This window comes from Rutidosis leptorrhynchoides, chromosome 3, assembly GCF_046630445.1.
Source record: "Rutidosis leptorrhynchoides isolate AG116_Rl617_1_P2 chromosome 3, CSIRO_AGI_Rlap_v1, whole genome shotgun sequence".
Taxonomy (NCBI): domain Eukaryota; kingdom Viridiplantae; phylum Streptophyta; class Magnoliopsida; order Asterales; family Asteraceae; genus Rutidosis; species Rutidosis leptorrhynchoides.
Window position 1 is genome coordinate 577,542,401 of NC_092335.1, and position 72,089 is coordinate 577,614,489.

Genomic DNA, 72,089 nt, shown 5'->3' on the forward strand with positions numbered 1-72,089 from the left:
TATACTCTAATACTTATTTATGAAAGGTTAACTTTCGATTCCGTTTTCCATGACAACTTGAACATAAAGAAGTTAAGTTCCTCGAGATTTATTTCGTGTGACCACTGGTCATCAGGCAAGTCTGCTTTAACTGTAGACCAATCCCCGCGGTAAATAGTGTGCCTATTCGGATAATCTAATATATTCTGGGATCAGCCGAGCCAACTAGATTGAATATTGTCAACACATTGGTAGAAGCCAAAGGCTGACAGGGTTATTCAAAATGCCGTGAGAACCATCCTGTTCAATTTGAATGAAGTACATGAAAAGAGATAAAGGAAAGTTACGTGTAATGAATTGACAACCTAATAAAAATGCACAATCATAAGTGATGGAAGAATCAAGGATTAATGAACTTAGCATGATCTCAAAAATCATTGCTTTATAGTGTTCAAGTAATTTATGCCAACATGATTGTCGAAGTGTCCGGAATGAATATGTTCATGTTTAATGAGGATTGATATCAGTAATTGCATGATAATAGACATAGACTGGATAATTAGTAATGAACAACAGAAATTGATTCAATATGTCAGTTCTGATCCATTTTTAAAATAGTTAATCATCTTGCTCACAAAAAGAATGTGGATTTGTATGTCTTATATATCTGTACTGTTAATTTGTTTGCATTGAAAACTATAAAATAACAAAAAGATTTTGGTTTGCATGTTATTGCATTTCATGATAGAATGTCTTTCATTTGCATAATTTTAGTTGCATGACTTTTTACATCAGAAAATTCATAAAGATTCTATCATTTCCTTATTTTTCTGATTATCCTCTGAGTGCATAACGACATCTGAAAGAACTTTGTTGAGATCAAGATATTGGGCCACCAAATCTATGAGATAGAGGTTTGTAGAGCTTGTGACTGTTTGAAGGACATTGATGATTTAGATTGCTAATGAACTTAAGTTGACATTACACTGTAGGATTTACTCTTGGAACACAGAATGATTAGAGTAATAACCTTGTTTAGGTTAGGATTTTGTCTACCTAAGTGTTAATGGTCATTTCTTTAAGGTTTAGTGATTTTTGACTCAAGTTGAAAGTGCTTGTTAGATCTAAGATTGCCGAACGAGTTGAAATCCTAAGGTTGTAAAATTTTGAAGTTTTGAAATTGCCTAAGTGGTCACACGCACACTTGATGTGTGAACCGTACGATTGACCACTCGTTTGAGGTTAACCGTACGGATAACCCTGATCAAACTTGTCCTAAGACAATTGGGTCACACGCACGTGTGATTTAGGTGAGACGCGTGTTTGATGGTGGATCGTGTGATCAACCGCACGGTTGATCACGAGAGTATAAATAGGGGTGATGAGCTCAGCAGCTCACACTTGTGCACCCAACTCGTTTTCTCTCTCTAAATTCGATCATCACTGATCAAGCATTCCTTTGCAACGAACGTTAAGCATACTTAGACGAATCTAGCGCCACATATTAGGTATGATTTCATCGAGTTTAGTTACATTAATTTGTTGTTTTAATGAGTCGAAACCCTAAGGGTTCTTAATTCGAATTTTGTGAAATTGAAAATTGTTTTGATGTGTATATGTAATTGTTTTGTTTTTAACTGAACCTTATGATACTATCGTGATGTAAATCGGTCCATAAAATGCACAATTATGTGATTTTGATGATTTGAAAAAGGCATTTAATACGAGTTTCATCAGACATGCACGAGTGACGTCACTCGCACGCGTGAGACATGACTCGCACGAGTCAGTACACGGTTGATGATCAACAGTGTGGACCTTTGAGCTCACTCGTTTGTCTTGAATTTATTGATCACTCGTTTGCAAGAGTTGACACATGTGATTACACGCACGAGTCACCACACTGTTGATTCACTCGCTTATGTTTTAATGCATCAGCCGTGTACCCTGTCTGAAAGCATATTATTGCTCAAACGTGTCAACCGTGACACGAGTGACTATATCACTCGCACGGTTGATCTCTCAGCCGCACGTGTGACACTGTCACTCGCCCATTTCATCCTGTTTAACATGTTTATGACACTTTGATGTAAATGATTTAATGCTTTATGTTTATTGATTTATATATCTAACATCTCTGTTAACGTTTCAGTTTCTGTTTAGATATCATCAGATGGCAGAACAACAAGTAAACATTCCGGTTGTTAACGTTGAAGGACAGGGGAGCAACAAGTTAATCCAAAAGCTAATCCTCAAGATAATCCTATCAATCCACCTGGTCAACTAGAGATTCCGTTAGAAATGGGCAAACTGAATAATCAAGTCGCTCTTTATGATACTACTCTTGAAAGAGGTTCTCACTTTAAGGAGATTATCGAGTTTCTTAAGAGATCAAGGATACACACTGCTATTTCTACTGAATGCACTGCATACTACAGTCATCAGAGAGAGTTCTAGAGAAATGCTGTGTTGGATGTTGATGAAGATAAGCTAGTTAGTAAGATTCAAGGTCATGATATTACTATTTCTAAGGATGTGATTAGAAGGATTTTGGGTTTCAATGACGAGAACTGCTCCCATATGACTATCAGTAGAGAACGAATCCATGGTTGTTTCAGAAGATGTGCTTATTTTGGTTACCTTGTTGGAAAATCTGAGATGGTGAAGACATGTCTGCCACCACAATTTAGATATCTTGCTCATGTGATCATGCATTGCTTGAGTGGATGCAAATCGGGCTTTGATAAGTTGAACGAGAAAGTGCAGAGTATGTTTATGGCACTTGTTCTCAAGGCTCCATGCAATTTTTCGGGTTTTGTTTTCTACTATTTCAAGGCAAATCACTTCAGTTCTTCCCAAAGATATCTGATATACGCCCGTTTTCTACAATTGATCATTAATGATGCTGCACCTGATTTACCTAAGCTTAAAGAGGATATTATCCACCTGAAGCCGATGAATCCGATTACTTTTCGCAGAATGGAAGAGACAAGGATTGCGGATTTAAAGCCTGACTTTAATAGACAGCTCATTTGTCATCTTATCAAGGAGAACTATCGATGCCCAGCTGGTAATGCGTGGAGAAATGAGGATTCAGACTCTGACTACGAAGTTTCTGATAAAGAAGGTGAGGGTGATAATCAACGAGCTACTGGTGAAGCTCAATGAGGAGGTAATGTTGATGATGAGATTATTGAGGGTGATGATGAAGCAACTGAGGAGGATACCAGTTTGATTCAAAGGAAGAGGAAAGGAAAGGATCCTATGACCGCAAAGCAACTGAAAAAGAAGGAGAAAAGAACGAAGTATTCTTATGATTCACCTAAGAGATCATCACAAGGAGGTTCAAAACAACAGGCTCAGAGGAAACCATCCGGGTTTATGAAGGATGCAAGAGCTGCTGTTACCTCACCGAAACCTGCCACAACAACACCTTAGGTCACGTCAGATGAATACAAGACACATCATAATCTACTGTTGTCGTTGATCACAAAAATAACCAATCTGGAGAATCAAGCTACTGAGGAGAAGAAGATCAGTAATGCTAAGATCTATTCGTTGGTGGAAGAGAACAAGAGGTTATCTGATAGACTGGACCGTCGGAAGGAAAGAATAGATAAGTTGAGAAAGAAAGTTTTGGCGATTAAGAGTGAGAACAAGGAGAAGATGAAGAAGTTGAATGAAAGAATCGAATAGCTTACCTCGGGTAAAACCAAGTTGATAACGGAGAAAGGAGAAGAGTATTCTTCTGATTTGGGAGAAGGTGATGAAAGAGACGATGAAGATGATGCTGGAACTGGAGGACCCTCTTTTGATATACCGTTAGTGATACCTATTCGAAGTTTTAATGAATATGGTGAGGTCTTTACTGCTGAATATTATATGAATTATTCAAATGTTTTTAATGATGCAGAAAAGGGGGACGTTCCACCAAGTGATTTTCCATTGGAACAGCTTGCTGCTCTAGCATATGACAGCAAAAACAATACGGAGAATGCTGGGACAGCTGAAGCTGAAAACAAGACTCTACAAGAAGAGTCATTGTCAAGTATCCCTACCGATTCAATCCAAAATATCAACTTAAGTGATTTTGATAATTTGTTTGCTGATGAGAAGAGTGAAGATTCTGTTGGTAAAGATAGTTTGAAAGAGGATGTGATTATCGAGTCCGAGGACGAATTTGTGACAGAATCTGATGATGAAGAAGACCAAGAAGAAGAAGTTGAGATTGTTATGCCTTCACTTGAGCCATACTCACATCCTTCACTCAACACCTTAAGTGACTTCTTCAATCTGAGTTGTGAGGAGAAAAGAAAGAACTTAATTGAATTAGAAAAGGCGAGGAAGGTATACAAAGAACAAGCGAAAGAAGTGGATGTTATGTTAAAAAGGAACAAGAAGATCCGACATGAGAAACTGCTTGTTGAGAAAGAAAGAAAAGAAACTGAATTGAAAGATAAGAAACTCCGAGCCGAACAAGCTAAAGCCGAGACATGGAATGAGATTAATGAATGGTTCAAACGTGATAGGGTTAAAGTGAATAGAAACGTTAAGGAAGACGAAGATCGTCAAAATTGGTGGAGACAGAACGTTGTTAACCCTGATCAAGTAGATAAGCCAGTGCTCGAGCCGCAATTTGTCAGTTTCTATGAGAAAGGTAAAAGAACCAAGTACTCCAAGGGTAAAATTTTGAGTTGGGGCTATTTCAAGGAGATCAATTGTTTTGTGATCAAGAGGGAAGGAGGAGTTGATTATATGGCACGTCCCAGTCATTTCAAAACTCTACCGTACTTCGAGATCATGCAACTTGCTAAGCTGAAGATGTTGAACGCTGAAGATTGTGACCTTTCCAGGTTATTTCAGAGAAAACTCAGATATGAGTATAAGACAGAGAAATGGGACATCTTTAAGTCAACGGCCGCTAGGTTTTCCATACACCTGATAAAGAAAAATTCTAAGAGAGGACCTATCCGTGTTGTTAAGTTCCGTCCAGCTAAGTATATGAAACAATCTCCCTTGATGCCATTACCCAAGGATATCTGTAAAAACTTTAGATGGTGGTTCTATGATGAATTGTCAGAAGAAGCAGTGATCTTGACTGCGATTGAGAAGGATGATGGAAGCATACAGTTCGACAATGTGAGGATTCTAGATCCTATGTGGCTGAGGAACTTGTCGAGAATTAATGTGGAGACTCTTCACTGCCATCACATTACATTCAGAGATGATCGAAAGGAGGAAGCTATGAGATATCAGCGTGTGATCGATGTCCTCTATGCATACCTCAACAGCGAAAGTGATGCTCAAAGCTCAAACTAAGTTCAAGCTAGCTGATGTGTGTCGAATACTGTGATGCTAGTTAGTAATTTTGTTTGTTTTTGTTTTTGATGATGATGTATTTTGGAGAGAAAGAGAATCTGGATATGTAATTGATATTAGACTGATGCTACTTTATTGTAATCGATGTTCTAGATCCTAGGGGGAGTTATTGATGCATGTTCTGTAAGTCCCTAGACATCTTGCCTACGTTTGTGATTAGTACTTCAGTTTTTGGGATACCATGATCGCTCATTATTATCCTATCTTTGTTTGTATGTAGTTACAGGTACTGCAGGAATGCGATACGGATGTTTGACTATGTTAGACTTAGTCAGACGTACGAGTGAAGCATCACTCGTACGGCTGACAGGCTCATACGCACGGTTGATGCTGAGCTAAGTCATAATTATAAACTGAATGAGAAGACACGAGTGAGTGATCACCCGTACGGCTGATGAAGCCAACTCGTACGTGTGATGGATGACTCGTACGGGTGAGTCAATAGCAGGGGTATATAAAGTCTTATGTTCTTCATTTTAGGTTAAGCCTCTCTCACACACAATCACTCAGATCTGGTTCACCTAATCTGATTCTCTCTCAACCCAAATCACTCCTGGTAGTGAATAATAGCTCTAGGTATTAATCTAATCACAATCCTTGTGGTTTGACTAATTTAATCCCAAAAAGCTACCCATATTCACTTGATTGGTTTGATTCACTAATTTCGCCTTTGTGTGAATTAAACCTGTTGATCTCGAAGTTCCTAGTCATGTTTCATCACATTCGAAAAACGACAATTACTTATATTGGCACTTAAAACGGCGTTGCAAAATTCTAAAGCGTCTAAATTCTAAATCTAAAGAAAAAGCACTTAAGGAATTTTACGGCAAAACCTAAAAATATAATTTTAAACTAAGGTAAAAAGAAATTAAAATTATAATTACAAACGATACGATTAAAACTACGAACTAAATAATAAAAAGATATAAATTATAAAAAGATATAATCTAAAATGATAAAAATAAAATTTGTATAAAAATATTATTTTTATATAAAAATATTAATCTATACAATTAATAATAATAATTAAACTTAATATTACAAATTATATATTAAAACTTAAAAACTAATTATCAATATTTAAATTAAATCCTAATAATAATAATTATAAAATTAAACCCTAAATCATATTAATTAAGTCTGAGGATTGGTCAGTCACAACATCTCATGCGATCATATGAGATTAAGCCTTCGGGCTCATGTGGTCGCATAGACCGGTTTACCAGAAATAGATTGGGCTTCGAACAGGCTTCGGACTAGTTTCTATTTTATTTAATATTTGATTTTAATTTTCTACAAAATAATATAAAAGTAAAATTTATATAAATTAAAATAAACTTAATTTTAAGAACTAAAAATAAAAGAAAAATCTTAAATATATATATATATATATATATATATATATATATATATATATATATATATATATATATATATATATATATATATATATATATATATATATATATATATTCTTTTTACTATTTTTATATTTTTTATATTTTTATATTTTTTATTTTTTTTTCTAATTATATTTTTACAAATATAAATTAAAAATATAGCGTTTCGCCGAGTCCCTGGCAGCGGCGGCAAAAACTTGATGATGCAGCGGAGGTGTACGAAATACTGTTATTTTTACTACGAAATACGCTACAAATTACACAAGTTTTATTATTTATTTACAAATGGGATATACCTAAACTCTGCTACAACAATATAGGCAGTGTACCTAATCTTAGAGTAGTATAGTTTTTAGTAAGTCCGGTTCATTCTACAGGGAGCTGGCTTTTTTACACTATATTTTTATATAACTATATTTGTACAAATTATATATAATTATTATTATTAATAATATATAAAAGGGGGTTTACCGTTTAATGACCGGTTTGTCGATTTTAAAACTTAAGTCACAATTAAAACCTAATGCAAAATATTATATATAACTTAATTTAAAGTGTAAAATAAATAACGATATTTAAATGACAATATATAAAATTACGATAAAATATGAAATAAAATAATTATGCTTATTTAAACTTCCGTAATCATGATGTTTGACGTTTTGATTTTAATTTATTATCCTGGGTTAATTGTCCTTTGTCTTGAATTTTTTTGAAACCTATCTAGTTTTTGCCCATAATTGTCCATCGGTCATAATTATAAAATGCTCGTCAAATTAACCTTATACCTAAAGTTAAATATTTTAACTAATTAGGGATTTAACCAGTAACAAGGTTTTAATACTTTTTTAATAATTACACCATGTTATCGACTGCGTGTAATCTAAGGTTTTAATACTTTGTTAAAAATTACACCAATTACCCTTTTATGTAATCCACCCCTTTTTAATGAGTCCATTGACTATTAATTCATCCCCGTCTTCGGTCAAATGAACAATTATTAGTATTTATAAATATCCCGCCCATCGTACCTGATCGAACGTATGTGGCTATTTATAAATACGTCTAATTGTAAATCTCTGTATTAATCAAATATAAAGTCCATTAATAACCCATAGTCCCATTTCGACAAGTGTCGGTATTTTGTCCAAACCCTAACTATGGTCCAAAGTCCAATAACCCCGTCTTAATATTTAGTCCAACATCACGATTACATCGACTCAAATAATCATAATAATAACTTAGTTACGAGACATTAACTTAAAAAGGAGAATTTAACTTACAATGATTATTTATCGCGTAGCATTTCACGGACCGAATTTCGAATTTAGAACTCGTAAAATAACCGTTGCATTACCCAAACTAACTAATATAAAACTAAACTATATATATATATATATATATATATATATATATATATATATATATATATATATATATATATATATATATATATATATATATATATTACAGAGGGAGAGTGAATGATATATGGTGTACTGAACTCGTCGAACAAACTGGCTATTTATAGTACATATTCTGTCCAGCCTGCCCATGCGATTGCATGGGCTTATAGGGTAAATGCCATACGATCGCATGGCTTCAACTTCCAGCTCATATTCATTTTGGCACTTAGCTCGTCGACATGTTATTTTAATATATATATATATATATATATATATATATATATATATATATATATAATTTATATAATTATATATATTATATTATATTCATGTGCATAGTTGACTTGTTCCGGTTGACTCGCGCGTTGATGCTCGGTTTAAGTCTCGGTTCTGGTTTCTCGAACGTCTTTTCGTGTGCTTTAATATCTTGGATTTTATGCTTCGCAACTTGTAATTTGCATAAAAATAATTTTCCTTAACTCCCAATATCCGCGCAACTCTTTAACTCACTTTTAGTGGCACTTTTGAGTGCACTATGGCTTTAGTGGCACTTTTCCAGCTTTAGTGGCACTTTTTCTTTAATTCTTTAATCTTCGTGCTCCGTCTTCGCATTTATTTATTTAAACGATTACAACATAAAAATAGAATAATGACAACTAAAAACTTTACATATTTGGATGATATTGCGACTAAATATATGTTCGTTTGGAGCAATATCAGGTATCAAAGCTCACTTGTACCTTCAATGTACCCATGTTATGAACCCCCAATGCGGCTACCCCTCAAACCAACCAAGCAGCAAGAAGAAAGCATCAAAGATGACTCTTCCAGAACCCATCCTTGGATGGGTTCCCAAAAAGAACTAATCTCTAAGCTACTGTGCAGGGCATTCAAAACAAGCAAATCTGGTATCTCGATAGTGGATGTTTGAGACATATGACCAGATGTAAGTCACTGCTGATGGACTATCAAGAAAAGGATGGTCCAATTGTATCATATGGAGATAATTAATTGGGTTACACAAAGGGTTTTGGTACTTTAACAAATGGGAATGTTACATTTTCAAATGTAGCATATGTCATTGGGCTTAAACATAATTTACTCAGCATAAGCCAACTGACAAGCAAAAGTAAGATAGTCCAATTCAGAAGTAAAATTGACACTATTTTTGATAAGACAGGGAAGCCACTGCTGACAGCAAAAAGGCATGATAACATGTATCAAATTGACATGAACACAGCTATCACAACAACAGATACTTGTTTTTATTCAAAGGCAGCAGACAACCTCAAGTGGTTATGGCACAAGAGACTCTCACATCTCAACTTTAAAGAAATTCACAAATTATCTAGTAAAAGTTTGCTGTCTGGGCTACCTACAATGTCTTCTGCGAAGGACATATTGTGTCCTGGATGTGAAAAAGGAAAGCATCACCATGCCTCATTCAAATCAAAACAGATTTCATCTGTTGAGAAACCATTTCACCTACTTCATATGGATCTTTTTGGTCCTGTTAACATAGCCAACTGTAGTGAGAAGAAGTATACACTGGTGATTGTTGATGAATATTCCAGATACACATGGGTATTCTTTTTGAAGCAAAAGAATGAAGCAGCTGATGAAATTATCAATTTTATCAAAATAATGGAACTAATGAATGGGTAACTGGTGAAGCAACTTAGAATTAATCATGGTATAGAATTCAAAAATGCAGCATTGGAAGAATTTTGTGCTGACAAAGGAATTTCACAAAACTTTTCTGCTGTGAGAACACCTCAACAGAATGGTTGATATGGCTAAAACGGACGGTTTTATTTGTGCGGTGTCGTTAGGTCGCAACACGCCGGCTTTAATTACCAAGAATGAGTAATGGTTTTATCATTTGTACTTAGCTGGGGTTTCCTAGCTATAACTCACCTACTTGTCTTCCTTTTAACGAGTAAGTGGTAAATATAACTCAGATTCGTATTTTTATATGTTTGTTCAGTAACATGTGACAAAAGTGCCTATATAGTTAACCCTAGTGACAAGAGGTGATAGATTAAGATTAACTACGAATATATTAGTGTAACTATAAAGATAAGGATAGATAGGTATGAAGAACATGGTTCTGACGGAGAATCATTGTAGAAGTTAACTTCCTAGAATAAACACTAAACCTCAATCAATTTGGGCTATGAACCTAACTGATTTGTCATTAAGAGTTTAGGCCTTGAAGATTCTGGCTAAGACGAATATCCCTACTCCCATCGTTAACCTGGAGGGTTTAAACGACCTTATGGATAGAATTCTAGGTACATGAACTAAGTGGTATATCCCTAAAGGAAAGTCTCAGTTTTTCTTAATCCTAGTTGGTTTAACTAAAGTAATATTCCACCACTTAATACTATGCTATGCCTTAACATTAACAGATGTGCAATCTTAGATATTCTAAGGGACTGTTAATTGGGTTAGAAGTTTCTCCTTTTGCGATCACTTATTCAACCCCGGATCATCTTACAACATCCCAAGAACGTTACTTCTGATGCGAATCATGCTTCTAAGCAGACTAGTGTTCACTGAACTCTATATTGTCTACTCTAATCACAACCTAAATGGGCAGCTCTTCTTTGACGAATAAATGATTATCCGTACGTAGGTACTATATCCCTATTGTGACGTTAAGCACATATAACTACTTACCTGTATCCTAGGGTTGATCAGGTCCTAATACTAGGTTATAGCCATGTGAATAAGCTTAAAGGGTGATCCGTAAATTAAACTTCTTAAACCGTCAAGGTTTCAGCATAACAATAGCATAAGTTTCAGATAACGTATTCAACATATAATAAACATTTGCAACAGATAGATAGTCATGCAAGATGAATGAAACTTAAGATAACTTTATTAAATTAAGGAAAGCGTTCACCGTTTACTGACGAGATCCGGACCATTACAAGTGCTGACATCCTCTAGACTGCTCATATTACAATCTTCGGCGTTCACCTCCGGGTATTTAATTTCCCGCTCGAAGGTGAGAAGGCCTTGAAAGCTCTAGTGAGAGAAAGTGTATTGTAGTGAGAGAGTGAAGAGAAGTGTGTTGAAATTAGATGACAAAAATTCTTTAAATAGAGTTGGATTTTGCCTGCAAACGGCTGGTAGGCCGTTTGCACAGCCCGTTTGCAAGGCTTGCCCGTTTGCACAGCCCGTTTGATCTGGACGTTTGGCAGGCCATTTGCCATTTGGCAGGCCGTTTGGCAAGCCGTTTGGCTTACTGATTCCTTGGATCGTAACTTTATTTCTTGTCTTTCACCGTTTTCGCTCTAGAATCTTCGTTTTAGCTCCGATTTTCTCGATTCTTCTTGCATCGTCTTCGTAATTACTTTACCTACAAATCTAACCGAAAAACCGATTATTTTGCCAACAAAGTAAAATAGTTTCTAATCATCGTAAATGAATCACTAAGCCTAATTAATGCAAAATGTAGTTTAACCAAAATGAATCACTAAAACCATTAAGTGTAGTTTAACCAAAATGTAGTTTAACCAAAATGTCAAATTTAAGCAAACAAGCATATATTGTTCCAAAATTAGTTTCTAATCATCCTAAATGAATCACTAAGCCTAATTAAGCTAGTAAAACATCAATTTTCCAAGAATTTCACCAATTTCTACCCTAAAACCTCAACTAACGAATCGAGAGCTAAAAACTATCCAAAGTGCTTCAATCAAACCTAAAAACTAACACACAACAATCACATTATCTAACTAAGCATAAAGGAATCCAAAATTGGGCCTAAAACACAATTTTTCTCAAAAGTTAAAATTTTGACTTTAAGTAAGAATTCGGATTTTGACCAAGAAAGAGTACCTTTTACACCAAATTGATGATGAAATCGTGTTTAGGAGGCACGAGAGAATAAGATTTGAGCTTTGAATCGTGTAAAATGATGAAGATTTGATGATGTTGGTGGTGGGTTGGGGCAGTCGGCCGTGAGTCACAGGGGAGGGAGGAGAAGATCAAAAAGAAAAGAAAAAGAAGGAGAAAGGAAAGAAAAAGGAGAAAGAAATTGGCCCGTGTGGCTCTCGGGCCTTTTTTCCCGACCCGACTCGCGAAATTTTTATATTTTTTTCTAATTTTAAAAATTTAGCTATATTAATAAGAGTTACCATAAAAAATGCTTCGAATTTTAATCCGGTTAATTTTTATTAATTAACTAAAATTTAAAAGATAAAATAATGGAGTAAAATTAAAATATTTTATTTCATAAATAGCTCAAATTACATAGGTTCCACAACTAAGTTCCAAAAATGACGCGAAAAGAAAGAAAAGTTTAAAGCTTCTTTGACCATCCAGAGCAAATCCGCAGAGTGTACTGAAAATATTTCAAAGTCACTTAGCATTTTACGCTCGCGCTTTTGTAAATCTCTGATGTCGTCCATAAATTTAACCAAAGCCCTTCTAACTTTTTTAACGTTAGAAATTCCGTCCCTTTGTGACGACCCGGAAATTTCTGACTAAATTTAAACTTAAATTTTTATATGTTTCCGACACGATAAGCAAAGTTTATTAAATCGAGTCTCAAAATGTTGGAACTATTTTTCATAAATGCATTTGACCTTGACTATTCCCGACGATTCACGAACAATTGTGTGTAATTAAAAATGTAAATTATATATATATATATATATATATATATATATATATATATATATATATATATATATATGATTCTTATTAATAATCGTTTATAAAAGTATAAATATTCAACATATGTTATCATTTAAAATTACTAATTAAAAGTTTAAAATATAATTGTTATAATATAATTGTTTTTATTATTAATAATACAGACTCAGTATTATTAATATTATATATATATATATATATATATATATATATATATATATATATATATATATATATATATATATATATATATATATATATATATATATAAATGAGAAAATGTAACTTATTATATCTCCATTATTATCAGATGTTATTATTAAAAGGTATAATATCCATTATTAAACAACATATAATAAATAATATGTAAAAATATATATTTATTATCGCTATGACCTTTAATATTAAAATCTATACTAGAATTAGTAATATTACATAACTATGAAACTTGTTATTTATAAATATTATTATTATTATCAATACTAAGATAATTAGTATTATTAATATAATTATCATGTATAATGTTATCATTTTCACTAATATTATTATTATTATTGTGATTTATTATTATTAAAAGTTATCATTATTATTACTATAAATTATTATTATTATAATTATTATATGAAAATATATTATTATTAGTATAAATAATGTGATCACTAATTATTATTATTATTATTATTAATATAATTATTATTTTATTATTATTACTAAAACATATAACATTTTATCAATATTTATTACGTAAATTATGATTCAAGGAATAAGCGTATAATTCAATTGCATATCACCATCGATCCTGTATCAATTCTTTCTTTATGTCTGCGATCTAGAACAACTTGATTCCATTCAAACAGACGCAAACAAAATCAGTTTAACCACTTTCTAATTTTAATTGATTATCTTCTGTTTGATATCTTCGTACAGATTTTTGGTTACACGTCTTAATCAAGTTACAACGCTAACACATCATCTGTATTAGCTTAAAATATTTGAATACTATCATAATATATCACTATATCTCCAGCAAATTCTAGAATGAAAAAAAAAACATAAAAACATGTGATAGCTTGTCGACCCTGTTCTTAACCAAAAAACTCCAAAACAACCTTGCAATTTATTCTTGTTGAACAGTCACCATGCTTCTCAATCTCTCTCTCAATCTTTACCATAAAACTATCATCATTCTATTTCTATTTAGATCACACACCTGTTGTTACTGCTCGAAGAAGAACCAACACCTTTTCTTCTTCATTTAACCACCACCGGTCATGCATTGAAACCCACCAACGATCACAACCTACTGTGCTATAACCCTTTCGAACAGACCACCACACTCATACATGTACAACCCACTGTACCTTTATTATTCGAATAAAGATGTTAAAATGAATATGACAATGTACAATAACTATTAAGGAAGAAGAAATTACCGTTATTGCTCGCTATTTCACTTCTTTTCTTCTACTTCTATTCGAACTGCAGCATACCTGCTGCTACACCGTTTGATCTGTTAGAACCAACACACAAACCATCGATCCAAAACACCACCATCACCTCACCCTTTCTTTGGCTACTACTGCTCACGTATATATTTTTTTCTTTTCTTTTAAACTCGCCCAACACACAATGGATGAATGATGTGATTATGATTATAATCATGTTATATATAATTATAGTAGTGCCACACTCAACCAATCCTCCACTAGTCTACAAATTGCTTTATGCAAAAGTGTATGTTGACAAACGGGTTAAAGTTGGTATATTTTTATTTTGGCCGACATAAAATAATCAAGGGAACCCACTTGATTTAAGCATGATATATTATTGTTGCTGTTAATGATTAAACGCCTTTAGCATTTTTTTTATTCCATCGAACTAAGCATGGATGGACTGCCTTATTCTAATAGGCTGAGGTTTATACGGTTATTGGGTCAATTCTTGCAAGTTACTGCTTTGTGTTTCCCTGATTCTTGCACGATATCAATACAATCACACACATTCTATAAGGTATAGATAGGATGTAATGATAATGAAGAATAGATGGCGATGATGATGATAATGATCGTGAATGATGATGACGTGTAACAAAAATGATACATGATGATATGTGTTATGCGAGTATAATGATGATTAGATTAGTATGTAGGATGATGATTGACAATGATATAGGTTGATGATGATTAAGGATGATGATTAGCGAATGATGCAGTGGGTATGAATGAATGATAATGATGATTCAATATTGGTGATTATATAAGTAGGATGAAGATGATAAACAGTCTTCATATATGTTAAATAATTGTGCGAGTTAAAACAGAAATAATACAACGGTTCATTAGTTTAAGTGGTTGCTTGGTAGACAAGGGGTCCTGAGTTCAAACCTAGGCTGCTGCAGGTTATATTTTTTTTCAATTAATAGCTACACGGGTTGGGCCAGGTGATTGGGCTCATCGGGCTTGATGTAGAAAACGAGTTAAATGGTTTTAGGTCGGGGTTAAAATACAAATGTAAAAGGCAGCTCAATGATTAGGAGTGTTGTGGTGTAAGCTAGAGGTCGCGGGTTCGAGTCCCGTCCCAGAAAGTTTATTTCTTTTTAATGCTTCTAAGGTATTATTTGATATTATTATTATTATTATTATTATTATTATTATTATTATTATTATTATTATTATTATTATTATTATTATTATTATTATTATTCTTTATCATTATTATTTATTATTATTATCATAAGTATTAATATTACTATTATAATAATATTATCCTTATTATGATTATCATAACTATTATGACTTTTACCATTAAAATTAGTAATAATATCATTAAGACTAATATTGGAATTATCATTATTATTAAACTTATCTTTTTATTAAAATTAAAAGTATCGTCATTATTATTAATAGTGTTAACATTAATTTTATTATTACTTTTAACAATATATTTATTATTATCATTATTAATATTATTATTATTATTATTACAAATTATATTAGTATTATTATAATTATTATTTTTTTAAAACAAAAGGTATTTACATATGAAATAAATATAGCTAATTAACTAACAAATTATTAATACAAGAAGTATATTAGCAATATTAATATATAAACTAATTAATTGTCATTATATGTCTTAATATATATAATTGATATAGGTTTGTGAATCCGGGGCCAACCCTGCATTGTTCAATGTCGTCATATGTATTTTTACTACAAAATACAGTATTGTGAGTTTCATTTGCCTTTTTACCCTTTATATTTTTGGGCTGAGAATACATGCGCAAGTTTTATAAATGTTTTACGAAATAGACACAAGTAATCAAAATTTTATATCATGTCCGAAGGATTTCCCGGAATGATAGGGGATATTCTTATATGCATCTAGTTAATGTCAGTTACCAGGTGTTCAATCCATATGAATGATATTTTTGTCTCTATGCATGGGACGTATATTTATGAGAAATGGAAATCTTGTGGTCTATTAAAATGATGAAAATGATTATTTATGTTAAACTAATGAACTTACCAACCTTTGGTTGACACTTTAAAGCATGTTTATTCTCAGGTATGAAAGAAATCTCCGCTGTGCATTTGCTCATTTTAGAGACATTACTTGGAGTCATTCATGACATATTTCAAAAGATGTCGCATTCGAGTCGTTGAGTTCATCAAGATTATTATTAGGTCAATTATAGCTGGATATATTATGAAATGGTATGCATGCCGTCAACTTTTGATGAAATGAAAGTTTGTCTTTCTTTTAAAAACGAATGCAATGTTTGCAAAATGTATCATATAGAGGTCAAGTACCAGATAGATTAGGACGGGTCGTTTCACCCTTGGTCCAGTATCTCGATAATTAAGTTCAAAAAGAAGTTTTGACACTGTATCTTGAAATAGAATATCTTCCGTGCAGTCAGGATCACCGATAGTAAATTTAAAGTTTGTAGATAATTTCCGAATGATCTTCCTTTGCGAGGTTGTAAATGGAAATTTTGACATAGTGAGGATTTGTACGAGTTCAGAATATATTTCCTTTCTTTTTTGCGAAGAAATTCTGATGCATTCTTTCCTCGGTGGAATCCGGAAAAACTTCAATTAATCTTTTGATAAGAAATGAGGCTGGATCAAAGTAAAAGAAATTTCGGTTTCCATATTTTGAAATAGGGTTTGGTTTCTTGCTTTCAGTCCAAAATTCTAATTGAGAAATCATTGCGGAGACATAACGGTTTATATGAATTGGAGAAACTTCCTTATTGTTGAAGTGAGGGAGAAAACTAACGAATTACTCTAGATCGAATTTGAAATCAATTTCTGTATCCCGATATTTGACAAAAATGTCATCCCCACATTCTTTTAACACTTTGTGAAGAGAACGAACTTGAGAGCGCAGCTCTTTTAACAGATTGGTTTGAAATTTTGAGAACGGGAAGTCTAAGGAATAGAGGTGCCTAATGAATTCTCTATAGACGTCTAACCTTCTACTATGATTTAACAGATTTCCATTAAACGGAGCTTTTGTTTTATCAGTGTTTCGTTTCTCTTGTGGGACATATTCAAACAAGTCTGGATAATTGAAAATAGTCGGATATTCTTCCCGTATTTCATCTTACATAATCAGGAGTTCATTAAGGCTGAGTCTCCCTTTTGGATCGTGAAGAGGGTCGGATCCTAGTTCATTTGAGTAAAACTTATCCAAAAGCAATGAAATCTCTAAGTCAGATGAAATTATCCGTCTTCTTGGACTACAAGGATCAAGAACTAATTCTTGATGAGATTCATCAGGGTTTAGATTTGTTTTTGTTTTATAAATAAAAACTTCTCCGGTTTCCGAAGTCGTGGGAGAGCAACTGCCATTCGCACTTTCTTCATAGTCGGTTAAGTTGAAATCTACAAAAATTAAGACCATAATTAATATTTTGTTTTTATAGTTTTGAAAAGGGTTTACTGTAATGGTGACTTTAAATCCTATACTGACAAACTCTCTGTTTGTTAAGCACGTGTGGTTCCAGTCAATTTATCTTTGAAACAAGTGGTCAGGCTGACAACGGAGAGGCAGGATCCTTTTGGTTCCAATATATTTTGAGACTGTTCGGAAAATCCAACAACCAAGTCCGTGTATAATTGTCTTTCTTTGACACCACTCAAGATTCGCAGATATTTTGACAGAATCAATGATTACCTTAACTGACAGAAAATAAGTCCCCGGCAGCTGCGCCAAAAACTTACTTCTACAATGATATGGCTAAAATGAACGGTTTTATTTGTGCGGTGTCGTTAGGTCGCAACACGCCAGCTTTAACTACCAAGAGAGAATAATGGTTTTATCATTTGTATTTAGCTGGGGTTTCCTAGCTATAACTCACCTACATGTCTTCCTTTTAACGAGTAAGTGGTAAATATAACTCAGGTTCGTATTTTTGTATGTTTTTTCAGTAACGTGGGACAAAAGTGCCTATATAGTTAACCCTAGTGACAAGAGGTGATAGATTAAGATTAACTATGAATATATTAGTGTAACTATAAAGATAAGGATAGATAGGTATGAAGAACAGGGTTCTACTGGAGAATCATCACAAAAGTTAACTTCCTAGAATAAACACTAAACCTCAATCAATTTGGGCTATGAACCTAACTGATTTGTCACTAAGGGTTTAGGCCTTGAAGATTCTGGCTAAGACAGATGTCCCTACTCCCAACGTTAACCTGGAGGGTTTAAACGACCATATGGATAGAATCCTAGGTACATGAACAAAGTGGTATATCCCTAAAGGAAAGTCTCAGCTTTTCTTAATCCTAGTTGGTTTAACTAAAGTAATATTCCACCACTTAATACTATGATATGCCTTAACATTAACAGATGTGCAATCTTAGATATTCTAAGGTACTGTTAATTGGGTTAGAAGTCTCTCCTTTTGCGATCACTTATTCAACCCCGAATCATCTTACAACATCTCAAGAATGTTGCTTCTGATGCGAATCATACTTCTAAGCAGACTAGTGTTCACTGAACTCTATATTGTCTACTCTAATCGCAACCTAAATGGGCAGCTCTTCTTTGACGAATAAATGATTATCCATACGTAGGTACTATATCCCTATTGTGACGTTAAGCATACATAACTACTTACCTGTATCCTAGGGTTGATCAGGTCCTAATACTAGGTTATAGCCACGTGAATAAGCGGAAAGGTGATCCGTAAATTAAACTTCTTTAACCGTCAAGGTTTCAGCATAACAATAGCATAAGTTTCAGATAACGTATTCAACATATAATAAACATTTGTAATAGATAGATAGTCATGCAAGATGAAGGCAATTTAAGATAACTTTATTAAATTAAGAAAAGCGTTCACCATTTACAGACGAGATCCAGACCATTACAAGTGCTGACATCCTCCAGACCTCTCCTATTACAATCTTCGGCGTTCGCCTCCGGGTACTTAATTTCCCGCTCGGTGGTGAGAAGGACTTGAAAGCTCTAGTGAGAGAAAGTGTATTGTAGTGAGAGAGTGAAGAGAAGTGTGTTGAAATTGGATGACAAAAAGCCTTTAAATAGAGTTGAATTTTACCTGCAATACATAATTTATATATATATATATATATATATATATATATATATATATATATATATATATATATATGGCAAGCCGTTTGCACAGCCCGTTTGGAAGGCTTGCCCATTTGCACAGCCCGTTTGATCTGGGCATTTAGTAGGCCATTTGCCATACTGGCAGGCCATTTAGCAACCCTTTGGCAAGTCGTTTGGCTTGCTGATTCCTTAGATCGTAACTTGATTTCTTGTCTTTCACCGTTTTTGCTCTAGAATCTTTGTTTTAGCTTCGATTTTCTCGATTCTTCTTGCATCGTCTTCGTAATTACTTTACCTACAAATCTAACCGAAAAAGTGATTATTTTGCAGACAAAGCTTTGAAATTTATGCTTTTGGGACTTAATATCGGGGTAAAAACATGACTTTTTAGCCGATATCAATGGTGTTGCAGAAAGAAGAAACAGAACTCTCATTGAAGCAGCAAGATCTATGTTGGCTGAGTCTGGGTTGAAAAATTCATACTGGGCAGAAGCTGTGAACACTGCATGTTTTACCCAGAATAGATCTTTAATAGTGAAAAGACATCAGAAAACTACTTATGAAGTTCTCAAAGGCAGAAGACCCTCAATTTCATTTCTTCATGTATTTCGCACTCCCTATTTCATTCTAAACAATAGGGATCAGCTAGGCAAGTTTGATACTAAGGCTGATGAAGGTATATTTCTTGGATATTCCAACATGTCAAAGGCATATAGGGAATTCAATAAAAGAAGGGGTTGTTTTGAAGAATCCATTAATGTTACATTTGATGAAACTACCCCCACTTCATATACTGGTCAAGAAGACGAAGTGTTATTATTTGAAGAGCCTACTCAGCAAGCTCTAGATGATGAAGAAGAACAGCAGTAAATACCTCTCCAATCCATGTTGCTGGGTTCTCTGATGATGAGATGGAACACTCTGTTCCATCAGTATCTAAACCAAGTGGACCTACTGGCTCTACTGAAGTCTTACAACTTGAGCATAGGTCTACTGGTTCTAAAGGATCACAAGCTAGTACTGGTTACACTCATAATGAATAGTTGTCTCCCACTGCTGCTCATACTTCTGAACTACCTGATGATCAAGATGCTGTGTGTTCCACGACAAGCTCACCTGTTCATAACACTAGATGGACAAAGGAGCATCCAATTGAACAAGTCATTGGTAATCTGGCTAGTGGCGTTAAAACGAGAAGACATGCAACCAGCAATTTTTGTATGCATGTAAATTTTGTGTCTACCATTGAACCTACATCTCCTGAATATGCACTTAAGGATCCTAGCTGGGTAGGAGCAATGCAAGATGAACTTACTCAGTTTGATAGGAACAAAGTATGGAGATTGGTACCTGAACTAGAAGATAAGTCAAAGAAAATCATTGGTACCAAGTGGGTGTTTAAGAACAAGATGGATGAAGATGAGATTATGATAAGGAACAAAGCTAGATTGGTGGCTCAAGGGTTTAGACAGGAAGAAGGGTTGGACTATGGAGAAACGTATGCACCAGTGGCTAGGATAGAAGCTATCATATTATTCTTGGCATATGCTGCTAAGATGAACTTTGGGGTATTCCAGATGGATGTTAAGTCTGCATTTCTAAATGGGAAGCTGCAAGAAGAAGTCTCTGTCAAGCAACCACCTGGTTTTATAAGCAGTAAATATCCAGACCATGTCTACAAGTTATAAAAAGCTCTATATGGCCTTAAACAGGCTCCAAGAGCATGGTATGAGACACTTCATGTGTATCTCGCTGGTTTAGGTTTTAAAGTTGGAATAATTGATACCAATCTGTTCTCAAAAGAGATAGATGGTGATCTCTTGCTGGTACAGATATATGTGGATGATATTATTTATGGTTCTAAAAATGAAACACATTGTCAAGAATTTTCAAAACTTATGTCAAAGACATATGAAATGAGTTTATAAAGAGATCTGCAGTACTTTCTTGGACTGCAGATTAAACAACTTGATGATGGAATTTTTATAAGTTAAGATAAATATATCAAAGATATGTTAAAAAAATTTGGTCTGACCTGTTTAAAAGATATATGGACTCTAATAGCAGCATCTATAAAAATAGATGCTGATTTCAACGGTGAACCAGTCAATATAACTGAATATAGAGGTATGATTGGATCCCTACTTTATCTCACAGCCAGCAGACCAGATATTATGTTTGCCACATGTCTCTGTGCCAGATATCAAGCTGATCCTAAATAGTCTCACTTGCTAGCAGTAAAAAAGATATTTAGGTATCTGAAAGGTACTGCTAAACGTGGTCTTTGGTGTGACGACCCAGAAATTTCCGTTCAAATTTAAACTTAATCTTTTTATATTTCCAACACGATAAGCAAAGTCTGTAAAGTTGAATCTTGAAATTTTCGAACTTCTTTCATGTAATCTATTACCCTTCCCGACGATTCACGAACAATTGTTGTTAATAAAATATGTATATATATATATATGTATATATAAATGTAATTATATATATGATAATTTGAAAATATAAAATATATAACTATTAACTATTCAGTAAATGTCATCATAGAATATAATATTATATGAATAATAAATGGTATTATATTAAATTACAAATTTGAATATAATTAATATATTAATAGTATTATTACTTTCATTATTGTTATTATTGTTAAGTTAATATTAATATTAATATTAATATTTGTATTAATAATATTATTACTTTTAATATAAAATATATATGCATAAATATTTTTGATATGATTAAGTTGTATTATTATTATTGTTAATGTTACTATCAATAATAATATTGATATTATTATAACTAGTATTATTGTTTGTATTATGAAGAAGATTAATATTATCATTTTTATTATCATTATTGTTAATATTTTTATCCTTACTAATATTAGCATAATATTGTATTCTTTATAAATATTATTATTACTATTATAAATATTATTATTAATTAACATTATTATTATTTTTAATATTATTATTTATTAATAATATTAATAGAATTATTATTAATAATATTTATTTATAATCTAATAACGAATAAAGAAGGGAGTCTGTTACAGGTCTTTATCAAACTGTGTATAATTGGTACTCCGGCCTTTGATTGTGTTATATGTCAAATTCGGATCAGAATGCAAAAAAAAAAAATTCGATTATATACCTGTGTCTACTTTATATATTTTTTTTCTTTATTTTCTTTCTTTAATTGAATTTCCTGTCTGCTAGTTTATTGAACATCGACATCCAATAAATCACTAACCATCACCTCATCATTTATTTATTTATCTATTTATTTTCGCTATTGCTGTGATCAAATATAACCATCCCTATCTCTGTTTCCCTTCTTGATTCCTTCCTCACAAAATCGAATGTATACATATATAAATGTTATTTAAAAGGAGAGTCATTTATCTTCTCCTTTGTTTTCTTGTCAACCCGAAACCACCACCACTTTTATTGAACTACTCGACACCATCAAACACCACCTTTGAACAAGGTAAAATATCAACCACCATCTTGTTGCTACAGCCGACTGTTTTGCTGTTTTAATCGAACACCAACAATAATCCAAACAACCACCATCTAAACCACCATTCCTTCGTTTTCCTTTTTCTTCTACTCGTTTAATAACAATCAAAACAGCCCACCTTGAAAACCTACTGCACGTTCTTTTTCTTTTTTTTTTCTCTCTCTGTTTAAACCAAACCCACCATATGATCAATACCATTCCTTGCTACTTCTTTCTATTTGTTTGAAAAACCACATCTAAATGTTTTCATCCTTGCTGTACGAGACCCACAATAATGGAAATAAATATGATTTGAGTTATGAGAATAAGGTAACTACCATCATATGCCTTTTAATATTGGCCGACAACTTCACCTCACCCATTTGAATTGTTCTTTCCACCGAATTTTTTTATAAACCACATATGCAACTTGCCAATTTAATATTATACGTTTGTTATTACTTTTGTCTCCAGCTCCTGTTCGTTTCCACTTTATTTACAAAATCGAAACTCCATTAATAATTGGGCTATATTGTGAGAGGACAAAAAGAATCCCAAGTTGATAATGGTACGTTCTACTTTTACAAAAGGAAAGGTGTAGAATATTTTCACAGTTGAAAACTTTGCCAACTTGGTTATAAAATATTAACACATGGTGTTTTGGTAATTAATCAAGTGGGACAAGTGATAATCTCATGGCTGACCAAGATGGTCCTTTAAAAAGCGACGTTCGTTATTTTTTTGGGAAATTGTGATGATATTGATTACATGGTAATCAAATACAATATTTAAATTTATGAGGGCATGTGATATATTTACTTTTTTTTTATATTGCCGATTGGAAATCCATTTTATAGCCATATCATTTGAGCATCTTAGTTAGGCCACCTTTCTAATACTGGCCATGTAGTTGTTTAAAAGTGGGCCATGATTTGTTAGGATATAAGTGAATTGATGAACTTCTTGTTTGGGCCGAGATTATAGAAATGATGATGTTAAAATAGGTGACGGTATTGTTGACAAAACAAGAAATGATAAAATGAAAATGATGATTATGATATCATGATAATAGATATGATCATGATACAGGAATGATGATGATTCGTATGAACTTGATTATTTGGAACCCATATTCTTTTTAACTTAGGCCGAACACTTAGTGGTACTAGTGGATGAATTTTTCGTGTTCTATTTTCTCTGTTGTGGCTGACCATCAATAATCCCACAAACCATATTTAAATTGATACATTAGCAAGCCTTTTTGAAGCACAAAAACTTTAGACCGAGAACTTAATGATTATGAAGATGATGATGAGATTGATATACTTTTATGATGAAACCGTGATATGATTTAGAATGATGGTGAGTATTGAAAATGGGTTGAATATATTTTAGGCGTAATATAAATCAGAAAAAAGAATAAATGGAGCTTTGGTTAAGGGTGTTGTCGGGTCGGCGAGAAGTCTTGGGTTCAAACCCGGACTTGCGCATTCTTTTAAGGGCTACTTCTTTAAGGTTCGTGAATCCAAGGCCAACCCTGCATTGTTCAGTTGTCAGTGTCGTCATATGTATTTTTACTACAAAATACAGTATGGTGAGTTCATTTGCTCCCTTTTACTTTTTATATTTTTGGGACTGAGAATACATGCGCTGTTTTTACAACTGCTTTATTAAATGTTTTTGAAATATAGTTTGAACTGCAAATACATGCAAATGCTTTATTAACTGTTTTACAATAGTTATATGTGTGAGTTTCATTATTCCCTTTTACTCATTACATTTTTGGGCTGAGAATACATGCACTGTTTTAATAACTGTTTTACAATATTTATATGCGTGAGTTTCATTATTCCCTTTTTAAATGCTTTCGCAATATATATTTTTGGGACTGAGAATACATGCACTGTTTTTATAACTATTTTACGAAATAGACACAAGTAATTGAAACTACATTATATGGTTGAATTATCGAAATCGAATATGCCCCTTTTTATTAAGTCTGGTAATCTAAGAATTAGGGAACAGACACCCTAATTGACGCGAACTCTAAAGATAGATCTATCGGGCCCAACAAGCCCCATCCAAAGTACCGGATGCTTTAGTACTTCGAAATTTATATCATGTCCGAAGGAGGATCCCGGAATGATGGGGATATTCTTATATGCATATTGTGAATGTCGGTTACCAGGTGTTCAATCCATATGAATGATATTTTTGTCTCTATGCATGGGACGTATGATTATGAGAAATGGAAGTATGAAATCTTGTGGTCTATTAAAATTATGAAATGATTCTTTATGATAAATTAATGAACTCACCAACCTTTTGGTTGACACTTTAAAGCATGTTTATTCTCAGGTACGAAAGAAATCTTCCGCTGTGCATTTGCTCATATTAGAGATATTACTTGGAGTCATTCATGACATATTTCAAAAGATGTTGCATTCTAGTCGTTGAGTTCATCAAGATTATTATTAAGTCAATTATATTTGGATATATTATGAAATGCTTTACATGTCTGTCAACTGTCGATGTAACGAAAGTTTGTCTTTTAAAAACGAATGCAATGTTTGTAAAATTTATCATATAGAGGTCAATTACCTCGCGATGTAATCAACTGTTGTGAATCGTTTGTAATCGATATGGACTTCGTCCGGATGGATTAGGATGGGTCATTTCAGTTGGTATCAGAGCGGTGGTCTTAGTGAACCAGGTCTGCATTAGTGTGTCTAACTGATAAGTCGTTAGGATGCATTAGTGAGTCTGGACTTCGACCGTGTCTGCATGTCAAAAGTTTTACTTATCATTTCATGTCGAAAATTACCTACTTATCATTCTTAGAGAATCACTTGCTTCTCATTCTTAGTCTAGACACGTCTTACTGCATTTAGTGCATCGATAGTGTATAGACAAAATTCATATCTTAACGTATCTGCTACTTCATATCTTAGCATACCTATTATTGTTACCGATGCCTGACAGCTTCCGTAGATACTCCGTAACTTATGGGATTTTAGTATTATATATGCATATGTAAATTATATATTGCAGGGTACTAATCTACATCCTATAATCTATTTTTTATCGAAAATCCTTCATCTTATCGTACGAGATGAATTCCTCAACCAGTTCGAATTCCTTGGATTTCGACAACTATTCCGATATGGAGTTTCACCTAAGCTTCAAAAGCAGTGTCACCAGAATGAATTAACCAATCAGCCATCCCCAATTCATCTGATGGGTTCGTAGTCTTCTCAATTATTGGAAACAAGAAGAAGGTGATTCCTTCCTTCCACCAACCTACACTCTTGGCGAAGAACCTGAAGCACTTACCAACAAACCAGTCTGAACCACCATTTTCACCCTCATTTCCAGGATATCTCGCAACGATTATATAATATCTACAATTCTAAATCTTATTCATTCACTCATTCATACCGACAATTATCTCGGAGTAATAAGTCAACGAGCTTCGCACCCAAGTGGTAGCCTTGAAAATTATGGTGCAAAACGTACCAGCTTCAGCAACGTCACCAGCATCAACAGTACCATTATCACCAACAACAACATCCGCATCACACGTCTCAACATCAAAACCTATACCTTGAACATCAACATCATACGAACCATAGATACCAAGGAGTACCAACAACAATGAACGATGAAGCATTGATCCATAATTTCATTAATATTCTGTGAAGAATATGTGGTTCCTAATAGTTTTAGAGATTACTTATTCTAGCTCAAATCGAAAATCATATGAGTTTAATATCATATTAACTCATTAAATCCATGATTTCATCTGAAGAAAATATATATGTATATATATTTTCATAAAGATTGTAATTAAAAGTTCTTTTGTACAAACTGTTAATGATGAAAATAATTTAACGGGTAGGTAATACCCGAGGAATATTTAGATTTCACATTAATAAGTTACACTGTACATTCTTCAAATCCTATTCAACAATCATTTACTATCCTACTTACAACCACAGATATACGTATCCGTTCACCAAAGAATAACCATTTTCATTCAAATTTAATTTCATATTCGGATTTTGACCGATCAAAATCCAAGCCAAGATTTAACAGAAGACATCACTTTTAGATTCCTACATCTTTTAAAGCCATACTTTGAATTCAAAACTGTGCCAGATCCATTGGCGTGTTATTACCGAAAATAAATTTACAATACCTTTCCAAAATTAGCCAATTTTGTCACAGCTCCAGCAAATCAACTTCGAATTTCATTCGGATTAGCCTTATTATAACTTTGATATATAAGTTTGCCACTTGATTTCATCTTAAACATCATTTGTATATTGACAATTACAATCGGCGTTTAATCATCTAAAAACACAATTCTCTTGAAACCTCTCGGATCTATAACCAATAATTCAGATATCGTAGCATTAGAGGAAACAGAAAAAGTGTAGATGGTCTAAACGGCCAAGAGTTTGATGATAAAGAATGGAGTGTTGGGAACGCTCGATAGAAAATTTGGTACTGAGAAACGGATTGAGCTAACCATGAAGGAGACCAAGGACAAATACAAGGACCATACCCTATATTCAAAGAATCCAGGTAATTCTGGATCCGATGAAATCTTTAGAGAATATCTTGCTCCGAAGTCATGTTAAAATCTTGCAGAAAAAAAAAAAAAAATTTCTTCATCAACCTTCGAACTTAGAAATTCCAAAATATCATCATAAATATCTTCGATATTTCTGAGGAAATTTTCATAAATATTCTTGTCCGAAATTATCTACCTCTTCGTGCTTTATGTATTCCATTATATTGGAAACATCTATAAAATCTAAGTATAAATTATGAATGAATTGTGGAGAAGTGTTGGGAATTGAAGCATGGTTAGTATAATATAATGACGCCCGGCCAACGTGATTATATTACAATAAGTCATGCTGAAATTCTAATGAAACTTGATGATTCACAGATCATACCATCATCATGTGCCATGTTACATAACTCTTTCATTCTAATTAACCTCTGAACATATCAAGAAAATATATTCTTGATAGTTCTATTCTCAGAAATTCTGGTAATTTACCAAATCAAATCGTGCTATTACGTTCGTTCCTGATTAAAACAATATGATCAATCGAAACTTTATACCTATGAATTCTGGACCATTATTCACTTGACTTGAAGTCGGGAAGAGAAAAACAAAAGCATGGAACTTCTAAATACAAGGGGAAATACAAGGCCCAACGACAACACATGAATTACAAACCGTGTATATCAATGCATATAGCAATGTAAAGACACGGGAGAATGAAAAATACTATAACCCTAAAGTAATAGTAGAAGTGAATAGATTCCTCCGGAGGTAAATGGAAAAGAAGAATGATAGATGCGATAGTTAGAAAAATATCAAGAATCAGAATTTGATGGAGCATTTTCACAATATTTTGGAAGTATGAATGGAGGAAGGAAGTATAGGAATGGTGAGAATACTGGAACGGAAGAAGTTCATTTATAACGAAAATATCAGACGGAGCAATCGAGGCAGATCAACATATTTAATTAAAGAGATCTTAATTTCCATAAATCCCGAAGAATCAGATCTTATAGATTTCAAGATTTTCTTTTAAATCCCTTGAATTCTGGAAATCCACCGTGACTACATCAAAAGTTAAATCTCTATCTCAATCTTTTATGACAGCTTCACCCGTACGCATCACAAAAATCAAATCGTTTTATCTATATTAATCAATAATGATAAAACTCTATATATCAGCTCATATTCATCATGAAAACCATCTTAATGTTAGCCATGATCACCTCAATCGAATTTCGGGACGAAATTCCTTTAACGGGTAGGTACTGTGACGACCCAGAAATTTCCGTTCAAATTTAAACTTAATCTTTTTATATTTCCAACACGATAAGCAAAGTCTGTAAAGTTGAATCTTGAAATTTTCGAACTTCTTTCATGTAATCAATTACCCTTCCCGACGATTCACGAACAATTGTTGTTAATAAAATATGTATATATATATATGTATATATAAATGTAATTATATATATGATAATTTGAAAATATAAAATATATAACTATTAACTATTCAGTAAATGTCATCATAGAATATAATATTATATGAATAATAAATTGTATTATATTAAATTACAAATTTGAATATAATTAATATATTAATAGTATTATTACTTTCATTATTGTTATTATTGTTAAGTTAATATTAATATTAATATTTGTATTAATAATATTATTACTTTTAATATAAAATATATATGCATAAATATTTTTGATATGATTAAGTTGTATTATTATTATTGTTAATGTTACTATCAATAATAATATTGATATTATTATAACTAGTATTATTGTTTGTATTATGAAGAAGATTAATACTATCATTTTTATTATCATTATTGTTAATATTTTTATCCTTACTAATATTAGCATAATATTGTATTCTTTATAAATATTATTATTACTATTATAAATATTATTATTAATTAACATTATTATTATTTTTAATATTATTATTTATTAATAATATTAATAGAATTATTATTAATAATATTTATTTATAATCTAATAACGAATAAAGAAGGGAGTCTGTTACAGGTCTTTATCAAACTGTGTATAATTGGTACTCCTGCCTTTGATTGTGTTATATGTCAAATTCGGATCAGAATGCAAAAAAAAAAAAAATTCGATTATATACCTGTATCTACTTTATATATTTTTTTTCTTTATTTTCTTTCTTTAATTGAATTTCCTGTCTGCTAGTTTATTGAACATCGACATCCAATAAATCACTAACCATCACCTCATCATTTATTTATTTATCTATTTATTTTCGCTATTGCTGTGATCAAATATAACCATCCCTATCTCTGTTTCCCTTCTTGATTCCTTCCTCACAAAATCGAATGTATACATATACAAATGTTATTTGAAAGGAGAGTCATTTATCTTCTCCTTTGTTTTCTTGTCAACCCGGAACCACCACCACTTTTATTGAACTGCTCGACACCATCAAACACCACCTTTGAACAAGGTAAAATATCAACCACCATCTTGTTGCTACAGCCGACTGTTTTGCTGTTTTAATCGAACACCAACAATAATCCAAACAACTACCATCTAAACCACCATTCCTTCATTTTCCTTTTTCTTCTACTCGTTTAATAACAATCAAAACAGCCCACCTTGAAAACCTACTGCACGTTCTTTTTTTTTTTTTCTCTCTCTCTATTTAAACCAAACCCACCATATGATCAATACCATTCCTTGCTACTTCTTTCTATTTGTTTGAAAAACCACATCTAAATGTTTTCATCCTTGCTGTACGAGACCCACAATAATGGAAATAAATATGATTTGAGTTATGAGAATAAGGTAACTACCATCATATGCCTTTTAATATTGGCCGACAACTTCACCTTACCCATTTGAATTGTTCTTTCCACCGAATTTTTTTATAAACCTGTAACGACCCGGAAATTTCCGACCAAATTTAAACTCTAATCTCTATATGGTTCCGACACGATAAGCAAAAACCCTAAAGTTGACCCGCACTTTTTCGATCGTTCTATACTTATAAGATTAATATTTACATAAATTAAACCTTACCAACATGATAAGCAATCCAAATTGTTGAGACTTATGTTTTCGAAAAGAGTTTTACACAACGTTTGACCGTCTAGTTTGACCGATGATATCACGAACTATATAACATATGATAATTATACGTTTGTGTATATATATGTATATATACATATTTAACATGGTTTATGGATGTTTTAATATCTCATTTTGTATTAATAACAATAAGTTATAAGTATATTTTGAAACTACTAACTTAAGTTTTCAAAACAATAACCATACATAACGTTATTTGATATAAATACTTATGACTTATAATGTTTATACATATAACGTATAAGTAATGTATTTAATCACTTTTAAGGACTTAAATACATAAAAAAATATAAGTATATTCACAAAAGATAGCTATATTTGAATCCTCGTTCCGTTTTCTCAAAGATTTCTACACGTATATTTAGGGTATATGTACCCGTATCATACGCAGCTTCTAGATGTATTTACTATTGGTATATACCAATAAAAATCTGCTCCTTAGCAGCCTTAAATGATTAAGAAACATGTGGAACCAACCATTTGTCAAGTAGCATGAATTATTTAGCAAGAAAACAAAGTTAGGTATCTTTTTTTTCCTTTATAACCTAAAAACGTTTTTATGCATGCACACCATTTCTTCACCCCATTTTCTCATACTTACACTTCCATTTCTCTCTCAAAATACTCTTAACTTCATACTTGATCATCTCCAAGCATTTTCCCCATCATTTAGCTTCAAAAACCTTACTTAAACACCATAAGAAAACCATACAAAAATACTTCAAGAAATCCTTCCAAGAACACAAACTTACTTCCAATCTTTCATCCAATTCCATCACCCTTTTGGTTCTAGCTTTTTACTCCTCTTTTACAGCAACCTTGTCCAAGGAACTTGAGGTAGTATCTATGTTCATAACCTTATTCGATTCATATATATATAGCTATCATATTTTGTGGTATACAATTTTAACAACAAGAACATAGTTTGAAAGTTTTCAAACTTGTTTGCAAACTAAATAGATCCTTCTAACTTAACTTTTAAAATACTTCAAGACCTGTAATATAACTTAAATATATGCTAACTTAACAAGGTATAACTTGGTTTTTCAAAGAATATCTTAAAAACTGTTTTTACGACGTCGGAGTGTAACCGGGGACTGTTTTGGGTTGGATAATTAAAAACTATCTTAAACTTTGAATTGGAGGTTTATGTTCTGGAAAAATGATTTTTACTATAAATATGTTAACACATAAAAATTTCATGATTTAATTCAAAGTATAAGTATTTTTAGAAAAATGGTCATTAAGTGTTATTTTTTTGTAACAAAAATGTTTAACTTCATAAGTTTCACTAAAGTTTCACCTATGCCATGTGATTTTGAATACAAACCAAGGTATTTTCAGTTCATAGTCTTAAAGAGGGACTCGATCCAAGGAGATGGCAAGTTGAATCAACGAAAACGGATTTGTGACGAAGAAACTATGACCGAAACAAAATTGGTTATCCTAGACTTGTTTAACTTCGGGATTAATTGGGAAAAATTAAATAAATCACATATTTCTAAGATAACATGATATTTTATATATATGTACTTATAATTCAATTTTATATGGTTCAGGATCACCCGTAAACAACACGAGAAGATTAATCATAAGATCCCATGTTTGTACGCAACACGTCATTTGACAACACCGGTACTTTATGTACGCAACACGTCATTTGACAACACCGGTACCGTGGGTCAAGATTAATCTCGACCAATACATATACGATGGGGTTTTATTTATTTCATTGGGGGTTTTATTTATTTCATTGCGGGTATATTAAACATCTAAAAATGAACCATTAAAATTGAATTACTAACAACGAGCTGCTAACTACGGACTAAGGAATTATTCAAAGTATTAAAAGTATAACAAGTATATATATGTGACGTTTGTTTAAAAAGAAAAGGTATTGATATATTATATATGGATAGGTTCGTGATATCAACCGGAGACCAAGTCAAATTATATATATCTTCAAGACGAAAGTGAGTATATAGTCCCACTTTTAAACTCTAAATATTTCGGGATGAGAATACATGTATTTTATGTTTTACGTTATGGACACAAGTAACTGAAAAATATATTCTACGTTGAGTTGTACCACTGGCATACTTCCCTGTAGCTTGGTAACTAATATTTACAGCGGTATTGTAAACGCGAATCCTGTTGATAGATCTATCGGGCCTGACAACCCCAACCGGACTGGACGACCAGTATTCAACGGTTGCACAGTACTTCGTTTCGTGACTACACTTGGTACAGTGTAGTAAGATTTCATATTAAAGGGAATATGCGACGTGATTAATTGTTAAGTATGGTTACCAAGTGCTCAACCACTTAGAATATTTTTATTAAAATGTTTATATATGAAATCTTGTGGTCTATATTTATATCGCTGTCGACATTAAACCTATATCTCACCAACTTTATGTTGACATTTTAAAGCATGTTATTCTCAGGTATGAATTAAGTCTTCTGCTGTGCATTATCTCGTACTAAGGATACTACTTGAGGCCATTAAGGACTTATATCATAAGGCGTTGCATTCGAGTCATTGAAGTTCATAGAGACTATTATTAAGTAAATGGCGGTTTAGGTCATTTGAATATTATGAAATGTCAGGCGAATATGTCAATTATGGATGTAACTATAGATTGCCTTATAAGAATAAATGCAACGTTTGTAAGATGTATCATATAGAGGGCAAGTACCTCGCAATGTTATCAACTATTGTAATTCGTTTGTAATCAATATGGACAACGTCCGGATGATTAGTTTCGGATCCTTTCAGTTGGTATCAGAGCGTTGGTCTTAGCGAACCAGGCCTTGCATTAGTGTGTCTAACTAGTAGTTGTTAGGATACATTAAGTGAGTCTGGACTTTGACCGTGTCTGCCTGTCAAAAGTTTTGCTTATCAATCCTAGTCGGAAATCATCTGCTTATCATTCTTAGGGAACTGCCTGCTTATCATTCTTAAGTCTAGACACGTCTTACTTCATTTAGTGCATCGATAGTGTATAGACAAAATTCATATCCTAGCGTATCTGTTACGATAGACATTGCCTGACGTATTTCAAAGATTCTCCGTAATTCATGGGATTTTGATATTATATATACATATGTAAATTATGTATTGAAGAGTACCAAACCCAACTCCTATAATCTATTCCAAACCAAAAATTCATTTCTCCGACCATACAAGATGGATTCTTCATCCAGCTCAAATTCCTCCGACTTCGATAGCTTCGCCGATATGGATTTCCATTCGAGCTCCGAGAACAGCGTTACCGGAATGGATCAACCAATTTCCCATCATCTATTCTGGATGAAGTGGGGATGGGTTCGTAATATACTAAATTTCTGGAGGCAAGAAGAAGGTGATCCATTCCATCCACCAAATTGTCCTCTTAACGATGAACCTGAAGCACTTACCGGCGAACCTATTCGAAACACCATTTTCTCGCTCATTTCTAGAGTATCTCGTCATGATTACATACTATCCCATATTTCAAATCTTGTTCATTCGCTCGTTCCAACCGTCAATCATCCCGGTATAATAGAAGAAGTCAACGAACTCCGTGCTCGGGTAGTGGTTTTGGAGAATATGGTGCGAAGGTTACAAACACCAACAGCAGCACCAGCAGCATAATCCGTACTACCATCGTCAACGCCGACAGTACCTTCATCACCCCAATCACAACCGCGCCTTAAATCTCAACATCACAATCTGTATCTCGAATATCAACATCACACGACTCAATATCTGTACTTCGAGTATGATCTTCGTTCTATATATCGTTCTACATCGATTATCTTCGCTTTATGTATCGTATGACGATTATGTAATTTCTAAAGTCTTAGAGATTATGTAATCTAGAATTAACGATAAATCAAATGAGTTTAATATCTTATTGACTCATTAAATCTATGATTATCTCTGAAGAAAATATATATGCAAGTATATTTTCATAAAGATAGTAATTAAAAATTCCTTCGTACAAACTATTAATGATGAAAATATTTTAACGGGTGGGTAGTACCCGAGGAATATTTAGAATTCACATTAATAAGTTATATTGTACATTCTTGAATCTGATTCAACGGTTATCTATTATCTTACTTACAACCACCGATATTCGTATCCGCTCACCCCAGAATAACCATTTTCAATCAAATTTCATATTCGGATTTTGACCTACCAGAATCCAACAAGTGGCATAAAGAAGAAAACATTGGACAAAAAAAAAATTTGTTAGAAACACACGATTTAACTAATTAAAAATCTATTAAGGATTCCACGCTAACTGTTCCGGCTAACTCTGGACAATTAAAATGAATTAAAATGTTGATTGTAACATATGAAGCTAAACAATTCTTCAAGCTTGCCACTTGATTTTATCTTAAACCTCATTCGTAACTTGACGATTACAATTCGCATTCAAATCCTTTCATGATTCCTGAAAACACCTCGACCGAGAAGTTGAACCCGCCGCACCTCGCCTACGGAATGAAGATTTATACATACAGTTATACACCTGAAGAACTCTCGAACCCAAATTCATAATTTAACACATAACGTATTGAATCCTTTGCCATTTATTAGCAAGAACAACCCTACAATTCCTTTTCAAGAAGCTAATTTTGTCACAGCTCCACTTCGACTTTTCAGTGAGATTATTTCTATTATAATCATGATATTTATACCTTGTCCTTTCGCCGTCATTACCGGAAAACCTTTTATATCCCTCGACAACATCAACAGGTGCACCAGCAGATCGTTATCCTTTTGGCGAAATCAACAATCAGTATTTTGAAAATCTCGCGAAACTTCTTCCATCATATCTATAATGTATATCCCTAAGAATTTCATGATCTGAACGTGAAGTTTCTGAAAAACACCCGGGACTATGAAATAGTTCTTGAAATGCTAACGAAGCAGCAAAAACTGTAAACGACTTTAACGGTCAAAAGTTTGATGACAAAGAATAGTAAGGTGGTAAAGCTGAAAAAAAAAAAAAAAGGTTGGAACTAGAAAACGGATGAAGCAAAGTATGAAAGAGGCTGTGGATAAATCACAGGGACTGAACCTGCTCTCAAAGAATACAAACGATTCCATACCTGCTGAAATCGTCAGTAAGAACCCTACTCTTTATTCAAAACCTTGCCCGGATGATATTTTTCATCATCATCTTATCTTAGATATTATAAGATATCTTCATATCATTCGTTATACATATTTTTCATATTTCTGGAGATATTTTTACAACTATTCCTATCTGCGATCATTTATCTCTCCGTAACATCTGCGTTACAATATAAAAGAAACTGTGTTAATTTCTAAATTCTGAAACCTCCGAGATTAAAATATAAATGATTTGAAGTAGTGTTGGGAACTGATGCATGAATTAGTATAATATAATGAAACTTGATCAACTTCATTATATTACAGTAAGTCATGTTAAGTTTCTAATGGAATGTGATGATTCACAGTACCGTCATCATGTGCCATGTTACACGGCTCTTACATTCTATCAAGTCTCCAAACATATTAGAACGTATCACCTTGATAGTTCTATTTTTCCAGAATATTCGAGTAATTTAACGAATCAAGATCGTGCCATTACAATTTCATTCTAAAACCAATAGCTAGGTTCATTCCAAATTTCCTACCTACGAATTTCGGACCATTGTTCGCTTGGCTCGAGGACGGGAAGAAGAAACGAAGGGACAAAACCTCAGAATAGAAATAGGAACATAAACCACAGCAAATAAGAGAGAGCATTAACTGTGGATGACAATGATTTTAAGGGACGGGAGTAGGAACATCGAAATATAAGGGAAGGTATAAAACCTAACAACAACCCCGAAACTACAAACCGTGCATATCAATACGTATTGCAACGTAAAGGCACGGGAGAATTAAAAACATTATAATTCCAAGGAAAGGATAAAAGAGAATAGATTCTTCTGGTGATAGATGAAAAAGAAGAATGAAAGATATGAAAGTTAGAAATATAACAAGGATTAGAATGGGATGGAGCATATTAGCGAATGTCTTAAAGTAGGAACTAAAGAGAAAGAATAGAAGATGTGGGAAGAAAGAAAGGGAAGGAGGTAAATTTATAGTGAAATATTCGACAAAGAAATCAAAACAGATTGCCGCGTTAAATCAAAGAAGATCCTGATCGCCGCAAAACTAAATCTTATTACATAAGATTTTCTTTAAAACCCTTAAATCCCGGAAATCGATCATAATCACGTCATCGGTTACAACAATTCTATATTTACTCATTTCACTCTTTTGTGATAGCTTCGCTCGTGCGTCTCACATAACCGAATCGTTTTATCTAAATCTTTCAATAATGATAAAATTTCATTATTACCTCATATTCGTGATGAAAACATTCCTATTGTTATTTATGACAACCTCTACCAAATTTCGAGGACGAAATTTCTTTAACGGGTGGGTACTGTAACGACCCGGAAATTTCCGACCAAATTTAAACTCTAATCTCTATATGGTTCCGACACGATAAGCAAAAACCCTAAAGTTGACCCGCACTTTTTCGATCGTTCTATACTTATAAGATTAATATTTACATAAATTAAACCTTACCAACATGATAAGCAATCCAAATTGTTGAGACTTATGTTTTCGAAAAGAGTTTTACACAACGTTTGACCGTCTAGTTTGACCGATGATATCACGAACTATATAACATATGATAATTATACGTTTGTGTATATATATGTATATATACATATTTAACATGGTTTATGGATGTTTTAATATCTCATTTTGTATTAATAAAAATAAGTTATAAGTATATTTTGAAACTACTAACTTAAGTTTTCAAAACAATAACCATACATAACGTTATTTGATATAAATACTTATGACTTATAATGTTTATACATATAACGTATAAGTAATGTATTTAATCACTTTTAAGGACTTAAATACATAAAACAATATAAGTATATTCACAAAAGATAGCTATATTTGAATCCTCGTTCCGTTTTCTCAAAGATTTCTACACGTATATTTAGGGTATATGTACCCGTATCATACGCAGCTTCTAGATGTATTTACTATTGGTATATACCAATAAAAATCTGCTCCTTAGCAGCCTTAAATGATTAAGAAACATGTGGAACCAACCATTTGTCAAGTAGCATGAATTATTTAGCAAGAAAACAAAGTTAGGTATCTTTTTTTTCCTTTATAACCTAAAAACGTTTTTATGCATGCACACCATTTCTTCACCCCATTTTCTCATACTTACACTTCCATTTCTCTCTCAAAATACTCTTAACTTCATACTTGATCATCTCCAAGCATTTTCCCCATCATTTAGCTTCAAAAACCTTACTTAAACACCATAAGAAAACCATACAAAAATACTTCAAGAAATCCTTCCAAGAACACAAACTTACTTCCAATCTTTCATCCAATTCCATCACCCTTTTGGTTCTAGCTTTTTACTCCTCTTTTACAGAAACCTTGTCCAAGGAACTTGAGGTAGTATCTATGTTCATAACCTTATTCGATTCATATATATATAGCTATCATATTTTGTGGTATACAATTTTAACAACAAGAACATAGTTTGAAAGTTTTCAAACTTGTTTGCAAACTAAATAGATCCTTCTAACTTAACTTTTAAAATACTTCAAGACCTGTAATATAACTTAAATATATGCTAACTTAACAAGGTATAACTTGGTTTTTCAAAGAATATCTTAAAAACTGTTTTTACGACGTCGGAGTGTAACCGGGGACTGTTTTGGGTTGGATAATTAAAAACTATCTTAAACTTTGAATTGGAGGTTTATGTTCTGGAAAAATGATTTTTACTATAAATATGTTAACACATAAAAATTTCATGATTTAATTCAAAGTATAAGTATTTTTAGAAAAATGGTCATTAAGTGTTATTTTTTTGTAACAAAAATGTTTAACTTCATAAGTTTCACTAAAGTTTCACCTATGCCATGTGATTTTGAATACAAACCAAGGTATTTTCAGTTCATAGTCTTAAAGAGGGACTCGATCCAAGGAGATGGCAAGTTGAATCAACGAAAACGGATTTGTGACGAAGAAACTATGACCGAAACAAAATTGGTTATCCTAGACTTGTTTAACTTCGGGATTAATTGGGAAAAATTAAATAAATCACATATTTCTAAGATAACATGATATTTTATATATATGTACTTATAATTCAATTTTATATGGTTCAGGATCACCCGTAAACAACACGAGAAGATTAATCATAAGATCCCATGTTTGTACGCAACACGTCATTTGACAACACCGGTACTTTATGTACGCAACACGTCATTTGACAACACCGGTACCGTGGGTCAAGATTAATCTCGACCAATACATATACGATGGGGTTTTATTTATTTCATTGGGGGTTTTATTTATTTCATTGCGGGTATATTAAACATCTAAAAATGAACCATTAAAATTGAATTACTAACAACGAGCTGCTAACTACGGACTAAGGAATTATTCAAAGTATTAAAAGTATAACAAGTATATATATGTGACGTTTGTTTAAAAAGAAAAGGTATTGATATATTATATATGGATAGGTTCGTGATATCAACCGGAGACCAAGTCAAATTATATATATCTTCAAGACGAAAGTGAGTATATAGTCCCACTTTTAAACTCTAAATATTTCGGGATGAGAATACATGTATTTTATGTTTTACGTTATGGACACAAGTAACTGAAAAATATATTCTACGTTGAGTTGTACCACTGGCATACTTCCCTGTAGCTTGGTAACTAATATTTACAGCGGTATTGTAAACGCGAATCCTGTTGATAGATCTATCGGGCCTGACAACCCCAACCGGACTGGACGACCAGTATTCAACGGTTGCACAGTACTTCGTTTCGTGACTACACTTGGTACAGTGTAGTAAGATTTCATATTAAAGGGAATATGCGACGTGATTAATTGTTAAGTATGGTTACCAAGTGCTCAACCACTTAGAATATTTTTATTAAAATGTTTATATATGAAATCTTGTGGTCTATATTTATATCGCTGTCGACATTAAACCTATATCTCACCAACTTTATGTTGACATTTTAAAGCATGTTATTCTCAGGTATGAATTAAGTCTTCTGCTGTGCATTATCTCGTACTAAGGATACTACTTGAGGCCATTAAGGACTTATATCATAAGGCGTTGCATTCGAGTCATTGAAGTTCATAGAGACTATTATTAAGTAAATGGCGGTTTAGGTCATTTGAATATTATGAAATGTCAGGCGAATATGTCAATTATGGATGTAACTATAGATTGCCTTATAAGAATAAATGCAACGTTTGTAAGATGTATCATATAGAGGGCAAGTACCTCGCAATGTTATCAACTATTGTAATTCGTTTGTAATCAATATGGACAACGTCCGGATGATTAGTTTCGGATCCTTTCAAAACCACATATGCAACTTGCCAATTTAATATTATACGTTTGTTATTACTTTTGTCTCCAGCTCCTGTTCGTTTCCACTTTATTTACAAAACCGAAACTCCATTAATAATTGGGCTATATTGTGAGCGGACAAAAAGAATCCCAAGTTGATAATGGTACGTTCTACTTTTACAAAAGGAAAGGTGTAGAATATTTTCACAGTTGAAAACTTTGCCAACTTGGTTATAAAATATTAACACATGGTGTTTTGGTAATTAATCAAGTGGGACAAGTGATAATCTCATGGCTGACCAAGATGGTCCTTTAAAAAGCGACGTTCGTTATTTTTTTGGGAAATTGTGTATGATATTGATTACATGGTAATCAAATACAATATTTAAATTTATGAGGGCATGTGATATATTTACTTTTTTTTTATATTGCCGATTGGAAATCCATTTTATAGCCATATCATTTGAGCATCTTAGTTAGGACACCTTTCTAATACTGGCCATGTAGTTGTTTAAAAGTGGGCCGTGATTTGTTAGGATATAAGTGAATTGATGAACTTCTTGTTTGGGCCGAGATTATAGAAATGATGATGTTAAAATAGGTGACGGTATTGTTGACAAAACAAGAAATGATAAAATGAAAATGATGATTATGATATCATGATAATAGATATGATCATGATACAGGTATGATGATGATGCGTATGAACTTGATTATTTGGAACCCATATTCTTTTTAACTTAGGCCGAACACTTAGTGATACTAGTGGATGAATTTTTCGTGTTCTATTTTCTCTGTTGTGGCTGACCATCAATAATCCCACAAACCAATTTTAAATTGATACATTAGCAAGCCTTTTTGAAGCACAAAAACTTTAGACCGTGAACTTAATGATTATGAAGATGATGATGAGATTGATATACTTTTATGATGAAACCGTGATATGATTTAGAATGATGGTGAGTATTGAAAATGGGTTGAATATATTTTAGGTGTAATATAAATCAGAAAAAAGAATAAATGGAGCTTTGGTTAAGGGTGTTGTCGGGTCGGCGAGAAGTCTTGGGTTCAAACCCCGACTTGCGCATTCTTTTAAGGGCTACTTCTTTAAGGTTCGTGAATCCAAGGCCAACCCTGCATTGTTCAGTTGTCAGTGTCGTCATATGTATTTTTACTACAAAATACAGTATGGTGAGTTCATTTGCTCCCTTTTACTCTTTATATTTTTGAGACTGAGAATACATGCGCTGTTTTTACAACTGCTTTATTAAATGTTTTTGAAATATAGTTTGAACTGCAAATACATGCAAATGCTTTATTAACTGTTTTACAATAGTTATATGTGTGAGTTTCATTATTCCCTTTTACTCATTACATTTTTGGGCTGAGAATACATGCACTGTTTTAATAACTGTTTTACAATATTTATATGCGTGAGTTTCATTATTCCCTTTTTAAATGCTTTCGCAATATATATTTTTGGGACTGAGAATACATGCACTATTTTTATAACTGTTTTACGAAATAGATACAAGTAATTGAAACTACATTATATGGTTGAATTATCGAAATCGAATATGCCCCTTTTTATTAAGTCTGGTAATCTAAGAATTAGGGAACAGATACCCTAATTGATGCGAACTCTAAAGATAGATCTATCGGGCCCAACAAGCCCCATCCAAAGTACCAGATGCTTTAGTACTTCGAAATTTATATCATGTCCGAAGGAGGATCCCGGAATGATGGGGATATTCTTATATGCATATTGTGAATGTCGGTTACCAGGTGTTCAATCCATATGAATGATATTTTTGTCTCTATGCATGGGACGTATGATTATGAGAAATGGAAGTATGAAATCTTGTGGTCTATTAAAATTATGAAATGATTCTTTATGATAAATTAATGAACTCACCAACCTTTTGGTTGACACTTTAAAGCATGTTTATTCTCAGGTACGAAAGAAATCTTCCGCTGTGCATTTGCTCATATTAGAGATATTACTTGGAGTCATTCATGACATATTTCAAAAGATGTTGCATTCGAGTCGTTGAGTTCATCAAGATTATTATTAAGTCAATTATATTTGGATATATTATGAAATGCTTTACGTGTCTGTCAACTGTCGATGTAACGAAAGTTTGTCTTTTAAAAACGAATGCAATGTTTGTAAAATTTATCATATAGAGGTCAATTACCTCGCGATGTAATCAACTGTTGTGAATCGTTTGTAATCGATATGGACTTCGTCCGGATGGATTAGGACGGGTCATTTCATTTGGTATCCCAAAGACCAGGATTTTGAGCTAATTGGGTATTCATAGGCTGACTTTGCAGGGTGTAAGATAGACAGGAAAAGTACTACTAAAGCAAAATATTGTGTCAACATCTACTACTGAGGCAGAATATGTTTCTGTTGATAGTTGTACTGCTCAAGTACTATGGATGCAAAGCCAGCTAAAGGACTATGGTGTTCATGTTACAAAAACTCCAATTTACTGTGACAACACCAGTGCAATTGCTATTACCAACAATCATATGATGCAATCAAGAACTATGCACATTGACATGCGATAACATTTCATAATGGATCATGTTCAAAAAGGAGATGTGGAACTACATTTTATTTCAACAGACTAGCAGTTAGCAGATCTCTTCACAAAGCCCTTAGATGAGAAACGTTTTAACCATCTCATCTCTGAGCTGGGTATGCTTGAACTCTAAAATAAAAGACAATTTTGTTGGTGTGCTGGTTCTACAACATGTAGGGCAAACCAGTAAGTCACAAATTCCTTACTTACTGCCTACATGCAAGGTTGGAGAATTCAGATCTTGGGGAGATCTCGTTTGGACTTTTTTAGGGAGATCTCGGCATCTCGGAATAATCTCGGGGAGATCTCGAACGTTGACTTACGTTGACTATATAGTTTTTTAATAAAAATATACATAAAAACATTACTAAATGTATATTTATATATGTTTTTACGAGATTTTACAAAAATATCCGAGAAATGAGCGAGAAAATCTTAGAAAATACGAATTTTACAAGAAAATCTTACAAATTAGCAAGAAAATCCAATAAATCATGGCTTTGACTAAGTTTGACCCCGTTGACCGAGAAATCTCGGGAGATGAACATCTCGTCTCGGTTACCTTCTAAAAACAAGATCTCGGGGGAGATCTCGGGAGATTTACAACACTGCCTACATGTCAAACAATCAACACAACAAGGTCTTTTATATCATGGTTATTCAATGTCTAAAATGAAATAATAAATAGCTTACAACATTTAATGATACCTTAAAACAGCAACTCATTTACTTCCAATGATTTAAAATTAAATTCATGACATATTAAATGTAACAAAAAATTTTTGTATTTAATACAAATTTTATTTTCTGGTCTTTAACTTCATTTTTGAATTAAAACCCGCTGCATTTAATGCTTAATAGGAGGAATGAGTGTTTAAGTTGATTATACATCATGTCAACAGTCTGTGTCCCCTTGAAAACATGCCAGTCTGTCACATCTGCCCACACGCCTGCAGGTGACAGTTGCCATTTTTCTTTCTCCTGCACTTTTTTCACCAATCCGAAATGTTAAATAAGGCAATCCATTTCACATAATAACCTTCAGTTATTAACTCTTTGATTTACCTTTCAAAAACACACTCTTCTCTCTAAAATCCCCAAATCTTCAAATCATTCATTCATTCATCTTCAACAAATTTATCAATGGCAGACCAACAACAAGAACAACAATCACGCCCCATCGAGAACCAACCGGAGGAACAACAACAACAGTAACAACAACCAGAACAACAACAACAACAGCAACCTCCACCGGTCTTAGAAGAACAGATTGTACAGGTTCCACTGTTCAATCTTCATCCAAACCTGATTAGGACTTCTAATGCACCAGATCATGCACTTATTCGCCTATCCAGAGGCAATGCAGCTCACGCTCTCTCTATTCCAAAGTCTAAAGCCAACATAGGCTATGAGGCTTTGATAGAGTATATCAGGCGATGCCCTTTGGCAAGATCAATTACCGATGTTCCTTCTCGTCTATATCCAGCCTGCTTAGCCAGATTCTAGTATACTGCCACCATGGCCACCACTTAACATAATGCTCCATGTATTCGTGGCATGGTGACTGAAACTCTAAATTGCTCGATCACCGTTGATGCCATCCGACATGCCCTTCAATTACCCGGTGGTCCATTTGTTAATTCACCGACGAGCGATGATTTTAGGAGGGAAGTGCTGGAAACGATTGGATATGCTGGTCCAATTGCTCACACGCCATTGAGGGAGAACATGCCACCGCTATGGTACTACTTCTTCAGACTGCTGACTCAATGCATAAGCCAAAATTCCGGTAGCTTCGATCAATGATCAGACTTTGAGCTCAAATTGGTCATGGTTTGCTGTTCAACATGAACATTGATTATGCGGCTGAGATCTACCTCAGGGAAATGGTGCTTGCACCCAAACGAACACACTTAATCCCCTTTCCAAGGTTCTTGAGCCTTGTTTTTAAAAATGAGCTGGGTGAAGCTTACTAGTAGATTGCTGATGAATCATTTGACCTGCCTCCATAGCAAGGGGGATGCCGAAGGATAACTAACTACTCCATATGCTGCCTTGACGCCAGCAATGCTTGAGTATCTAGCTGCTCAAGGTGGAGTTGCCCAGCCAGCTGCCTCTGGTGTTGCACCAGCTGAGGGGGAGGGGCCTCAGCGCAAGCCAGCTTTTAAGAGGAAGAAGCCAGCTACCTCAACTAGTACAGCCACCGTCTCACATACTGGTAAGGCAGTACTTATATTAGAATCTAGTGCTCTTTGATAATAAAGAACAGCCCTAGTCTTATATACTGACTACCCACTTCTAGTATTAGAATCCGTTGCTTATCTTTTTCTTGGTAACAGAAAAATTTAAACGAGCTAAAGCTGGCTCCATGCTCTCCACAGGGGAGATTGCCCCAGACTCAACTGCTGCTTCTGAAAAGAAGGCTGCTATGGAACTTGGTGCGTCTCTAGACCAAACAGCGGAAATCTCTAACTTAATTAAAAATATTTTACCTGCTGACTTGAAAAATGAAAGTGGAGTTAAAGGTACAACCTTGGCTCCCAAGATGACTGGTTTTAAAACCAGTGTTAAGAAGAGTAGCAACACATACTCTTCTAACCAGGCACTTCCACATTTTTCAAAATTATACTTCAAGAAATATCGTCTGCTGACAGTACAACCAGCAGAGAACATAACTGACCCCCAAAGCAGACTTGAGCTGGGTCCTCATCATGTTGAATCAGCTCAGGCTACTGCAAAACCCAAATGTTACTTGGATCATGCTAAGAGTCACACTCCTAAATCATTACCAGCCAGAACTCTTACACAATTTGGGTCAACATGTGTTGCCAATGAGTCAACAGAGTCACAGCTGCACTTACAGACACCTTACTCTATCTCAATCAAAGGGCTGACTAAATCGCTAGTTAGTCCCAGATGTAGTGACTCGAACTTTTCCATTTTTATATATATTAAATGAAATTGATTTTTACATAATTAAGTGTTTCCAACATGTTAAGCAATCAAATTGTTAAGACTTGATTATTTGAAATGAGTTTCATGTAGACAATTGACCACCCAAGTTGACCAGCGATTCACGAACGTTAAAACTTGTAAAAATGACATGACGATATATATATGAATATACATATAGTTAACATGAGATTATTATAAGTAAGTATCTCCATAAGTATATTAACAATGAGTTATATACATAAAAAATGAGACTACTAAGTTAAGAAACTCGAAACGATATATATAACGATTATCGTTATTACAACGTCTTACTAAATACATATGTATCATATTAAGATATTGTTACACTATATTTAACATGATAAAATGATAATTATATATATCATTAAGTATGTTAACAATGAACTACATATGTAAAAAAAAGACTACTAACTTAAGGATTTCGAAACGAGACATTTATGTAACGATTATCATTGTAACGACATTTAAATGTATATATATCATATTAAGATATATTAATATATCATAATATCATGATAAGATAATAATTTAACATCTCATTAGATATAATAAACAATGGGTTAACAACATTAAATGAGATCGTTAACTTAAAGGTTTCAAAACAACACTTACATGTAACGACTAACGATGACTTAACGACTCAGTTAAAATGTATATACATGTAGTGTATTTAGATGTATTAATATACTTTTGGAAGACTTCAAGACATATATCAAAACACTCATACTTAACGAAAATGGGTACAGTTACATTCCCATTCTTTTTCCATCAAGAATTCTAGTCGTATTCATACCCGTATTATACACAGCTTCTAGACGTACTTACTGTGGGTATATACCAATAGGAACTAGCATGGGATTCCAGTCTTGATTATGTCATGCATGACTAATCAATTTTAACTTCTACCATGAACTAGTCAACTAACTAGAACTCCTTTTAACCCCACTCATCATTCACTCCATTTCACTTCTAATTCTCTTTCTAATTCTCTCTCAACACACACACACACACACACACACACACACACACACACACACTTATGAACGAATTTTTCCAGTAGGTATTCATCATATTCATCAAAAATTACTTCAAGAATCAAGCTATAATCATCTTAGGAAGAACACTTCAAGAACACTTCGAAAATCCTTTCAAGTTTACTAGTTTACATCCAAGCTTTCTAATCCATTCCAAGTAATCATCTAAGATCAAGAAACCTTTGTTATTTACAGTAGGTTATCTTTCTTATTCAAGGTAATATTCATATTCAAACTTTGATTCAATTTCTATAACTATAAACTATCTTAATTCGAGTAAAAATCTTACTTGAACTTGTTTTTGTGTCATGATCCTACTTCAAGAACTTTCAAGCCATCCACGATCCTTTGAAGCTAGATCATTTCTTATCACTTCCAGTAGGTTTACCTACTAAACTTGAGGTAGTAATGATGTTCATAACATCATTCGATTCATATAAATAAAACTATCTTATTCGAAGGTTTAAACTCGTAATCACTAGAACATAGTTTAGTTAATTCTAAACTTGTTCGCAAACAAAAGTTAATCCTTCTAACTTGACTTTTAAAATCAACTAAACACATGTTCTATATCTATATGATATGCTAACTTAATGATTTAAAACCTGGAAACACGAAAAACACCGTAAAACCGGATATACGCCGTCGTAGTAACACCGCGGGCTGTTTTGGGTTTGATAATTAAAAACTATGATAAACTTTGATTTAAAAGTTGTTCTTATTTGAAAATGATTTTTCTTATGAACATGAAACTATATCCAAAAATCATGGTTAAACTCAAAGTGGAAGTATGTTTTTCAAAATGGTCATCAAGACGTCGTTCTTTCGACTGAAATGACTACCTCTTACAAAAATGACTTGTAACTTATATTTCTGACTATAAACCTATACTTTTTCTATTTAGATTCATAAAATAGAGTTCAATATGAAACCATAGAAATTTGATTCACTCAAAATGGATTTAAAACGAAGAAGTTATGGGTAAAACAAGATTGGATATTTTTGATTGTTGTAGCTACGGGAAATATTGTAACAATTCTATACAAATCATATCCTAGCTAACTTATATTGTATTATTCATGTATTCTAATATATATTATGTAATCTTGGGATACCATAGACACGTATTCAATGTTTTGACATATCATATCGACCCATCTATATAATATATTTTGGAACAACCATAGACACTCTATATGCAGTAATGTTGGAGTTAGCTATACAGGGTTGAGGTTGATTCCAAAATAATATATATAGTTTGATTTGTGGTCTAGCCTGAGGCTTATATACACTGGGTCGTGGATTGATCCAAGATAATTTATATTTATTTATTTCTGTATATCTAACTGTGGACAGCTAGCTGTAGGTTACTAATGAGGACTGCTGACTTAACAAACTCAAATCATTAAAACGTAATAAAAAATGTTGTAAATATATTTTTAATCATACTTTGATATATATGTACATATTTGTATAGGTTCGTGAATCGACCAGTGGCCAAGTCTTACTTCTCGACGAAGTAAAAATCTGTGAAAGTGAGTTATAGTCCCACTTTTAAAATCTAATATTTTGGGATGAGAATACATGCAGTTTTATAAATGTTTTACGAAATAGACACAAGTAAATGAAACTACATTATATGGGTGAATGATCGAAGCCGAATATGCCCCTTTTGCTTGGTAACCTAAGAATTAGTAAACCGATCTACTAATTGACGCGAATCCTGAAGATAGATCTATTGGGCCTAACGAACCCCATCCAAAGTACCGGATGCTTTAGTACTTCGATGTTGTTTTTATCATGTCCGAAGGATTTCCCGGAATGATAGGGGATATTCTTATATGCATCTTGTTAATGTCGATTACCAGGTGTTCACCATATGAATGATTTTTATCTCTATGTATGGGATGTATATTGAAATATGAAATATTGTGGTCTATTATTATGATTTGATAATATATAGGTTAAACCTATAACTCACCAACATTTTTGTTGACGTTTTAAGCATGTTTATTCTCAGGTGATTATTAAGAGCTTCCGATGTTGCATACTAAAATAAGGACAAGATTTGGAGTCCATGCTTGTATGATATTATGTAAAAACTGCATTCAAGAAACTTATTTTTGATGTAATATATTCTTATTGTAAACCATTATGTAATGGTCGTGTGTAAAAGGTATATTTTAGATTATAATTATTTGATAATCTACGTAATGCTTTTTAAAACTTTATAGATAAAATAAAGGTTATGGTTATTTTGAAAATGAATGCAGTCTTTGAAAAACGTCTCATATAGAGGTCAAAACCTCGCGACGAAATCAATTAATATGGAACGTTTATAATCAATATGAACGGGACATTTCAGTTGGTATCAGAGCGTTGGTCTTAGAGAACCAGAAAATTACATTAGTGTGTCTTACCGAGTTTGTTAGGATGCATTAGTGAGTCTGGACTTCGACCGTTTTTTTCTTCAAAAATGATTGCTTAACATTTTTTTGTTGTTGGAAACTATATATTATTAACATGTAAATATTATGTGATATATTAACCTCTTAATATGTTTGATATTGTGTGATAGATGTCTACCTCTAGTACAAATCCCATTGATTCACCTAATAATAATGAAGAGTCGAATATATTTTGGGAAGATTCACAAATTCCCGAAGAGGAACCAGAAGAGGAGGAACCGGAAGAAGAGGAACCAGAAGAGGATGAATCGGAAGAGGAGGAACCAGAAGAAGAAGAGGTTCCGGAGGAAGAAATAGTGATACCTACAGTAAATCATTTAAATAAAAGAAAATCCTCAACCAACGGACCAAAGTTAAAAATGGTCAATGGTGTTTCTGCCGAGGAAGAAAAATATTGGGAAGATTACCAATTTTCTGATGAATCGGATCCCGATGAGGATTCTGATGATGTTATAGAAATCACCTCGACCCAATTTAATATAGCAAAAGAAAATAATAAGGGAAAAGGTATAAAAATAGAGAAACCTGATTCCAACCCCGATGAGCTTTATATGTATCGGCAACATCCGTATTTCCTAAAGTGTAACAATAACCCGGGAACCTCTAAACCACTAGGTTTTTCTAAACCATTATGGAAAACGACGGCTCATATTAGAGGAACACCATATATCCCTAGAAAATTAGGAAAGCGAACCAAGTCCGAAGAAGAAGAAACCAGTGATTCAGATTAGGGAGTTGTAATCATGTTGTGTATTATATGTATTGTAATGTACTTGTACTTTTATGTTCTATGTAAAAATTGCTTGTATTGTTTGTTAATTATCTTTTATGAATATAATCCTTGTCTATTTTACAGTATAAAAACAAAATGGACGTTAAGGGTAGACAACCGAATATTTTAGAAGACCTACCAGAGGATATGATTGAGGAAATCTTGTCTAGAGTCGGTCAGAATTCATCAGCACATTTAGTTATGGCAAAATTAACTTGTCAAATATTTGAAAGACTTTCTAGAAATGCCTTAGTTTATAAAAGGCTTTCCTTTGATAGGTGGGGTATATCACATTAGGGAGACCGTAAGTTACGCCGTATTTTCTTTAAATCATTAAATGCGGGGAACCCAAATGCAATTTTACGCTACGGGTTAAGAACCTATTTTGACTCAACATATCCCAACATAGGATTTCGCGAGTTAGAAAGAGCTTCTAACATGCAACATAAAGAAGCATGTTATACTTACGGGTTAGTGATGTTCGCTTCTTACCAAAGTGAGAAAAAGAATATCGGATTACAACTTTTAAATAAAACCTTTCCACAAGTGACGGATTCAGTAATTGAGGTGAGAAACAAGGTTTTTAGATTATTACGGGGCTGTTGGACATTACGAAACCCTCATCCTTTTGACGACATTACAACAGGCTGCCTAGCCAATGGTCATAACGGTTATTTTCCACAAGACCAAGGATGGGAAGTCGTCTTAGTAAAACCGGAATGCATGACTTGTTTCTGGACTTATGAATTACGTGTCTTTATTTCCTTTGCAGAACAACTTGCGTATTAACTAGATTTATCTTCAAAACTGTCCTGTATCAAAGTGTACTATATTTCATGTTATATGTAATATAGCGAAGTTGTAAGTTTGAAGAATATTTGTATGTGATATATTATTATAATCAGTTTTTCATATGGAATTGTAGTAGTTGAATCGTATATTAGCTACTAAGTATGAACTTAACGGGTAGGTAGTACCCGAATTTAAACTTATAAAATGCTAATATGAAGAAAAAGCTTTTATAAATGAGTTCATATTATGCTACGAAATACTATTGACTACTCTTAATATTCTGTATGATTAACTCGATTAAGTTGACTATTTTGAAGGAAATGGCACCGAATACGCTGTGATGACCCGGGAATTTCTGACCAAATTTAAACTTGATCTTTATATGTTTCCGAAATGACAAGCAAAAGTCTGTAATGTTGAGTCATGAAAACTTTTGAACAGTACATGAATGCATTTGCCCTTTTGACCATTCCCGACGATTCACGAACAATTGTTTGTAAATAAATATATATGTATATATATATATATGTGTGTGTGTGTGTGTGTGTGTATAAATGTGTGTATTGGAAATAATAAAAGATAATTGATCATTAGAATTAAATATATAAAATAAAATACAAGGTAAGAAAATTATTATTTAAAATGAATCTATGAACATATATATATATATATATATATATATATATATATATATATATATATATATATATATATATATATATATCATATGTATATATCATATGTATATATAACAATTATTATATCATATGTATATGGGTATATATATAAACGTCATGAGTATTATGTGTTGAAATTATACTATTTATTTCTATGATGAAATAAGATGATATTTTAAATAAACATATATACAATACTTATATATGTATAGGTAAGACAATTATATTATCATTATGAAAATGCAAACATATATTATATAATGTATTTATATTAAAATGCATAAATATTAAAAATTTAAAAGATATTATCATATAATATACATTGTATAATTATTAAACATTATATAAATAATAATATCAGTATTATTAATACTATTAAAATTATAATATATGGATATAAAGTATGATACATGTAAATTGTTATATTAATATTATTATTATTACTTTTATAAATTTTTGTAACTATTATCATTAAAAATCATCATTTTATTAGTATATTTATCATCACTGTTAATTATTACTAAACTTATTATTATCATTCTTGTTAGCATTAATATTATCATATATTTATTTTTTATCATTTTATATTATTATTAAAATACCTATTTACTTAATTATTAATACAAATTATATATATAAAAAAAAGAAAAAAAAACGGATATATATGCGTGACACCTAGATCTCTATCAGATTTATATTTATATTTTTCTGTCTTCCTCCCTATACCCTCGTGAACCATTGTCGATTCAACCATCCCCATAAGACAAAACTCTATCAATTTTTGTTGCTGAATAAAAATGAATCACTCGCACGATTTATAGTCACAACAACTATTTGATGAATCAAGAAGATGATTCACAGAAAACAAAAACCAATTTATTTATTTAATTTTTCTTTTCTTTTTACGATCTGCTTCAATCTATATTCCAATTTCGAATCATACACAAAAATCTATTAATGCAGATGTGCTAGAAATCGTATTGTCGAACTATCTGCAAGTTTTCATCAGTCAATTCTTCCATTTGATCATGAATTTGGGGAGTCAAAGTTATTTGATAAAAAGTCAAAATTTATGTTCATCGCGAAATTCGTAACCGTTTCAATGTTTGAAGTTAAATTGACAATTCCAATAGATTTTAAGAACGATTTGAAACTTATTTCGTGTTGTAATAATTGTCCAAAACGTTATCGAAATCAAAATCAATTTTTTTTTTGTTTATGTTGGCCGCGACTGCAGGTACCTCTTTTAATATTTTTTTTTTATTTTTACACAAACACATATGTATTATTTATGAATATATGGAATCATCTAAGTTCTTGTTGGTTATGATTAATTTGGTTTTGAATTTAGCCGATTGATTATTAAGTGAAGGAGATGAAGTTGAACTCAAAAGTTATTTCGGGTTATAGATTTTTTCTCTGAGTATTAAAATAGAAAAACAATAGATAGATCCATGGTTTAGAGTGCTTGTAAGGGAGCCAAAGGTCACGGGTTCAAGCCTTGGTTGAGTCATTTTTTTCTTTTTATTTGAAGAAGAACATGAAACACAGGAAAGTGTGGTTAAATGGATTAGGATATGAAATAAAATAGAAAATTGAAGATAGATGGATGGGTTAAGGGATGTTTTGGGATAAGAGAGATTGCGAGCTCGAGCCCGGGCAAAGACATTTTATTTTGGAACTTAATCTTTGAGGTTCGTGAATCCGAGGCCAACCCTGCATTGTTCAATATAGTCATATGTATTTTTACTACAAAATACATTAAGTGAGTTCATTTGCTCCCTCTTACTCTTTATATTTTTGGGACTGAGAATACATGCGCTGTTTTTACAACTGCTCTGTTAAATGCTTTTGAAGTAATTTTGAACTGCGAATACATGAAATGCTTTTATAAATGTTTGACGAGATAGACACAAGCAAAACATTCCTTGAATGAAATATTATGCAGACAGAAGTTCTGCGGATTATTGTTGAATTATGTGGATATGATAATTGCCACCGTTGAATTATGTGGACATGATAATTGCCACCATTGAATTATGTAGACATGATAATTGCCACCAATTGATATGAATGTTATATATCGAGAGAATGATTTTATACACAGGTTATGTGTATGATATTTTGTACACGAGATATGTGTACGATTACAAAGATTTGTCAAAAATGGTTTCATACACGAGAAAGGTGTACTGTATTTAAAAGATATCGCATGTACATTACAGGTGGGTATAGGATTCGGGCCCATTTGTACCATGCATCATTTAAATCTTGTGGTCTATCAAAATGCTGAATTTTATTGTTTTATGTTAAACCTATGAACTCACCAACCTTTTGGTTGACACTTGAAAGCATGTTTATTCTCAGGTATGAAAGAAATCTTCCGCTGTGCTTTTGCTCATTTTAAAGACATTATTTGGAGTCGATCATCGCAATGGGACCAACTATTGAACACTTCGTCCAGATGGATTAGGACGGGGCATTTCAGTTGGTATCAGAGCGGTGGTCTTAGTGAACCAGGTCTTGCATTAGTGTGTCTAACTGATAGTCGTTAAGATGCATTAGTAAGTCTGGACTTCGACCGTGTCTGCATGTCAAAAGTTTTTCTTATCATTTTTGTCAAAAATCATCTGTTTATCATCCTTAGGAAATTACCTGCTTATCATTCTTAGTCTATACACATCTTACTGCAATGATTTCATGAATAGTGTATAGACAAAATTTGTATCTTAGCGTATCTGCTAATTCATATCTTAGCATATCTGTTACTGTAGACTTTGCCTGAAAACTTCCGTAGATTCCTTCATAACTTATGGGATTTTAGTATTATATATGCATATGTAAATTATGTATTGCAGGGTACTAATCTACATCCTATAATCTAATTCTTATCGAAAGTCCTTCATCTGATCATACGAGATGAATCCCTCAACCAGTTCGAATTCCTCGGATTCCGACAGCTATTCCGATATGGAGTTTCACCTATCAGTGTCAACAGAATGAATCAACCAATCAGGCATCCCCAATTCATCTGATGAGTTCGTAGTCGACTTAATCAATGGAGACGAGAAAACGGCGATCCTTTCCACCAACCGAATTGCCCTGTTGGCGAAGAACCTGAAGTACTTACCGGCGAACCTGTTTGTAACACCATTTTCTTTCTCATTTCCAGAGAATCTCACCACGACTATATCACAAGCCAGATTCAAAACCTTATTCATTCACTCGTTTATACCGACAATCATCCCGGAATAATAAAGTCAATGAGTTTTGCGCCCGAGTTGTAGCCTTGGAAAATATGGTGCAAAATGTACCATCTTCAACAACATCAACGGCATCAACTGTACCACCAGTAACAACACAAACCACAACAACACACACCTCAACATCACAATCGGTACCCCGAGCATAATCATCGTTCTACATGACGTTCTGCATCATTTATCTTCATTCAACATGGCGAATATGTAATCTCTAATGTTTTAGAGATTATATATTCTTGTTCTAACATAAATCAAATGAGTTTAATATCATATTAACTCATTAAATCCATGATTGCATCTGAAGAAAATATATATGCAAGTATATTTTCATAAAGATTGTAATTAAAAATTCTTTCATACAAACTGTTAATGGTGAAAATATTTTAACGGGTAGGTAATACCGAGGAATATTTAGATTTCACATTAATAAGTTACACTGTACATTCTTTCAAATCTGATTCAACAGTCATTTACTATCCTACTTGCATCCACAAATATACGTATCCGTTCACCACAGAATAACCATATTCATCCAATTTCATATTTCGATTTTGATTTATCAGAATCCAACAAGTGGCATAATGAAGAAAACATTTGACAAAATAAAATTTTTTAGAAATAAACAAATTAACTATGAGAAATTTTGTTAAGAATTCACGCTAACTGTTCCTAGCTAATTGTTCCTAGCTAACTGATTACATTTTATTTATCGCAATTTAATTATCGCAATTTACATTCTCGCAATTTTATTTATCGTTATTTAATTTCTGTTATTTACTTTATGCACTTTATTTATCGTTATTTAATTTCTGTTATTTATTTTACTCACTTTAAATATCGGGACACGTATACAAGGTTTTGACATATCATATCGACGCATTTATATATATTATTTGGAATAACCATAGACACTCTATATGTAGTAATGATCGAGTTCTCTATACAGGGTTGAGGTTGATTCTACAATAATATATATAGTTTGAGTTGTGATCGAGTCTGAGACTAATACGGGTCACGATACGTATTAATTAATTCGAATATTATATTAAACTATATATGAATTATTGAATTGCTAACTGTGGACTATCAATTGTGGACTACCAACATTGGACAATTAAAATGAATTAAAATATTGACTATAACATATGAAACTAAACAATTCTTCAAGTTTGCCACTTGATTTCATCTTAAACCTCATTTGTATCTTGACGATTACAATCTGCGTTCAAAAAAAAAAAATCTTTCATGATTCTTGAAAATACCTCAATCGAAAGGATGAACCAACTTCACTTCATCCACGGAAGAAAATATTTATGCATATAGGTATGCACCTGAAAAATACTCGGAACGTGAGTAAACGTTTAACACGCATCTGTGCTAGCTCCTTCGGCGTTGCTATTACCGAAAATAACCATGAAATTCCTTTTCAAAGTAGCCAATTATGTCACAGCTTCAGTATGAATAAACCTTATTATAACTTTGATATATAAGTTTACCTTTCGTCATCGTTACAGGGGAACTGTTTATATTCCACCACATTATAAGTAAACTTGCCAGCAACTCCATTGATCTTTGACTTTCCGAAAAATATTTATACTCATTGAAACTCTATCATATACTCATTCACATCTTATAACGAGAATTGTCATTCTAATTACCGAGAATTTGCAATCAGTATTTTGAAATCTCGCAGCATGTCTACATCAACAGATATATGAATAAATATAACATTTATATCTTAGAATTATGATCTTTTATTCTGAAATTCTGAAAAGCAACCAGTCTACGAATCAATACTCCAAATTTTGAGGAAGCTGAATGAAGCAGCAGAAACCGTAGACAACCGTAAACGACCTTAACCGTCGAAAGTTTGATGATAAAGAATGGAGTATTGGAAACACTCAATAGAAAATTTAGTACCGAAAAGCGGATTATGCGAAACTATGAAGGAAGCCGTGGACAAATCACAAAGAATAAGTTTGACTTCAAAGAATTCAAATGATTCAATGCCTGCTAAAGTCTTTAGCGAATATCTTACTCCTTACTCTAAACCCTTGCAGACAATAGTTTCCATCATCCTCTGATCTTAGATATTCAAAGATATTATCGTATATTTCATTACAAATATCCTCCATATTTCTGAAGATATTTTCATAACTATTCTTATCTGAAATCAATAATCTCTTCGTGCTATCAGTGTTACATCATATAGAAACTGTTAGTTTCTATATTCTGTAAACTTTCGAGCTTAAAATAGGAATGTTTTTGAAGTAGTGTTGGGAACTGATGCATGAGTTAGTATAATATAATGACACTTGATCAACGTGAATATATTACAGTAAGTCATGCTAAGTTTCTAAATGGAACATGATGATTCACAGATTATAATGTCATCATGTGTCATGTTACATAACTCTTTTATTCTGATTAATTTATGAACATATAAAGAAAATATATTCTTGATAGTTCTATTCTCAATGATTCTAATAATTTGACAAATCAAATCGTACGATTTCGTTCTTTTTTGGTTAGAACATTAAATTCATTCGAAACTTTGTACTTATGAATTCTGGACCGTTGCTCGCTTTACTAGAGGTCGAGAGGATAATAAAAAGGCAAAGAGATCCAAAATATAAGAGAAAATATAAAGCCCAATAACAACACAGAGGTTACAAATCGTGGATATTAATACGAATAGCAATATAAAGACACGGTATAATTAAGAATAGTATCACCCCAAGATAATAGTAGAAGTAAACAGATTCTTCTGGTGGAAGATTGATAAGAAGGATGACAGAAATGATAATTAGAAAAATATCAAAGATTAGAAATGGATTAAGCATTTTCATAATCTTTTGTATGTATGAACTAAAAAAAAGAAAGTATAGAAATGGTGAGAATAATGGAACGGAAGAGCTTAATTTATAATGGAAATATCAGACAGAGTAATCGAGGCAGATCACCGTATTTAATTATAGAGATCTTAATTTCCTTACTCACCGAAGAATCAAATCTTTTCCATTTCAAAGATTTTCTATAAATCCCTTGAATTCCGGAATTCAATCGCGACTACGTCAAAAGTTATGGAAAAATCTCCATTTCTTCATCTCGATCTTTTGTGATAACTTCATTCATACGCTTCGATTAATCGAATCATTTTATCCATATTATTCAATGATAATAAAACTCTATTTATCAACTCATATTCGTCATGAAAACATTTTTATTGTTAACCGTGACCACCTCACTCAAATTTCGGGACGAAATTTATTTAACGGGTAGGTACTGTGATGACCCGGGAATTTCCGACCAAATTTAAACTTGATCTTTATATGTTTCCGAAATGACAAGAAAAAGTCTGTAATGTTGAGTCTTGAAAACTTTTGAACAGTACATGAATGCATTTGCCCTTTTGACCATTCCCGACGATTCACGAACAATTGTTTGTAAATAAATATATATGTATATATATATATGTGTGTGTGTGTGTGTGTGTATAAATGTGTGTATTGGAAATAATAAAAGATAATTGATCATTAGAATTAAATATATTAAATAAAATACAAGGTAAGAAAATTATTATTTAAAATGAATCTATGAACATATATATATATATATATATATATATATATATATATATATATATATATATATATATATACATATATATATATATGGGTATATATATATATATATATATATATATCATATGTATATATAACAATTATTATATCATATGTATATGGGTATATATATAAACGTCATGAGTATTATGTGTTGAAATTATACTATTTATTTCTATGATGAAATAAGATGATATTTTAAATAAACATATATACAATACTTATATATGTATAGGTAAGACAATTATATTGTCATTATGAAAATGCAAACATATATTATATAATGTATTTGTATTAAAATGCATAAATATTAAAAATTTAAAAGATATTATCATATAATATACATTGTATAATTATTAAACATTATATAAATAATAATATCAGTATTATTAATACTATTAAAATTATAATATATGGATATAAAGTATGATACATGTAAATTGTTATATTAATATTATTATTATTACTTTTATAAATTTTTGTAACTATTATCATTAAAAATCGTCATTTTATTAGTATAGTTATCATCACTGTTAATTATTACTAAACTTATTATTATCATTCTTGTTAGCATTAATATTATCATATATTTATTTTTTATCATTTTATATATTTATTAAAATACCTATTTACTTAATTATTAATACAAATTATATATATAAAAAAAAGAAAAAAAAAGAACGGATATATATGCGTGACACCTAGATCTCTATCAGATTTATATTTATATTTTTCTGTCGTCCTCCCTATACCCTCGTGAACCATTGTCGATTCAACCATCCCCATAAGACAAAACTCTATCAATTTTTGTTGCTGAATAAAAATGAATCACTCGCACGATACATAGTCACAACAACTATTTGATGAATCAAGAAGATGATTCACAGAAAACAAAACCCAATTTATTTATTTAATTTTTTTTTTCTTTTTACGATCTGATTCAATCTATATTCCAATTTCGAATCATACACAAAAATCTAATAATGCAGATGTGCTAGAAATCATATTGTCGAACTATCTGCAAGTTTTCATCAGTCAATTCTTCCATTTGATCATGAATTTGGGGAGTCAAAGTTATTTGATAAAAAGTCAAAATTTATGTTCATCGCGAAATTCGTAACCGTTTCAATGTTTGAAGTTAAATTGACAATTCCAATAGATTTTAAGAACGATTTGAAACTTATTTCGTGTTGTAATAATTGTCCAAATCGTTATCGAAATCAAAATCAATTTTTTTTTTGTTTATGTTGGCCGCGACTGCAGGTACCTCTTTTAATTTTTTTTTTTATTTTTACACAAACACATATGTATTATTTATGAATATATGGAATCATCTAAGTTCTTGTAGGTTATGATTAATTTGGTTTTGAATTTGGCCGATTGATTATTAAGTGAAGGAGATGAAGTTGAACTCAAAAGTTATTTCGGGTTATAGATTTTTTCTCTGAGTATTAAAACAGAAAAACAATAGATAGATCCATGGTTTAGAGTGCTTGTAAGGGAGCCGAAGGTCAAGGGTTCAAGCCTTGGTTGAGTCGTTTTTTTCTTTTTATTTGAAGAAGAACATGAAACACAGGAAAGTGTGGTTAAATGGATTAGGATATGAAATAAAATAGAAAATTGAAGATAGATGGATGGGTTAAGGGATGTTTTGGGATAAGAGAGATTGCGAGCTCGAGCCCGGGCAAAGACATTTTATTTTGGAACTTAATCTTTGAGGTTCGTGAATCCGAGGCCAACCCTGCATTGTTCAATATAGTCATATGTATTTTTACTACAAAATACATTAAGTGAGTTCATTTGCTCCCTCTTACTCTTTATATTTTTGGGACTGAGAATACATGCGCTGTTTTTACAACTGCTCTGTTAAATGCTTTTGAAATATATTTTGAACTGCGAATACATGAAATGCTTTTATAAATGTTTGACGAGATAGACACAAGCAAAACATTCCTCGAATGAATTATTATGCAGACAGAAGTTCTGCGGATTATTGTTGAATTATGTGGACATGATAATTGCCACCGTTGAATTATGTGGACATGATAATTGCCACCCTTGAATTATGTGGACATGATAATTGCCACAAATTGATATGAATGTTATATATCGACAGAATGATTTTATACACAGGTTATGTGTATGATATTTTGTACACGAGATATGTGTACGATTACAAAGATTTGTCAAAAATGGTTTCGTACACGAGAAAGGTGTACTGTATTTAAAAGATATCGCATGTACATTACAGGTGGGTATAGGATTCGAGCCCATTTGTACCATGCAGCATTTAAATCTTGTGGTCTATCAAAATGCTGAATTTTATTGTTTTATGTTAAACCTATGAACTCACCAACCTTTTGATTGACACTTGAAAGCATGTTTATTCTCAGGTATGAAAGAAATCTTCCGCTGTGCATTTGCTCATTTTAAAGACATTATTTGGAGTCGATCATCGCAATGGGACCAACTATTGAACACTTCGTCCAGATGGATTAGGACGGGGCATTTCATACGCGACAAACTATGAATATGAGCGAAGAGGAATTTCGTACTTTTCTTGCTGCAAACATAGCTGCAGTACAGGCTGCGCTACATACCAACAATAACTTTGAAAGTAGCAATGCAGGTAACGGCTCAAGAAATCGTGTAGGATGCACCTACAAAGAATTCACTGCCTGCAAACCTTTGGAATTTGATGGAACCGAAGGACCAATTGGATTGAAACGGTGGACCGAGAAAGTCGAATCGGTGTTTGCCATAAGTAAGTGTACTGAAGAGGACAAAGTTAAGTACGCTACGCATACCTTCACAGGTACTGCTTTAACGTGGTGGAACACCTATCTTGAACAGGTAGGACAAAATGCTGCTTACGCACTACCGTGGTCGGCATTCAAGAAATTGATGAATGAGCAGTACCGTCCTAGAAACGAAGTCAATAAACTCAAAGCAGAACTTAGAGAGTTACGAACACAAGGGTTCGACGTTACCACATATGAACGATGATTCACAGAGTTGTGCCTATTGTGTCCGGGAGCATTCGAAGATGAAGAAGAGAAGATCGACGCATTTGTAAAAGGGTTACCAGTAAGGATTCAAGAAGATGTAAGTTCACAGGAGCCCACTTCTATACAGAAGGGAAATCGAATGGCTCATAAACTCATAAATCAGATTGAGGGAAGAATTAAAGAGCAGGCGCCTGAAGAAGCCAACACGAAACAACTCAAGAGGAAGTGGGAGGAAAACGGTGACAAGAGTCACCAGTACAACAACAACAACAACAATTACAATAACAATCGCAACAACTATCCCAACAACCGCAACAACAATCGTAACAATAACCGCAATCCTAACAATAACTACAACAAACATCCCAACAACAACAACAACTACAACAACCGTTTCAACAACAATAACAATCCCAACAACAACCTCAATAACAACAACGGCAACAAAAACCAAAGACAGCCATGTCATAGGTGTGAAGAAAATCATCAGGGGTTTTGCACGACATTTTGCAACAGGTGTAAAAGAAATGGTCATAGCGCGACAAAGTGTGAGGTCTACGGACCAAAGTTTAACAGAACTAAAGGAACAAATAATGTCAGAACAAGTAATGTCGAAACGAATAGTGTCGGAGCAAGTAATACCAACACTGTTTGTTATAAATGTGGAAAACTGGGCCACATTATTAGAAATTGCCCTAATCAGGGGAATACTAATGGGTAGGGCCATAGAAGAGTTTTCAATATTAATGCAGCAGAAGCACAGGAAGACCCGGAGCTTGTTACGGGTACATTTCTTATTGACGATAAATCTGCTTATGTTTTATTTGATTCGGGTGCAGATAGAAGCTATATGAGTAGAGAATTTTGTGCTAAATTAAGTTGCCCATTGACGCGTTTGGATAGTAAATTTTTACTCGAATTAGCAAACGGTAAATTAATTTCAGCAGATAATATATGTCGGGAGAGAGAAATTAAACTGGGGGATGAAACGTTTAAAATTGATTTAATACCAGTCGAGTTAGGAAGTTTTGATGTAATAATTGGCATGGACTGGTTGAAAAAGGTGAGAGCAGAGGTCGCTTGTTACAAAAATGCGATTCGCATTATGCGTGAAAAAGGAAAACCTTTAATGGTGTACGGAGAAAAGAACAACGTGAAATTAAATCTTATTAGTAGTTTGAAGGCGCAAAAACTAATAAGAAAAGGTTGGTACGTCATTCTAGCACACATCGAGGAAGTTAAACCTGAAGAAAAGAACATCAGTGATGTTCCCGTCGCAAAAGAATTTCCCGATGTATTTCTGAAAGAATTATCGGGATTACCCCCACATCGATCCGTTGAATTTCAAATAGACCTTGTACCAGGAGCTGCACCAATAGCTCGTGCTCCATACGGACTCGCACCCAGCGAAATGAAAGAATTACAAAGTCAGCTACAGGAACTTTTAGAGCATGGTTTCATTCGACCAAGTACATCACCATGGGGAGCTCCTGTTCTATTTGTCAAGAAGAAAGATGGTACATTCAGGTTGGGTATCGACTACCGAGAGTTAAACAAACTTACCATCAAGAACCGTTACCCATTACCAAGAATCGACGACTTATTTGATCAACTACAAGGCTCGTTGTAATGACCCGCACTTTTTCGATCATTCTATACTTGTAAGATTAATATTTACATAAATTAAACCTTACCAACATGATAAGCAATCCAAATTGTTAAGATTTATGTTTTTGAAAAGAGTTTTACACAACGTTTGACCGTCTAGTTTGACCGATGATATCACGAACTATATAACATATGATAATTATACGTTTGTGTATATATATGTATATATACATATTTAACATGATCTAAGGATGTTTTAATATCTCATTTTGTATTAATAACAAAAAGTCATAAGTATATTTTGAAACTACTAACTTAAGTTTTCAAAACAATAACCATACGTAACGTTATTTGACATAAATACTGATGATTTATAATGTTTATACATATATCGTATAAGTAATGTATTTAATCATTTTTAAAGGGCTTTTATACATAAAACAATATAAGTATATTTACAAAAGATAGTTATATTTGAATTCTCGTTCCGTTTCCTCAATAATCCTATACGTATATCTAGGGTACTATACACAGCTTCTAGAAGTATTTACTATTGGTATATACCAATAGAAATCTTCAATTATTGGAATAATATGTCATTCATGACATAATAAATTTTAACTTATCTTAGATATTTTCACTAAAAACCAAATTTTCAAGCCTATAAATAAGCACCATTTCTAACTCATTTTTACACATTCATTTTCCAAATTTTTCTTCCAATTTTCACACACACTTGCAAGAACTCTCTCAACTTTTATTTTACTACTTCTTTCCAGCAACTTTACATTTTAAACTTGAGGTAAAAACTCTACTTCAACTCTTTTTCGATTCATATATTTATAGCTATATATATAAGAGTTTATAAACTAGAACATAGTTTGAATGATTTCAAACTTGTTCGCAAACTAAATAGATCCTTCTAACTTAACTTTTAAAATACTTCAAGACCTGTAACATATCTTAATTATATGCTAACTTAACAAGGTATAACTTGGTTTTTCAAAGAACACCTTAAAAACTGAATCTACGGTGTCGGAGTGTAACCGGGGGCTGTTTTGGGTTGGATAATTAAAAACCATCTTAAACTTTGAATTGGAGGTTTATTTTCTGGAAAAATGATTTTTACTATGAATATGATAACACATAAAAATTTCATGATTTAACTCAAAGTATAAGTATTTTTAGAAAAATAATCATTTAAGGTTGTTTACATGATGGAAAATGATTAACTTCATAAGTTTCACTAAAGTTTGACCTATGACCTGTGATTTCGAATAGAAACTAAGGTATTTACAGTTCATAGTCTTAAAGAGGGACTCGATCCAAGGAAGTGGCAAGTTGAATCAACGAAAACGGAGTTGTAACGAAGAAACTATGACCAAAACGAGATCGGATATCTAAGACTAGTTTGGCTACGAAAATAATTGGAGAAAATTAAATAAATCACATCTTTTTAAAATAACATGATATTTTATATATATGTACTCATAATTTAATTTTATATGGTTCAGGATCACCCGTAAACAATACGAGAAGATTAATCATAAGATCCCATGATTGTACGCAACACGTCATTTGACAACACCGGTACTTTATGTACGCAACACGTCATTTGACAACACCGGTACCGTGGGTCAAGATTAATCCCGACCAATACAAATACGATGGGGTTTTATTTATTTCGATGGGGGTTTTATTTATTAAACACCTAAATATGAACCATTAAAATTGAATTACTAACATCGGACTGCTAACTACGGACTAAGAAATTATTAAAACTATTAAAAGTATAATAAGTATATATATGTGACGATTGTTTAAAATAGAAATATATTGATAAACTATATATGGATAGGTTCGTGATATCAATCGGAGACCAAGTCGAAATTACATATCTTCAAGACGAAAGTGAGTATATAGTCCCACTTTTAAACTCTAAATATTTCGGGATGAGAATACATGTATTTTATGTTTTACGATATGGACACAAGTAACTGAAAAATATATTCTACGTTGAGTTGTACCACTGGCATACTTCCCTATAGCTTGGTAACTAATATTTACAGCGGTATTGTAAACGCGAATCCTGTTGATAGATCTATCGGGCCTGACAACCCCAACCGGACTGGACGACCAGTATTCAACGGTTGCACAGTACTTCGTTTTGTGACTACACTTGGTACGGTGTAGTAAGATTTCATATTAAAGGGAATATGTGACGTGATTGAATGTTAAGTATGGTTACCAAGTGCTCAACCACTTAGAATATTTTTATGAAAATGTTTATATATGAAATCTTGTGGTCTATATATATATATATTGCTGCCGGCATTAAACCTATATCTCACCAACTTTATGTTGACGTTTTAAACATGTTTATTCTCAGGTGATAATTAGAAGCTTCCGCTGCATTATGTTGAATTTGAGCAGGATCTTGCGTACGCATATTTGTGTCAAAAATAAAACTGCATACCCGAGGATTTGTGTTGTAAAATATACTAGAAATCGTGTTGTTATCATTATTTGTAAAGTTTGTAAGTCGAAGATTATCGCTAAACGATAATCATCTTTCTATCGTCTAAAGCTTGTATCAAAAATAAGATTTGTGGTTTGTAATGTAAAATATATGCAGTTTTCTTTTAAAAATGTCTCATATAGAGGTCAATACCTCGCAATGAAATCATACGTTATCTAACTCGTTCTTAGGGTTAAAGACGGGTTATGACATGTGGTATCAGAGCGGTGGTCTTAGCGAACCAGGTTTGCATTAGTGTGTCTAACTGATAAGTCGTTAGGATACATTAGTAAGTCTGGACTTTGACCGGGTCTGATTTCAAAAACCATTGCTTATCACTGTTGGTTAAAATTTATATGTAAATATTATGTAGTACTAATGAGTTAGTTGTGGTGTGATAGATGTCGGGCTCAAAACTTATTATCACATTCAGCGACTCCGAATCAGAATCTTCAGATGGTGTTCCAGTCATTAACCTATCCGATGACGAAAATAATATCTTTGGGGAAGACTCACAAATTCCGGATGAACCGACTATAGAGAACCCGGAAAGTGAACCCGAGGAGGAAAGTGAACCCGAGGAGGAAAGTGAACCCGAGGAGGAAAGTGAACCCGAGGAAGAAATACAGGAAATTACAAAAGAAGAGTTCGAACTAGGAAAGAAACGAAAGGCTAATGAATTAGAAAATTCAAATCCTGAGTTTAATAAGGATGATGTGGCACCAACTCCACTAGACACTACCACCCCTATTCCCGCTATTCCTATTCGTTCTATCCCGGCATCCAGTTCTTCAGTCCCACAGCTAAAATATAGGCAGACAGCCAGGATAAGCGTTAAGCGATTCTTTGAACCTAAACGTCCTAGAAAATAGACCAAACGATGCGCTGCCGTATTAAACCATGGGATCATATAATGTTTTGTATAATATTATTAGTGTGGTTTGCTTAATGTTCGATGTAAGATAAGCATATGTAAAATAGTGAAGTGTGAAATGCAATAATTTTCCATGGTTAAGTATTATTTAGATGGTAGTAATTGATTCTGTACTAAGCTATTAAGTATGGACATTAACGGGTAGGTACTACCCTAGATATAATTATAAAACGCTAATAAGAAGAAAAGGCTTTTATAATAATACCTGGTTCATATTATTAATAAGCTATAATGTACTGTAAATATACACTACATCTATAATATTCCATGTGAATAATTATTTTCTTTTCATTCTTATAGAAGAATATGGCGCGATTGAACCGAATGACGGAACAAGAAATCCAGGAACTCATCAATCAACGAGTGAACGACAGAATGTTATGGGTCGAGGCTGCAAGAGGTGCTGCAGTTAACCCAAATCCTCGTGTGGGGTGCACTTACAAAACTTTTCAAGCTTGCAAGCCCTCATCATTCAGTGGAACAGAAGGACCGATCGGTTTAACCCGGTGGATAGAAAAGATGGAAACTGTGTTCAAAATCAGTGGTTGTGTTGAAAAGGACATGACCAAATACGCATCGTGCACTTTACAAGATAGTGCACTCACGTGGTGGAAAAATTATGTGAAGGCTGTAGGAGGAGATGTAGCTTATGATACTCCGTGGGAAGAATTTAAAACAATGTTAATCAACGAATATTGTCCAAGGAACGAGGTTAGGAAGTTGGAAGATGAGTTACGAAGTCTGAAGGTTATTGGTACTGAAATCACCAACTACAATCAGCGATTCATGGAATTAGTTTTGCTATGTCCTGAATTGGTTCCAACCGAAGAACGGAAGATTGAAATGTACAAAGATGGTTTGCCCAAAAAGGTCAAGGCAAATGTTACAGCATCGAAACCTAAGACAATTCATGAAGCTATAACCATGGCAAACGAGCTAATGGATCAGGTCATCATGGATAAGAAAGTATCCAATACTGATGTGAAGGTATCAGGTAACAAAAGAAAGTGGAATGGAAATTATGATCGAGGTAACCAACAACAATCTTTTAAGAAACAAGAAAACACGCAAGGTACGGGTAGTGGTTTAAGCTTTGGTTATAAAGGACAAAATCCTTTATACAACCGATGCCACAAACATCACTCTGGTTACTGTAATGTGGTATGCAACAAATGTAATCGAAAGGGTCATCTTGCTAAAGATTGTAGGGCTCTCGTTACAAATACAAATGGTACCAAGACTCCTGCCACCAATGCAAATAGAACTGCTTTGGCTACCATTACTTGTTTTGGGTGTGGAAAACAAGGTCACTATAAGAGCCAGTGCCCGAACCCAGAGAAGAATATCGGACCTGCACGTGGGAGAGCATTTGTTATTAATGCTAGAGAGGCATGTGAAGACCCGGAGCTTGTTACGGGTACGTTTACCATTAATAACTTATCCGCATCTATTATATTTGATACTGGTGCTGATAGAAGTTACATGTGTAAAGACTTTCACGCTAATTTGAATTGTTCATCATTACCTCTCGATGCTAAGTACATGATTGAGTTAGCTAATGGTAAACTAATTAAAGCCGATAAAATTTGCCGTGATTGTAAAATAAATTTAGCCGGACAAACGTTTAAAATTGACTTGATACCCGTAGAATTAGGAAGTTTTGATGTAATAGTCGGCATGGACTGGATGTCCAAAATAGGAGCTGAAGTTGTGTGCGCCAAGATGGCAATTCGCATTCCTCGTAAGGATAAAACGCCAGTAATGATTTATGGAGAGAAGGGTAACTCAAAGCTAAAACTCATTAGTTATTTGAAAGCTCAAAAGTGCTTGAAGAAAGGGTTCTATGCTATCTTAGCACATGTTAATAAAGTCGAAACAAAGGAAAAAGTGAAGAGCATCAATGACGTGCCTGTGGCAAGAGATTTTCCTGAAGTCTTTCCGGAAAAGTTGCCGGGATTACCTCCATTTAGATCTGTAGAATTTCAAATAGATTTAGTACCAGGAGCTGCACCAGTGGCTCGTGCTCCATATAGACTTGCACCGTCCGAGTTAAAAGAACTTCAGAGTCAGTTAAAAGAATTACTAGATCATGGATTCATACGACCAAGTACTTCACCGTGGGGAGCTCCGATTCTATTTGTTAAAAAGAAAGATGGATCTTTTAGGATGTGTATAGATTATCGTGAATTAAATAAGTTAACTATCAAGAATCGGTATCCACTACCGAGAATTGACGACTTATTTGATCAACTCCAAGGATCATGTGTGTACTCAAAAATTGACTTAAGGTCGGGCTATCATCAATTACGTGTCAAAGAAGAGGACATTCCGAAAACTGCTTTTCGGACACGTTATGGTCATTACGAATTTTTGGTCATGCCGTTTGGGTTGACAAATGCGCCAGCTGTATTCATGTACCTCATGAATCGAGTTTGTAGTCCGTATTTAGATAAGTTTGTTATCGTTTTCATTGATGACATTCTTATCTATTCCAAGAGTGAGCAAGAGCATGAGCAGCCTTTAAGGTTGATATTAGAGTTGTTGAGAAAAGAACAGCTATACGCTAAATTTTCTAAGTGTGCTTTCTGGTTGAAAGAAGTGCAATTTCTTGGCCACGTTGTTAGTAGCAAAGGAATTCAGGTTGATCCAGCAAAAATTGAAGCCATTGAAAAATGGAAGACTCCTAAAACACCAATGCAGATACGCCAATTTTTGGGTTTAGCCGGTTATTATAGAAGGTTTATTCAAGATTTTTCCCGAATAGCTAAGCCGTTGACAGCATTAACGCAAAAAGGGAAGAAATACGAATGGACCTCGGAGCAGGAGAACGCATTTCAATTACTGAAGAAGAAGTTAACTACGGCGCCTATATTATCGTTACCAGAAGGGAACGATGATTTTGAAATATATTGTGACGCTTCGCGACAAGGTTTTGGTTGCGTTCTTATGCAACGGAAGAAAGTTATTGCATACGCATCCCGACAATTGAAGATTCACGAGCGGAATTATACGACGCATGATCTAGAATTGGGAGCAGTTGTGTTTGCACTGAAGATGTGGAGACACTATTTGTATGGGGTTAAATGCACTGTGTTTACTGATCATAAAAGCCTTCAACATATTTTTGATCAGAAACAGCTGAACATGAGACAACGTAGGTGGGTCGAGTTAATAAACGACTATGATTGTGAAATTCGTTATCATCCCGGGAAGGCGAACGTGGTGGCCGATGCTTTAAGCAGAAAGGAACGAGAACCAATTCGAGTACGAACGATGAACATAAAAATTCGCATGAATCTCAACTCACAAATCAAAGAAGTTCAACGAGAAGCACTTACTAAAGAAAATATAGGAAATGAAATAATGAAGAAGTATGAGAAGCAACTCGTTATGCGGGAAGATGGAATTCGATATTTTGCAAATCGTATTTGGGTACCGAAGTTGGGTGGATTAAGGAAGTTGATATTAAATGAGGCACATAAGACAAGATACTCGATACATCCTGGAGTTGGAAAGATGTACCAAGATCTTAAGACACATTATTGGTGGCCTAATTTAAAGACAGACGTTGCAACATATGTTGGGGAATGTTTAACTTGTTCCAAAGTCAAAGCTGAACACCAGAAGCCGTCAGGGTTACTTCAACAACCAGAAATCCCAGAATGGAAATGGGATGGTATTACCATGGATTTCATCACGAAGTTACCAAAGACTGCCTGGGGATACGACACCATTTGGGTGATTGTTGATCGTCTCACCAAGTCTGCACACTTCTTGCCTATAAAGGAAACGGATAGAATGGAGAAACTATTACGATTGTATATAAAGGAAGTTGTTTCAAGGCATGGAATACCTATTTCCATTATATCCGATCGTGATAGTAGATTTACATCAAAGTTCTGGCAATCACTACAGGAGGCCCTAGGAACTCGTTTGGATATGAGTACCGCGTATCATCTGCAAACCGACGGGCAGAGTGAAAGAACGATTCAGACTCTTGAAGACATGCTCAGGGCATGTGTGATCGATTTTGGAAACGGATGGGATAAATATCTACCATTAGCAGAATTCTCGTATAATAATAGTTATCATGCGAGCATTAAAGCTGCGCCATTCGAAGCATTGTACGGAAGGAAGTGTAGATCTCCTATTTGTTGGAATGAAGTAGGAGATCGACAATTAACTGGTCCCGAGATCATACACGAAACGACTGAGAAGATAGTACAAATCAAGGAGAGGTTGAAAACAGCCCGTAGTCGCCAAAAGAGCTACGCCGATGTTCGAAGGAAACCATTAGAGTTTCAGATCGGTGACATGGTTATGTTAAAGGTGTCACCTTGGAAAGGTGTAATACGTTTTGGAAAAAGGGGTAAACTAAACCCAAGGTATGTAGGCCCGTTTAAGATCATCGAACGCATTGGACCGGTAGCTTATCGACTCGAGTTACCGCAACAACTCGCCGGAGTACATAATACCTTTCACGTCTCAAACCTTAAGAAGTGTCTTGCAAAGGAAGACCTCACCATTCCTCTTGAAGAAATCCATGTCGACGAGAAACTACAATTCATCGAAGAACCAATCGAAATCATGGATCGTGAAGTTAAACGGCTCAAGCAGAGCAACATACCGATCGTTAAGGTTCGTTGGAATGCTCGAAGGGGTCCCGAGTTTACTTGGGAACGAGAGGATCAAATGAAACAAAAGTATCCACACTTGTTTCCCGATGACGCAAAATAGGTACAATTTTAAAATTTCGGGACGAAATTTATTTAACGGGTAGGTACTGTAATGACCCGCACTTTTTCGATCATTCTATACTTGTAAGATTAATATTTACATAAATTAAACCTTACCAACATGATAAGCAATCCAAATTGTTAAGATTTATGTTTTTGAAAAGAGTTTTACACAACGTTTGACCGTCTAGTTTGACCGATGATATCACGAACTATATAACATATGATAATTATACGTTTGTGTATATATATGTATATATACATATTTAACATGATCTAAGGATGTTTTAATATCTCATTTTGTATTAATAACAAAAAGTCATAAGTATATTTTGAAACTACTAACTTAAGTTTTCAAAACAATAACCATACGTAACGTTATTTGACATAAATACTGATGATTTATAATGTTTATACATATATCGTATAAGTAATGTATTTAATCATTTTTAAAGGGCTTTTATACATAAAACAATATAAGTATATTTACAAAAGATAGTTATATTTGAATTCTCGTTCCGTTTCCTCAATAATCCTATACGTATATCTAGGGTACTATACACAGCTTCTAGAAGTATTTACTATTGGTATATACCAATAGAAATCTTCAATTATTGGAATAATATGTCATTCATGACATAATAAATTTTAACTTATCTTAGATATTTTCACTAAAAACCAAATTTTCAAGCCTATAAATAAGCACCATTTCTAACTCATTTTTACACATTCATTTTCCAAATTTTTCTTCCAATTTTCACACACACTTGCAAGAACTCTCTCAACTTTTATTTTACTACTTCTTTCCAGCAACTTTACATTTTAAACTTGAGGTAAAAACTCTACTTCAACTCTTTTTCGATTCATATATTTATAGCTATATATATAAGAGTTTATAAACTAGAACATAGTTTGAATGATTTCAAACTTGTTCGCAAACTAAATAGATCCTTCTAACTTAACTTTTAAAATACTTCAAGACCTGTAACATATCTTAATTATATGCTAACTTAACAAGGTAT